The sequence below is a fragment of the Physcomitrium patens genome, chromosome 11, assembly GCF_059467195.1.
Source record: "Physcomitrium patens ecotype Gransden chromosome 11, ASM5946719v1, whole genome shotgun sequence".
In the NCBI taxonomy this organism is placed as follows: domain Eukaryota; kingdom Viridiplantae; phylum Streptophyta; class Bryopsida; order Funariales; family Funariaceae; genus Physcomitrium; species Physcomitrium patens.
The window spans coordinates 2975681-3036628 of NC_143420.1; the positions used below are offsets into that span (position 1 = coordinate 2975681).

General features: G+C 37.8%; 3 protein-coding genes and 1 long non-coding RNA gene across 21 annotated transcripts; 2 read left to right on the forward strand and 2 right to left on the reverse strand.

Moving 5' to 3' along the window:
• Positions 1-30558: 30558 nt before the first annotated feature.
• On the reverse strand, positions 30559-33870 carry LOC112288889 (uncharacterized). Of its 8 annotated transcripts, none has more exons than XM_024533595.3 (6): positions 33440-33581; positions 32948-33040; positions 32591-32729; positions 32436-32502; positions 31815-32239; positions 30559-31536 (listed from the first exon to the last, which is right to left on the reverse strand). In XM_024533595.3, exons 3-6 carry the CDS (start codon positions 32701-32703, stop codon positions 31029-31031), a joined length of 1113 nt encoding a protein of 370 aa, XP_024389363.1. In that variant the 5' UTR covers positions 32704-32729; positions 32948-33040; positions 33440-33581; the 3' UTR covers positions 30559-31028. The 8 variants fall into 8 exon arrangements, with proteins under 8 accessions (XP_024389363.1, XP_024389362.1, XP_024389364.1 ...); XM_024533594.3 differs by having other exon boundaries at positions 32948-33044; positions 33440-33578; XM_024533596.3 differs by lacking the exon at positions 32948-33040 and having other exon boundaries at positions 31815-32143; positions 33440-33870.
• A 1822-nt stretch (positions 33871-35692) lies between these two features.
• On the forward strand, positions 35693-37480 carry LOC149988105 (uncharacterized). The gene is made up of 2 exons (XR_016505385.1): positions 35693-35791; positions 36107-37480. It is a non-coding gene; the product is annotated as an uncharacterized LOC149988105 (long non-coding RNA).
• An 8229-nt stretch (positions 37481-45709) lies between these two features.
• On the reverse strand, positions 45710-49043 carry LOC112288154 (calcium-dependent protein kinase 7). Of its 2 annotated transcripts, XM_090254068.1 has the most exons (3): positions 48909-49043; positions 46037-48407; positions 45710-45884 (listed from the first exon to the last, which is right to left on the reverse strand). In XM_090254068.1, the coding sequence occupies exon 2, from the start codon at positions 48186-48188 to the stop codon at positions 46902-46904; it is 1287 nt and encodes a 428-aa protein (XP_090110194.1). In that variant the 5' UTR covers positions 48189-48407; positions 48909-49043; the 3' UTR covers positions 45710-45884; positions 46037-46901. The 2 variants fall into 2 exon arrangements, with proteins under 2 accessions (XP_090110194.1, XP_024387807.1); XM_024532039.3 differs by having other exon boundaries at positions 46037-49043.
• Positions 49044-53491: 4448 nt separating this feature from the next.
• On the forward strand, positions 53492-59458 carry LOC112288712 (SURP and G-patch domain-containing protein 1-like protein). 10 transcript variants are annotated; one of them, XM_090254072.1, is made up of 12 exons: positions 53492-53635; positions 53767-53978; positions 54355-55198; positions 55402-55528; positions 55713-55822; positions 55975-56127; positions 56414-56572; positions 56794-56826; positions 56978-57037; positions 57415-57588; positions 57774-57952; positions 58123-58733. In XM_090254072.1, the coding sequence occupies exons 3-12, from the start codon at positions 54841-54843 to the stop codon at positions 58147-58149; spliced, it is 1380 nt and encodes a 459-aa protein (XP_090110198.1). In that variant the 5' UTR covers positions 53492-53635; positions 53767-53978; positions 54355-54840; the 3' UTR covers positions 58150-58733. The 10 variants fall into 10 exon arrangements, with proteins under 10 accessions (XP_090110198.1, XP_090110204.1, XP_090110200.1 ...); XM_090254074.1 differs by having other exon boundaries at positions 53526-53635; positions 53872-53978; positions 54165-55198; positions 56981-57037; XM_090254078.1 differs by lacking the exon at positions 56978-57037 and having other exon boundaries at positions 53518-53635; positions 54165-55198.
• Positions 59459-60948: the final 1490 nt, after the last annotated feature.

Below are 60948 nucleotides of genomic sequence, written 5' to 3' on the forward strand. Positions count from 1 at the left end.
TACAGAGAACCCTGAACAACACGATCTACTAATCTCCGATACCGCTTTATACTCATGACCTTGTATCCACTGACTGTCTTGTTAGATTAACCCAATAAATTTCATTCACTTCGCATAATCAATCCTATAGACATCCTTTTAATTCTTCAATCACAGACATAACTTTGATTTCATAAAATAGTCAAGAGTAATCACACCCACTTCATTAAAATCTCGATTCACTACTACAGCACTGACTTCAGCAACGATTGCCTCAGTCTTTCTAAAACCCTCTGAAGAAAAAAAACCTCAATTCTCTATCTTTTTTTTCCTCCCGAAGCATGAAGCTCCCTCTCCCCCGATCCTTCCAAAATCCTTATTCTCTTTTAACCCTAATTCTCCCCTCTTTCAAACTCTAGCATTTGAGTTTCTTCAATCTTTCGTCTTAGATCTGGAATTGGCTCCCGCCGTCAGAGCTTTCTCCTCCGTTTTTACCTTTAAGAAATCCTTTTACCAAAAGGACGTTCCTGAAATGGCACAAAGGACGAAACGGCCTGAAAAAGAATCAAAACCCCTGTAATCGGGACCACATTGAGTCGCCCGACCAATTCAGGTCTCATATTGGCTAAGAGGCCCGTAGTAAGACCTGGATGTTCCCGTAATTAGACCGCATTGAGTTGCCCGACCAAGTCAGGTCTCATATTGGGTAAGAGGCCCATAATAAGAGCTGGATTGGATGTCTTGAAATTAGATCCAATTGGCTCTTCGAACCAGGCTCACTCGTCGTTGAATTGGCCCTTTTCCTTTCTGCTGAATCCTGTTATTGGAATCAAATGGAGCATTTCAGTATGCCCCGACTGACTGTAACGGGGTGACTGAACCTGGCCTCTCAATATTTACACTGGAATTGGTCGTTGCTCTCAATATTTGAAGTAATTGAACATTAATAAAAGTCCCCTTTCTTTATATTTTCACGGTATACTCGTGTTATAACACGACATCCACCCCCTCTGAACCTGTGCATCCTCCGGTATGCACCAATTTATCCAATTACTGTTTGATTTAGAATATATTCTCTACGTCTTTGTCCAGTTCATCTTCGTCACCTTCATTATCCAAATCACTTTCATCTTCTTGCTGCGGAATCTCTATACCTTCATTAAGGTCTTCCATATTCATCTCCACGTGTCTTCATTTAAATATTTTTACTCGCTTCCCTGCAATTGGTATTTTTAATTTTGTACCATCTAACTCCCGTAATGAGTAAGTCGCATTATCATGAACAGTTGTTACTACATATGGTCCAAACCAACGTTTTGAAAATTTCCACAAAGTACTATGTTGATTATCCAGACTATTGTCATAAACAAGTACTCAGTCACCTTCCTTGATTGCTTTAGGTCTCAATCGATGTTGCTTATCAAATCACGCCTTGTTTTGTAACCTTGCTCTTTTAAACCTTTCCAATGCTATCTGCATATCTTTCGATCTTTGCTCCAATTACCAAATCCTAATAGCGAGAAGTTCTTCTCTTGTCAATCCATCTTCCCATGGTAGCATACTCCAACTAAGTACTTTTTCTTCAATCGGCATAATTAGTTTTCGACCTGTCATAAGTTCTACTGGCATATATCCTGTCACCGAACTATGTGTTGTTCGATCAGTCCATAATGCAAATGACAAAAGCCGTGGCCACTCTTTAACTTTCCCATTGCAAGCTTTAATTAATGCTTTCACAATCGGTGGGTGACCACGTTCGCTTTTTGCATTCCCTTCTAGATTATAGGCAGTAGTTAGTGATAGTTTAACTCCACATCTTTCAAAGAACTTACGAGCTTCTTGTGCATTTAATTCTCCACGATCTGCAGTGATTTTTCCTACGCATCCGTAACAGCAAATGACATCTTTAAGCAAAAACCTACAAATCCCCTCTGTAGATTTTGTCCTCAATGTTCTTCCTTCTACTTGATTTGATAAATCTTCACGAGCTAAAACCAAATATCTCATCTGCCATAACCCAATTGGCATAGTAACCAAATCAACAACCCATTTAAAATGAATAGCTAGAGGATACGTAAGATGAAGACCATCTCGATGTCGGATATTAGAATATGGTTGACAGATTTTACATGACTCTACAAATGAGAGTACATCTCGATACATATTTTTTCACCAATATCGTTCCTTGAGTTTAGCAAAAGTAGCCCAGATTCCTCTATGCCCTGCCCATAAACTATCATGAAACTCCTTTAATAATTTTAGTTTTTCTTCGTTTTTGCCTATTATTCGTTGTCGCATCCCAATTCCTTTCTTCAGTCTCTTCCATAAGAATCCATCTCGGAGCAAAAATCCATATGCTTTTTTTCTTATTTGTTTGAATTTTTTTGTAGACCAATTCCCTTGCTTAGTCAAGGTATTCAAGTAATGACCAATATCCAATAATTCTCCTTCATAAGATTCTTCAAGAAATAGCTTGTCTTCTCTGTTGAGATTTGATATTGAATAGAATTTCAATCCGACGTCATCAATGTCTTCAACCATTTCGTCCTCCCTCTCGTATCTTGCTCGAGATAGCATGTTTGCTACTAAATTGTCCTTCCTAGTAACATGCTTAAATTCCAGATTTAGTGACTTAATATAAGCAATCCATCTCAACATTACAATATCTGGCGTTGAACAGTTAATAATCATTCCAAGCAATGGCAAGCAATCTGTTTCAATTACTACTACTGCCCCAATCAAATAGTCATTTTCAGCTTTCATAGCCGAAACAACTCCCCAAAGTTCCCTTTTGACTTGCGAATATGCACGCTGACGAATACTTAAAACTTTAGCTCCAAATTGAACTGCAAATCTATTTCCACTTGAATCATCTTGACCTACAGTCCATCTTATGGCAATTCGACTAGCCTCCACAATAAGAATCACTGGTCTATTACACTTATAATCAACCTTCTTCAATATTGGAGGTGACATCAATAATTTCTTCAATCTTTGTATTGCCTGAATATGCCTTTCTTCCCATTAGAATCGGTAGCTCTTGCATAACAGTTCATATAATGGATCCGCTATGTGAGCATAATGAGGGATCCAGATGTGATAAAATACACATGCATCTAAAAACCTACAAACCTCTGTTAAAGAATCACAATCTTCTTTCATCCTTTCAATTGCATCAACTTTAGTCGGATCTAGTTTTCTTCCGTAAGATCCACATAAATGGCTAACAATCACAACCTCTTGTATTCCAAATATGAACTTCATACCCGATAATGTAAGATGAACTTCTCCAAGCTGAGTTAAAATCTTTTCACAATCTTGTATATGATCAACAACATATTTGCGACACCCCCTCTTATCTAAAATTTCATCCTTGTCTCCTTCTCTGCACCTTTTTATAGGAATATCATCCAGAAAAGGCATAGTCTTTTCCGGAATAAAATCTCTCAATACCTTATTCATCCCATTCATCATATGCGCAACTGAGTTGGTCGTGCCTTGAGGAAGAGTGCACATTCTAACCAATTCAAGTGGTGTCCTCATTATTGTCATATCTCTACATCTTTCGACAAGTTAAAATTGATCATAACCTGAATACAAGTCACCCATTAAATAGATCGCCCTTACAGCAAACGCCTCAGCAAATTCATCCACAATAGGTCCAATTCTTACATTTCTAACAGTTATTACATTCACCGGTTGCATATCTTGAATAAACCATAGTGACCCATTCTTCTTAGGTACCGTAAACCATCGACTAGAATACGGCACAAATAAGGGTTCCAATATTTTCATCTTTATCTTTTCTTTTAATAGTTCCATCAATTTAGGTAAATGTGCCCTCGGTACTGCAATCGGTCTTAGATTCCAAGGTACATGCGGTACAGTGAAGATAACCATAGGTGTTACAATATTCGGATCTACACACCCAATTTCATAAAATTCGAAGGCAAACGATCTACCTTGTTTAGCCAACATCTTTTTGAAGCAAGTAATTTCCTCCGGCAATAAAGAACCATCAGAACCAATCTTCAATTCTTCAAAAGTCTCTTTAGTAAACTGATGTCCAATACTCATTCGATCTCTTAAACTTGCTTCTTTTAATGCTTCTCCCATTTATTCCTTAGAATCTTCTGGTAATGGTCCAACAACAGGCTTTACCTTCTTATCTGTTGTTTTATATCTCGTCTCTACAGTGACTTCTGGTGCCTGAAAAGATTTAAATATGGTATAAACCTCTCTTGAATGAATCTCAACAATCTTATCATTATCCCTTAACCCAATAGATGTAATCAATTCCAATGAATCTTCCAGTCCATTTTCTTCATAAACACCTAAAATCCTCTCATCATCTTGCAATATATCTAACTTGCGTAATTCTCCTTCAATATTATATAATCTTTTTCTTTTTTTTCTTTTAAAATCATCAACTTTCTTATACATAATATTTCCATTCTCCAAAATACCAATAAAACTCGCATCAAAGGCACCTTCATCTCGCGAGAGTACCTCTTCTTTTGTACCTCCATAATCTCACTTTACAGTGGTACCTCCCCAAAATCCTTAAATCTTTCAACAATCTTTGGTAATGGTTTCTCCCTCAACCTATCTCGATTCCGTTCATGGTTAGGAGGTACTGTTAGGAATTGTACAGCTTTTCTTCCATCTTCGCTATGTACCCTTGCATAAGCAGAACCATCGTCAAGTACTTTTGTTTCGATCCGTGTTGCCGTAATATAAGGTTGTCCTAAAATCAACGGATAAGACGTTGTATCTTGAACAAAGAAATGTTGCTCCGTCGCAACATCCCCAATCCAAATTTTGACATCTGGACAAGCTCCATATAATTCGCCCCATATATTATTAGCTGCTCAAATTGCTCATCCATGTTCCATATCAATTGGCCATTTTTGTTTCTTATAAAGATCTTTAAACATGAGATTTATTTCAGAACCATGGTCGACTAAAGCAACAATTGGTTCTTCTATATCTCCTACTTTCACCAATACCTCAGTAGTTGCCCTTGTCCAATGCTTTCAAGTATAATGGCTCAAAGTTTCCATTTCCTTATCACTATAATCTCCATTCTTTTCATTTGTTGGTTGCTTGTAACCAATATCAACCTCGTCTTCATCTTTATATATTCTTGCATCAATAGCATGACTCATTCCAATTTCGTCCATTAATTACCTCTTTTGCTTAATGCTGTCAATGATAACATCATGAAACTCCTTCTTTACAATTCCCAAAACTTCTTTCAATGTAAATTCCACCTTAGTGTTTAGTATACGTTCTTCCAACACCCCTTTCAAATTTGTTGCCACTTCAATGTCAGAAAGTAGCTTATAAGCAATTGATTTGCCCTTATCTTTTGTCTCCCTTGTTTTTTCTTCCAATGATGTTGAGGTATCGTTTACAAGCAATTCTTGTGAAGCTGCCTCCCGAGCCTTGTCTCCTCGAGTTTGCGTTTTAGAAGAATTCCCTTCTCTACTATCATCAAAATTTCCTCGTCTCTTTTCTTCCATCAAAGCTTCATGTTGGCTCTTAGCAATATATGCATGAACTGAAAGAGACTCAACAGGATCCTCCCAACCTCTTGCACCTCGTATTGTAGCTGCAATCTTGAATAATGCTTCTCGAGGTAATTTCCCTTCTTCCATTGTAGAAATGGCAGAAGCCCAAAACTCACTAGTTTTCGTACTTCCACCAAGGTCATCATCTACTCTAGCACCATAACTTGTACTTTCTCGTGCTGTTGTTTCATGCTCTTTTAAGTAATCTTGAACCAATGCTCTCATTTCTCCCTTGCCAAAATTGATTTGAAAAAAATCCTCCCTATCTTTTAATGCTATCTTCCCATCTTTCCAGCAAAAAATTCCCTGCCGTATCATATTATTAAATTCATTGCAATCTTTCCTAGTGTGTGAAGTGTCATCACACCAAATGCATCTTTGTACATATCCTTATTTTGAAACATTCTTCAAATTGTTTGTAGAAGTATTCTCTTCAAGTCTTGTCAATTTGATTTGAAGATCTCGCATTCCTCATATAATTTCTTCCATCCCCATATTTGCTTTCTTTGATAAAAATGTCGAAGGTTGAACTGTACACATTGTTGGTGGTGTTGTACGTACTAGAGCTTTGGGTGCTTATATTGTTTTCGGAATATTACTCCTATCCTTCCTCTTTTCTTTTTTTGTAAGGAACCCCACTGCATCTTCAACGTTCTTCCACTTTGTTGTCAATCCTTCATCTTCTTCTTTGTCTTCAAGAAGGAATTCTAATTTCCCTTGCAATTCTCCATCAGCAGCTTGAAGAAATAGATCAACTTTGTTCGGCTCCAATGTCAATTTTTCTACCTTCGACAATTGAGAGTACTGCCTCTCAAATTTCCTTAGTAGCTCTGTTGCTTGCAAATTCTTATTAGGACGTTCAATCCATTCCAAAAACAACTTCTTAGTAATGTGATCAGCATCTTTCAAGAAATATTCGTCTTTCAATGCATGTGAAAAAACCTCCCATGAATTCCCATAACGATTTGTAATCGATGTAATATGGTCTCTTATCTCCGGTATCATGGCAAGTCCAAATAATTCAACCATTTTCTTCTCAGAAATCCGATTTAATTCCATTTCACGAACATAACATCTTAAATACCTTGAAATATTCCTTCCATCAAATTGATCAATTTTATTGACCACTGCTTGCAATACTTTGGTTGCCAAAGCTTCCTTTCGATCATTGCTTTGCTGTTGTTGCATTGATAATGAAAAGGCTTGAAACATACTAGCAATAGACGGATCCATGTGCATACCTTGTCCTTTAGAAGAACCTCCACCTGAAACTCCTCCCAAAGATCCTTCAAAATTTTTATTTTCATTTTCCATAAAAATAAAAATAAAATCAAACGAAATCCAATACCTTCCACCCCAAGCTTTCACGTTGGGTTTACCACTTGTGTCGTATTACGTACTTTCCTACTTGAGAACGCGTCGGGCGTCTGGCTGTAGAAGGTAGTATGGAGATTCGCTAATATTCAAGCAGTCTATCGATTTTTGACTGTTGGAATATAAATAATTACAAGAATATACCATAAATCTATACGGATGCCCTTTGACTGCTCGCCCAAATCCTTCTTACCCTAGCCGGTAGGTCTCTAGACGTTACAGAGAATCCCAAACAACACGATCTGCTAATCTCCGATACCGCTTTATACTCACGATCTTGTATCCACTGACTGTCTTGTTAGATTAATCCAATAAATTTCATTCACTCCGCATAATCAATCCTATAGACACTCTTTTAATTCTTCAATCACAGACGTAACTTCGATTTCACAAAACAGTCAAGAGTAATCACACCCACTTCATTAAAATCTCGATTCACCAGTACAACACTGACTTCAGCAATGATTGCCTCAGTCTTCCCAAAATCCTATGAAGAATAAAAACCTCAATTCTCTGTCTTTTTTCTCCCCCCGAAGCATGAAGCTCCCTCTCTCCTGATCCTTCCAAAGCCCTTATTCTCCTTTAACCCTAATTCTCCTCTTTCAAATCCTAGCCTCTGAGTTTCTTCAATCTTCCGTCTTGGATCCGGAATTGGCTCCCGCCATCAGAGCTTTCTCCTCCATTTTAAGCTTTAAGAGATCTTTTTACCGAAAGGACATTCCCGGAATGGCACAAAGGACGGAACGGCCTGAAACGGAATCGAAACCCCCGTAATCGGGACCACATTGAGTCGCCCGACCAATTCAGGTCTCATATTGGCTAAGAGGCCCGTAGTAAGACCTGGATGTTCCTGTAATTAGACCGTATTGAGTTGCCCGACCAAATCAGGTCTCATATTGGGTAAGAGGCCTGTAGTAAGACCTGAATGTTCCCGTAATTGGATCACATTGGGTTAGCTGACCAAGTCAGGTCTCATATTGGGTAAGAGGCCCGTAGTAAGATCCGGATTAGATGTCTTGAAATTGGATCCAATTGGCTCTTCAAACCAGGCTCACCCATCGTTGAATTGGCCCTTTTCCTTTCTGCTGACTCCAGTTATTGGAATCGAACGGAGCATTTCAGTATGCCCCGGCTGACTGTAATGGGGTGACTGAACCTGGCCTTTCAATATTTGTACTGGAATTGGTCATTGCTCCTAATATTCGAGGTAACTGAACATTAATAAAAGCCCCTTTTTTTATATTTTCACGGTATACTCGTGTTACAACACGACAACATGGATTTTATTTATCCTGTTCCGCATAGTACATGGATGTCGCCAATCGTGATGGTACCGAAGAAGAATGGAAAAATCATGATATGTCAAGATTTTCGAAAATTAAATGCAGCTACTAAGAAGGACTATTTTCCGTTACCATTTACAGACAGTATTTTGGACGCAGTGGCCGGACATGAATGTTACTCATTTTTGGACGGATTTTTGGGGTATAATTAAATTAAAATTACCGAAGAAGACCAGTTGAAGACTACGTTTACCACAGATTGGGGTACATTCACCTATAAAGTAATGCCATTTGGGTTATGTAATGCCTTAGCTACTTTTCAATGGGTAATGATACAAGCGTTTCAAGATTACCTACGTTTATTAATGGAGATATTTTTGGACGATTTCTACACCTTTAGCACAACGACTAAACATCTAGCATGCCTGGATAATTGTTTGAATCAATACGACAAGTATGGGATATCTCTAAATTTGAAAAAGTGTCAATTTGGCATACCATTGGAAAAGCTATTGGGACACATTGTCTATGTTGAAGGTATCGCTATGGACCTCGATAAAATTACTCATATATTGGGTTTACCAAAGCTAGATATAATGTCGGCCATGCATGGTTTTATCGGCTATGTCAGCTATTATTGATATTTTATTGAATCCTTTGCAATTATCTATCAATCGTTAATTCTTTTGTTAAAGAAATCCCCGTCAGACAGATCTAGCCCAATATAAACTAAAGACAGTACTTTTGCATTCGATGAATTGAAATGAAAATTGGTATCTGTCCCAATTCTTATAACACCTTGTTGAACAAAACCGTTTCATGTCTATGTAGATGCGTCCAATATTGCTATTAGATCCGTTCTTAGTCAAAAGGATGAAAAAAAGATTAGATCATCCCATATATTATGCGAGTCGATTATTCGTTGCTGTAGAACAAAATTATAATACTTCCAAGCGAGAGGCCCTCAGAATGATCTACTCTGTATAAAAATACCGCCACTATCTACTTGGATACCCATTTGTATTCCACGTTGATCATGATACGCTTAAGTACATGATAAATAAACCTCAATTAAGCGGACAAATTGTTCGATGGGTGTTACTTCTTTAGGAATTCAACTTTACGATTAACGTTCGACCCGACAAGAAATATGCCAATGCGGATCACTTATCCCATTTATCTAATATACTGGGTAATGAGTCGATAAACGATGCTCTTCTGGATGCACAACTATTTGCTGTGGATGTCATTATACCCAAATATGGTGAATTGATCTAATATCTAATGTTTCAGACTTTTCCTATTTCTTATAATGAAAAATTAAAGAAGCGTCTGATTTTAAAAAGTGCACCGTATACCATGATTGGAGATGCCTTGTACAAATAAGGGCGGGATGGAATTTTATGCCGTTGCATCTTTCAAAGTGAAGTTTGTATAATTTTGAAAGGATGTCATTTGGACAGTTGTGGAGGACATTTTGTGGGTGATAGCACCGCACGTTGTCGTGTTGTAACACGAGTATACAGTGAAAATAAAAAGAAAGGGGAATTTTATTAATATTCAGTTACCTCGAATATTGGGAACATCGACCAACTCCAGTACAAATATTGAGTGGTCAGGTTCAGTGACTCCGTTACAGTCAGCCGGGGCATACTGAAATGCCCCGTTCGATTCCAATAACGGGAGTCAGCAGGAAGAGAAGGACCAATTCACACGACGGGTTTGAGGAGCCAATTGGATCCAATTTCGATAATCCAATCCGGGTCCTCTTACCCAATATGAGACCTGTATTGGTGGGGCAACCCAATGCAGTCTAGTTACGGGAAATCCAGGTCTTACTACGGGTCTTAGCCAATCTGACGCGAGGACCAATTTGACCCAATTACGGGAACATCCAGGTTACTACGGGCATCTTTACCAATATAGGACCTGAATTGGTCGGGTGACTCAATGTGGTCCCGATTACGGGGTTCGATTCTGTTTCAGGCTGTCCTGTTCTCTGTGCCGTCTCAGGGAACGTTGTTTTCGGTAAATGGATTTCTTAAAGGTAAAAACGGAGGAGAAAGCTTGGCGGCGAGAGCCAATTTCGAATCCAAGTTGAGGTGAGAGCCAATTTCGGATCCAAGCTTGACGTGGGAGCCAATTCCGGATCTAAGACGGAAGATTGAAGAAATTCAGAGGATAAGGTTAGGGGGGATATAGTTTTGGAGTGGTGTGGGTTTTTTTTTTTTGAGGGGAAATCGGGGGGGGGGGGGAAGCGAGTTTTTCAAGCTTCTGCAAGGTTACCAGTTCGGTTTTCATTGGAGGTTTTTTTTGAAGATCAAGGGAATTAGAGAGAGGAGCTTCATGCTTCGAGTCGGGGAAGGAAAGACAGAGAATTTGGATTTTTCTTCTTCGTGGAGTTTTGGGAAGACTGAGGCAATCGCTGCTGAAGTCAGTGTTGTAATGGTGAATCGGGATTTTTAAATGAAGTGGGTTTGAATACTCTTGACTGTTTTGTGAAATCGAGTTACGTCTGTGATTGAAGGATTAAAAAGGTGTCTATAGGATTGAGTATGCAGAGTGAATGAAATTTATTGGGTTAATCTAACAAGATAGTCAGTGGATACAAGATCGTAAGTACAAAGCAGTATTGAAGGTTAACAGTTTGGGTTGTACGGGGTTCTCTGTAACGTCTAGAGACCTACCGGCTGGGGCAAAAAAGACTTCGACAAGCAGTCGAAGAGCACCCGTATAGATTTACTGTACATTGTTGCAGTCGTTTATATTCCAGCAGTCAAAAACTGATAGACTGCGTGACTATCGGCGAATCTCCATACTACCTTCTACAGCCAGACGCCCAGCGCGTTCTCGAGCAGGAAAGCACGTAATACGACAACGTAAGGCTTTAATGGCTGGATATTGGTGGCCAACAATGTTTTTGGATACATACCAATATGTTCGTCATTGTGATCATTCTCAATGAATTGGTTACCTTATTGGAACTTTTACAATGCCATTGGTACCAATTTTGGCACAAACACCATTCGAAAGATGGGATATTGACTTTGTCGGACCGATTGCACCTATCTCTCGAAATGGACATAAATGTTATATTCTAGTAGCTACGGATTATGTCACCAAATGGGCGGAGGCCATGGCAACAAAAACTGATAAGGTCAATACTGTAGCAATATTTTTATATGAGAACATTATCACTCGTTTTGGCTTTTCGAAAGAATTGGTTAGTGATCGCAACACACATTTTATTAATGCAACAATTGAAACATTAACAACAAAGTATGAGATCAAGCACCGCAAAACTATACCTTATCATCCACGAGCCAATGAGCAAACCGAAAAGACCAATGGTATCCTATGTAAGATCTTAACAAAGACTATTTCAAGAACAGGAATCGATTAGAACACTAAATTATTTACAGCTTTATGGACGTACTGTACTGCATATAAAGTAATTACCAATTCTACCCCATTTCAATTGATATACGATCAGAAGGTAATTCTACCAATTGAATTGGAAGTCCAAAGTTTACGAATTGCCTTGAATGAACGTCTGGGAGACAGAAAATCTCTTCAATATAGGTTAGTCCAATTGGAGAAATTGGATGAAGCTAAGGCTATGGCTCTCTTGATCATAGAAGCTACACAGCACCGTAGAAAGAGTTATTATGATAGTAAGTTATGGCTGAAATATTTTATGCCTAATGATCTCGTGCTACTTTATGATAGCCACTTTAACAACTTTTCCGATAAATTTTAAGTACGATGGCATGTACCATATCGAGTAGTAGAAGGTTTCCCTAATGGTTCTGTTCAATTGGAAGATTTTCTGGGAATCCACTTCACAACACGTGTTAATGGGAACCGATTATATCTATATTATACGTAAATCCGAGACTGGTTTAGTCAGTGGAAGGAGGGAGTCTCTGTAATAATGATTACCGACAGGATTGGAAAGGTTGTGATAGTTAGGAAATGATTGATGGTTAGTTTTGGGTACTAAAACTAACTAGTTAGGAAATTAGACATTCTTGATTAGACATGAGATTAAGGTGCACTGGATTAGATGTTCTTAATTCGGACCCCGAGTAAGCAGTTAGGAGCGGGGAACTCATAGAAGGTTTCATTGTTGTAAATTTTAGACATTCTGCTTTGAACTATAAGCTTTACGACAGTAATTAGCAATAGTGTTAGGGCAAGGAAGTATTGAGAGTTTGATTTTCACAATATCGATGGAAAGAACGAAGAGAGCACCAAAACAATCAAAAAGACACCGCAATATGAGGTCTAAGTATGATCTGGGATTGCCGTCTCTTGTAATAATCACCAACATGGAACCGATGAAATTAGATATATGTTGGTCATTGAAAAGGCAAAAAGATTTTAGAAATGCATAGTTATTTACGTTTTTACGAGGATCGGATAAACTACCACCAATTGATGTAGAACGAGTGGCAAAATATATAGAAAATTATGACCTAGAGGATGGTTCGAGTGTGATAAGAGGAGTCCTGATTGAGATAGATGAGAATATCTTATACAAGATCTTACATTTATCAACCAAAGAGCTTGAGGTGGAAGGAGACGCTGTCGTATTACGTGTTGTCTTGTTCGGGAATACACTGGGTATCTGGCTGTGGAAAGTATAGTTGTTTTTGCAAATAACAAAGAAACCCTAATAGATTTTATCCATGTATGAAGAATATAATTGAAATATCAATTTCCAAGTATTTAAAAACACTCCTCATAGTCATTTTAACCATACAATATTCCAATTGCTTTATTTCTTTTATAATTAAGTTATTTTTGTTTTTTTTAACAAGCCCTAACCCTAGCTAGTGAGCTTTGACAAGCTGTAACTTTTGATCCAATTGTCCACTTAGTGTGAAATTTTGCATCTAAATACCAGTATAAGCCTTCTATATGCTCAGAAAATTTTAGCCCAACCCAACTTACAGATTGCAAGAAAACGTCCAAAAACCGCACTGATGACACTCGGCCGCAACCTTGAAATTTGATTTAGAAATTCCAGAAGTGATTTCTCCTTTGTCAACCGTTAACTCCAGCTCAAAATTGAATAGCCGCTTGATCTCTAAATCTTCTATTACCAAGCCAAAAATTACGTCGATCCAACTAGTAGATCTTCAAATATCACAGAAACCCTATCCAACCCTAGACTGCCAACTTCCGACAATCCTTTGTACTAAAACCCAGATATCTCTTGATTGCATCTTTAGATTAACACAAATTTTTGTATACACTTAGCACACTCAACTATCTAGATAATACCAAATTTTGACTTGTAGATGCTACACGACTTGCACAAAACCGATTGAGAATGCAAACCATCAATGTTTTATATAAAATCTGAAACACCAAAATAAACACTGACTTTGAGTAGCGATTGCTCTCCCCTCACAAATCCTAATGAAACCAAACTAGTGACCTTGAAAAGAACTTGAAGCTAGCTCTTCGATCCAAAAACCTGATCTGAAAAAAACCCCTCCATTTCTTAACCTTCCTCCCTTTTAACCCTAATTCTCCCCTCTTTCAAACCCTAGCCTCTGAATTTCTTCAATCTTCTGTCTTAGATCCGGAATTGGCTCCTTCCGTCTTGAATCCAGAATTGGCTCCTTCCGTCTTAGATCCGGAATTGGCTCTCGCCATCAGAGCTTTCTCCTTCATTTTTACCTTTAAGAGATCTTTTTACCAAAAACAATGTTCCTTGAAACGGCACAGAGAACAGGACAGCCTGAAACAGAATCGAAACCCCTTAATCAGGACCACATTGGATCGCCTGACCAATTCAGGTCTCATATCAGCTAAGAATTCAGTAGTAAGACCCAGATGTTCCCGTAATTGGATCAAATTGGTCCTTCGTGTTAGATTGGCTGAGGCCCGTAGTAAGACCTGGATTTTCTCGTAATTAGATTGCATTGGATTGCCCGACCAATTCAGGTCTCATATTGGGTAAGAGGACCCGGATTGGATTCTTGAAATTGGATCCAATTGGCTCTTCAAACCAGGCTCACCCGTCGTGTGAATTGGTCCTTTTCCTTTCTGCTGACTCCCGTTATTGGAATCGAACGGAGCATTTCAGTATGCCCCGGCTGACTGTAACGGGGTGACTGAACCTAGCCTCTCAGTATTTGCATTAGAATTGGTCGTTGTTCTCAATATTCGAGATAATTGAATATTAATAAAAATCTTCTTCCTTTATATTTTCACAGTATACTCGTGTTACAACACGACAACGCGTCAAATGATTTCAGGCCAAGAAGCTACTTCAAAGGAAGAATGTTGTCTCTCAAGCAAAATCAAGGATGGAAGATATAAGAGGCACTTATGCCCAAACTTATGGAATGGATGCGGTTTGTTCAGAAGCAGTTAGCGTTGAATCGACATACTACCTACATGGCAAAGCAATTATCGTTTTCTGCGATAGGAATACTGGAAGGCATGGTATTCAATTGGGCAGCTTATATGGCCACAAGAATATATGCAAAAATGGGAGCTAAGCAAAAGACGGGGAAGTTTGCTTCACTATTAAGTTCCAATTATATAAACTCAGTGATTGAGTATACATTGAAATAGGAATCTCAACTAGTAGTTCCAAGTTTACAAACTGGAACAATTAGTTCAGGAGTAATAGTGTATGAAGTAGGAGAATCCAGCGGAGTGGTAGAACAGGAAGCAAGACCAATATCTATACTAGAGCAAGTTCCAATTCGGCCAACAATAGAGATGACAACACCAATACCAGTTCCAAGGAAAAACAACCAATTAAGATTTCAACGGGGTGTAACGGAAGGGTGGAATCTTAAGGAAGTTATATTGGGTCAAATTTCCTAGCTGCAACTTACGGTGAGTAAGCTCGAAGATGAGGATAGCTTAAAAAGGCAAGTGGAAGCAAGCAAGAAAACAATATTGGAGCAAAATTGTAAAATCAGAGAATAGAAACAAGTCAACAAGGTAGAATCGGAATCCAAGATATGAGTGAAGCATGAATTGGATGAGAAAGTGAAAAATTGATCAAAGGAGAAACAAAGGATTCAGCATATCTTGGAAAATCAAAGACAAGAATTACTACAAACTCACAAATCATATAGATTGAAAGAGGAGAAGATGAATACTCAGTTGAAGATGGAATGAGAGAAGAAAGAGGCATTGGAGCTTAAAAAGAAACAATTGTGTGACCAATGTCGAAACAAAACGGATGAGCTACATGCAGAAATTGTTGTTTTGAAGGAAACATTAATGAAATTGGAGAGTGATTTGGTCAACATTAGTCAGTCACAGACATTTGTCTCAACGGGAGTAAGAATTAGAAAATTGGAGGAGAAATTGCAACAACAGCAGTAACAACTCGAAGCTAAAGATGCCAAAATCTTCCAATTAGAAGCTCAAGTTTGAGAATTGGGAGCGTATAATGAAGATTTAATAGCTCAATTAAGGACAAAGATTCAGGACGAGTCAGAGGAAGAAGATATAGTGTTGGAACAAGACCAAATGGAGCCAACGCCAGAAATCGAAGAGATTGACTAATCTAGTTAAAAAAAAAAAAAAAAAAAAAAAAAAAAAAAAAAAAAAAAAAATGATTGATTTTTGTTCATCAATATTGTGTTTGCGAGGACGCTACACAGTTGGGAGTGGGGCTATGTAGAATAAGTAGTTATTTTTAGAATATAGATACCTAGTGTATAATGTAAACATGGATAGATAACTACTGAAAAATGTGATTCAGCAAGTAGAATGGATGAATAGTCAGAAAAAGTAGTTATCATCTGTAGTATAGGAGTTGGTATCTCGAGGTAGTATAAGGAAGATAGAAGAGGGGAAGAAAGGACCAGACTACAATAGTACTGAGTCAGGGATAAGCTTGGTGCTATTTCTTCTTCTTAGTTTTCTTGTTTGTTTTATGTTAGTATTGATTCTAGTGAAGAGAATCGATTTAATGAATCAATGTTTGATTTACAAAGTTATTTATGGATCACTATTTATCAATTGTTGTGAAAGATTGATGATGTATGGAAGTTTCCAGTCATTGTTTATCGCAAGGTAGTAAGTTCAGTGGAGAAGAATTGTAATCGAAGGAATTATCTCAATCAGATTCTATGGATTGGAAGTTGTTCATTCTAGGATTTGGGTTGTGCTTGTGTGTTCATGAATTACACAGGGTACTGAAATTGATGTCGTGGTTGTTATCGTATTGATATGAGAGAGTGGACAGTAGGAGAAAAAGTTAAGTGTTCTTTGGTATTGTAAGCATTCAGCAGTAGCGGTTAATTGTCTGACCCTAACAATTGGAGCTCATATACATGATTTTTCCCTATATTCGAATTTCCCTATATGAGTTTATTCTGGGAGATTTCTTCCGAAATAAGTAAAATGACAACCACAATAATCATAACTTGTTACCTATGTTGAATTATGGCTGCTCTTTAGAATAGGCATCTACATTGGTCTTTTATCATTTTTGAGCTACCTTTAATTTTTTCTTCATTGTTGCTTGTAGCTCTGACAAATGATTTGTTAAATCTTCTATTACAGGATTATCAACTTTTGAAAAGTTAAAAGTATCAAGTCATGGATGATAACCATAATTGGCAAAGAAAGATGTTTATTGAGTAGAAAAATGTACCAAATTATTGTATGCAAATTTTGCCAATAGCAAAAGAGATGTTCAATCATCTTAATGACTGTTGATAGTAGAGTTCAAATACTGCTCCAAAATTTGATTCACCCATTTTCTTTAGTTATCAATTTAAAAATGAAAAGCCAAAGAGAGCTTTATATCCATCTTTAAAATCTTAAATAGAATTTTCTAAAATCTTCATACAAATTGAATCCTCCTATCTAATATAATATCTTTTGGTAATCTATGATAGTGATAGATATTGTCAATGAAAAGTTTAACTATTTCTTTAATTGAAATAGATTCTTTATATCGTACAAAATATGCCATTTTTGTAAAGGGATCTACAGTTACAAATATAGAGTCATATGAAGCTAAGATTGAAAGATCTATGATAAAATCTATAGAAACAAAAGACCATAGTTGTTTTGGAATTGGTAACAATTGAAGAAGTCCATAAGATTGATGACAAGGAATTTTCTATTTTGAAAAAAAATCACATAATTTGACAAAGTCTTTTATCACCTTCCACATTTGAAACCACCAAAAATATTTAGATATAAGGTCTAAAATCTTATTGTATCTAAAATATCATGCTACAAGAAAGTCATGATTTCTTCTCTCTTGATTATTCTCTTTTCCAAGAAGTTGAGTTTCTGTCAAATTTCCAAGAGGTTCTTCTTGAATCCCTTCATCTCCTACCTCTAAAGATAAAAAGACCTCTTGCACTTCTTACAAATTTGCCTCAAGGTCCTCTTCATCTTCCAATCATTAGATAGAAGGCTTTGTAGTTTTCCTCACTATATTGATAAAGCTTCACTTTGTGTAGAATAGATATTAATTCATTTTTGAAAGATATTGATAAAATATATTAATAGTCCATATAATAAGAAATTTAGGAGGATGGTGTCGGGGTAGAGAGGTTTTGCCTCAAGAAAGCGCTGGGCTTCTGGCTGTCACTAATTGCTCAATCAAGCTTAAAATAAAGAAATCCTAATTTTATATATATAAGTTCTTTTTTTGGGACAATTACACCAAATACTTAAGTCTTAAATAACCAACAACACCCAAAATATGGTAGAAGTACTCTAAAACCTTATATATCCTTGTGTGGAAATTCTCCCAAACCTCAACACCTCATAACTCTTGATCCAACCATCCAAACAAGATCAAAATTTACATGAAGTACTGATATGTTATTAATTTGTACAACAAATTTCAACCGCAAATTTGCCGCGGATCTTGAGATATCTTCAAAACCCTAACAGTCGCTTCAAACCATAATCTTTATATACCCACATGCAATTTTCTTCATATCTCACAAACTATAAGTTCAAATGCGACGAAACTTGTATAGATAGCTTTTTAACACAAATTTTTACATTCTTCCAAAGTTTGAGCCAAAATTTCGTTCGAAAACTCAAGTTATGGCTCCTAACACTACTTTGAACAAAACCGCTCACTTACTGCCTTTGATTTGAATGCGCTGTCTTTAACTCCCTATAACTCCTTCATATAAACTCCAAATGCAAAATTTCCTTCGCAAAAGATGTATGTCTTGAAGTTGCCCTTCCAGCCGCACCTTCCGATCTCCAAAAGCTTCCGTAAGACTCCTCTTAAACTCAAAAGAGTAACAGTAGGTCTCAAATTGACACCTTAACTTCAAACGGCTATAACTTATTCACCCTAACTCCAAACCCTATAAAATTTGTACAAAAATTGTAGCCAAAATCCTAAACTTTACAACCCTTGACTCTGATTTCCTAATGGCTTCTTTGAAGTCGCCGAAACCCTTATCAAGGTCGTGGGCAGCCTCCTAAAAGTCCATTGGGGATGGATTTCGACCAATGGGGATGAAGATCCTTATTTCTACCTTCATCCAATCATGCCTTGGTTTCATCCCTCCCAATTAACCTCCTATTAGTTTAAATCTTCATCTTTAGGCCCCTATCTCCTCTCAAGGCTTCATACTTAACATTAAGGTTCTATAACTTTTATATACTATAATCAAACTAAGTAAGAAAAATAAAATAAAGTTTTTTTTTTTACTAACTCTTTTTAATTTAATCTATTAATCACTTTAACACACATTTAGATTTATTAACATATAATATATTTTAACTAATTTTTACATACTGTAAGCATTTACAGTACGACAAAGGATGAGTAATTTAGTTATTAAAAGTGGTTAATTACAGAATTACAAATAGAATCTAGAGAATCAGGGGAAAGTATATAGGAGTTGTAGAAGTTAATTAAGGTGCCAGAATGTGATAGTCATGAGCCAAGGGCCATCGCTGTGATAGTTGTGAGCCGGGATAAGATTGGTGCTACCTCTTTTCTTTTGTTTGTTATTTTCTTTGAATAAGAGGATTGAGAGTTTCTGAATATTGTGAAGTGAATTATGGAATGGAAATATGATTGGTATTATTTGAGAAGAAGAAAGATTGAATGCTGAAATCTGATTGTAGTTCAGCAGAGAGAATGAGTCTGTGTTTGTGTGAAATACCGTAATGTGAATGGCAATTCTGTGTGAAGAATTCCAGTGATTGGAATGAGGGTAATTGTGTACTGAAAGCTGTGAGGGCATAGTATTATAGTTGGAGATTATGAGGGTGAATATATTGGTGGAAATAGCAGTTATTGGTATGACTGAATTGTTGTAAGGAAGAGACCAATAAGGTGAAGGAGGAGATTATAATTTCTTTGTGTGTTCAAATATTGGAAATAGAGATGATACATTCAGGAGGTAATTAATTGTGTGACCCTATCGTGAATGCTTAAGCAACTAGTCATTCCCCATGTTCGAATCCCCACATACGAGTTTATTCCCATCAGATTAATTTGGAATAAGTAAAACGAGCAATCACACTTTGCCTTAGCCAAATTGGCCAAGAAATTTTTCTTCAAAATCTTCACTCCAATTCCAACATAGTAAGCTCTGATACCACCTGTAATACTCCTCTTTCTTCTAGCTCTCACTTAGAACCTGAAATATCTACAAAGAGGATGTTATTCAAAGAAAAAATACAAAACAGCACCAATCATTCGAAACAGCCCTAGTATACATTGTTTGTGGTGCCTAGGAACTCCCTTGCCTCGATGCAAGCTCTCCTCGGACCTCCGATCAACAACTAAAGACAGTGCAATGACCGATAGTCAACGCATGATCCTAGAAGTCATGCCGCGACTCTTAGAAGTCTCGTCGTGGCCCTCGTAAGCCACGCCATGACTCTATTTTAGAGCAAGGCGACCTTAGGATGAGATCGTTACTCTTACTTTGACTCTTTATTCAACTCCTCCCTCCCTCCCTTTCCTCTTCCCTCCCCCCTCCCTCCCCCCCCCAGGAAAGGTTGCCTTAAGAGCTTACTTTGCTCCCGAGCCAACTTCTCCCTAAAACTAATCTAAACCGAAGTCTAGATTTTCCAAGGTATGGGAGTTATGGACCTCTCTCAAAAGCACTTGGCACTCACACCAATAACTAGTCTCTTCCACATCCCACATTGGGCCTCCGCACAAGGTTTACCTTGGGTGAGGAAGGCGGCCCTCTCAACCTAATGCTTCCTCGCCACAGAATCCCCTTGGAGATCAATGATGCCTTGGCTTAAACACTTGCTTCTTTTGCAAGTAAAGAGTCGGTACTTTTTTCACCCTTACAACTACTCGAAAGTCCAAATAAGTATGGGTCCCTAAGTCAGAGACCGGGTAGGAGTTCTCGCCACAGATATTTCTAAGCCCCTCTTCCTCTTCTTCCTCTTTCTCATTCTCATCTTCTATCCTCCATTCAACTTGTCGTGTCAGGATACCATCACCAATATTTCTCACCTTGGTCCGCAAGTAATTTACATCAGATCCACAAGCCGGTTTTTCCCAGCCCTTTGTAAGAAATTTTACCTACAAATGCCATTCGACACTTTCTATCCTCGGAATCTGAAGTGGGCCTTGATTTTATTGAGATCATTAAATTTAGCCAGTGCTCTCCATAATATTTACTATAGACTACAATAATTACTATAGCTATAGTATTTAGAGTCTAGTGGAAAAGTATTGTTTATCCTCTCTTCTTTTCTCTTTTTGTATATGACACACAATCAGATCAATAGATTTCTGTGTGTGAAGCTCTTTTTCCTGAGAAACCCTCTTGTGTATATGACTTACTACTACTCTTGTGTGTGTATGACTTACTACTACTCTTGTGTGTGTGTATGACTTTTTATTACTCTTGTATCTTTCTAAACATTCTCAACACGTTATCAGCACGATTCTCTTCTACATACTATCACAACCTTTTACTTTAGTCTTTGACTCTTCAAACCTATTGCTATCTTTGCTCAATGTCTGGGTCATGATCTTGTTCTTCTTGCTGGCCCCTGACATATTAGCTGCTTCTTTAGAGTACTTCTTCTACTCTCTCCCTTGCTTGCTCTGAATACTTGATCCAACCCAATTCCACCTTCTGCTTTCTCCATGCTCCCTGCTTTGCTCCGAACTACCACTGAATAGACGCCAAACTACTGTCAAACTGCCGTCGCTGCCACCCTGTCGCCGTTGACACAGTCGCCCACCGCCGTCACCGCTGTAACGCTGCTACCGCCGTTGTCGCTGTCGCCCGCCATTGCCCGCCATTGCCCGCCTTTGCAGTCCACTGTTGTCGTACTGTAAATACTTACAGTATGTAAAAATTAGTTAAAATATATTATATGTTAATAAATCTAAATGTGTGTTAAAGTGATTAATAGATTAAATTAAAAAGAGTTAGTAAAAAAAAAAACTTTATTTTATTTTCCTTAATTAGTTTGATTATAGTATATAAAAGTTATAGAACCTTAATATTAAGTATGAAGCCTTGAGAGGAGATAGGGGCCTAAAGATGAAGATTTAAACTAATAGGAGGTTAATTGGGAGGGATGAAACCAAGGCATGGTTGGATGAAGGTAGAAATAAGGATCTTCATCCCCATTGGTCGAAATCCATCCCCAATGGACTTTTAGGAGGCTGCCCACGACCTTGATAAGGGTTTCGGCGACTTCAAAGAAGCCATTAGGAAATCAGAGTCAAGGGTTGTAAAGTTTAGGATTTTGGCTACAATTTTTGTACAAATTTTATAGGGTTTGGAGTTAGGGTGAATAAGTTATAGCCGTTTGAAGTTAAGGTGTCAATTTGAGACCTACTGTTACTCTTTTGAGTTTAAGAGGAGTCTTACGGAAGCTTTTGGAGATCGGAAGGTGCGGCTGGAAGGGCAACTTCAAGACATACATCTTTTGCGAAGGAAATTTTGCATTTGGAGTTTATATGAAGGAGTTATAGGGAGTTAAAGACAGCGCATTCAAATCAAAGGCAGCAAGTAAGCAGTTTTGTTCAAAGTAGTGTTAGGAGCCATAACTTGAGTTTTCGAACGAAATTTTGGCTCAAACTTTGGAAGAATGTAAACATTTGTGTTAAAAAGCTATCTATACAAGTTTCGTCACATTTGGACTTATGGTTTGTGAGATATAAAGAAAATTGCATGCGGGTATATAAAGATTATGGTTTGAAGCGACTGTTAGGATTTTGAAGATATCTCAAGATCCGCGGCGAATTTGCGATTGAAATTTGTTGTACAAATTAATAACATATCAGTACTTCATGTAAATTTTGATCTTGTTTGGATGGTTGGATCAAGAGTTATGAGGTGTTGAGGTTCGGGAGAATTTCCACACAAGGATATATAAGGTTTTAGAATACTTCTACCATATTTTGGGTGTTGTTGGTTATTTAAGACTTAAGTATTTGGTGTAATTGTCCCAAAAAGAGAACTTATATATATAAAATTAGGATTTCCTTATTTTAAGCTTGATTGAGCAATTAGTGACAGCCAAAAGCCCAGCGCTTTCTTGAGGCAAAACCTCTCTACCCCCACACTGTTGCCCGCCGCTGCCCACCGCTGCTATCCACCGCTGCCCGCGATTGCCTGCTATCGCCATCTTATTGCTGTTCTGCTGCCTTAATCTACAACTCTCTCTCTTTAAAAAAAATATGTATATATATATATATATATATATATTTTTTTTTTTTTCAAGTTTAAGTTTATCATTTTATTTGACTTTATATTTTAAGGTATGTTTTACTCTACTTTTCTACTTGATCTTGTATTTTCTTTACAAATTTATTTATAATGAGTGCTTCAACATCTTCAACTGCTTCTACTATGGTTTCAACTATTACCACTGCATCCCAACATTTTCAAGCTCTTTTATTTCCACCATTGACTGTGGATAGAAACAATTATCTATTATGGATAAAAATATCAAAAGCAAATTTATTTATAGAACAACTCTTGGATGCCATTATGTTTGAAGAATCTCCTACAAGAAGTATTTCTATACCTCCTGCTATTCATTGGAAAGCACTTCTTCTCCTTCATCGTCATCTTGTACCTGCATTACAACATCAATATTTGAAAATGGAAGACCTTGCAAAACTTTGGAAGAATCTTAAATCTAGGTTTGATCATCAAAAGACCATTTTTCTTCCACGTGCATGTCATAATTGGACACATTCACATGTCTTCGATTTTCTAAATTTAAATGCTTTCAATAGTAAAATGTATAGTATTGTCTCACAATTACAATTATGTGGACAAAGCATTCCTGAAGAAGAAATGATTGAGAAAATTCTCTCTACATTTCCTCCTGCATCTGCTGTCCTTGCACAACAATACAAGAACATGAAATTTCAGAGTCATTCTGATGTCATGTCCTATCTACTTCTTGCGGAGAAGCAAAATGAACTACTATTACGCAATGCAGAAGCTCGTCCTATTGGAACTACACTTTCAGAATCTCATGCACTTAATATTTCAAAGTCTAAGAAGAAATTATATAAATATGGAAAATGTGCTCATAAGTATCAGAGTAGTCATAGTCAAGACCATTTCTATCCATATGGAAAGAATAAATGTTCTACTATTAATTATAGTAGAAAAAAAAAATCAAAGATGCGTTCTTATCATAAGTGTGGAATGATTGGATATTTAGCACATACATGTCGTACTTCAGAATATTTTATTAAAATATTTCAAAAAAATAAGAAATTACGAGCTGAGACTCGTGAAGTTCATACCATAGATGCGTCTATGGATTCAATTGGTGTTGATGATTTAGAGGCTTATATGAATGATAGAACCTCTAATGATGAATCAAATGATGCGCTCATTGATTATGCAATAATACATACTATCTTGCGAGATAGATGATTATTTATTGAAAAATCTTCAACTTAAAAAACTAAAAATATGATGACCATGGTTGGAACAAATGCGTTTTGTTTCCAAGAGGGCATAGCAATGGTAAAATTACTTGTGGGTTCCATCATAAAATGTAAACATGCGATGTTTGGACCCTCAGCACCTCGAAGTCTGATCAGCTACCGAGATGTATGTATTAATGGTTATCACCTCTCGACCGCCACTTTAAATAGAAAAGAAGTTTTGGTTCTTGCTAAGAATCATAAATTTGTTGAAAAAGCTTTTGCTACAAAAAATGGTTTATACCAAATTGTGATTCGGCCTCCCATTATATTTAATTTTGCATCATCTATCTCAGAGAGTCGTGTTTCTCTCTGGCATGGACGATTGGGACATCTAGGATCCATATTATTTGAAAAGATCATTCTATGTATAACTGGACACAATTTAAAGCCTGTAGATGTAGACTCTATGGAATTATGTCGTGCATGTGTGCAAGGTAAAATAATTACTCGGCCTTCAATTTGAAAACTTCCACAAGAATTACTACCAATGCTTGAAAGATTGCATAGTAATATTTGTGGTCCTATTAATCTAATATCACGACCATTTCATTATTTTTTGGTCTTTCTTGATGCATCAAATAAACAATCATATGTTTCATTATTATCAACTCGAAACATAGTATTTAACAATCTTATATCTATGCATATTTGCTTTCGGGCACATTTTCTTGATTATCCTATAAAAACATTGCGTATGGATAATGCAAAAGAATTTGCATCAAAGTCTTTTGAAGACTATTGTACTGCAACAGGAATCGAGTTGACATATTGTGTTCCATATGAATATGCTCAAACTAGACTTGCAGAGTCATTTATAAAGCGTATACAATTCATTACGTGGCCACTCTTCCTTCACGTAAATCTACCTGTATCTATATAGGGTCATACAGTTTTACATGCTGCAGCATTAATATGCCTCCGCCCTTCTTTTCTTAAAATTGTTTCACCACATGAGCTCATTTTGGATCGTATTTCAAATGTATCTGACTTACGAGTATTTGGTTGCCGTGCTTGGATTCCAATACCAAAACCTCAATGACGTACCATTGGAGCTCATCGACAAGAAGGCATATATGTTGGTTTAATTCACCAAGCATTATTCATATTGTTGATCCATCAACTAGCACATTATTACGTGTACGTTTGCAAAATTGTTGTTTTGAAGAAACTGTATTCCCATCTCTTGAAGGAGGAATATCCAATCAACAAAGAAATAAAGTATTCATATTTGAAGCACCAAAAATATTTACAATGAATCCCAATCGTAGAACATCTTTGGCAGAAATTGAAGTTACTAAGATTTTACATTTAAAACAGATCACGGATGAAACACCTGATGGCTTTAATGATGCACCTAGAATTACAAGAGTTCCTATTAATGAGGCTCAGAATGTACCTGCTTAGATTGCAATGCCATTGATTACAATACCTCAAGTTATAACAACAACAACTAAAAGAACTTGTGGACCAGATAAGCAACCACGTAAGAAGAAAGCTATAAAATTAACTAATCCTCGTATTAATTCTCAAGAAATTTCCACTCATCTTGCAGGACTACCAATTCATGATGATATATCCATGCATAATGTACCTTCAATTCCTATGAAAAACAATCTTGGAATTGGAAGGAATAAGAACAAGTTGAGTAAAGAATTATCTATTCTGTATTGTGCTATAGATGATATTTGGGACAAACCATCTATTACGGTAGATGAATCATTTGCATATATGATTATAGAAGCCCTTTCTTGCAAGGAAGACGATCTTGAACCTCAAACCATCAAAGAGGCGATGTGTCGCTCAGATTGGTCAAAATGAAAAACTGCTATTGAGGAGGAGTATGCTTCTTTGCATAAGAGAAAAGTCTTTGGTCCCATTGTAGATATTCTTACATCTCGCCCTGTGGGATATAAAATGGTATTAATATGCAAGCAAGATGCTCAAGGCCAAATAATCTACTATAAAGCTCGTCTTATTGCTCAAAGATTTATTCAACGATTTGGCATTGATTATGAATCTACATATTCTCCAGTCACGGATTCAATTACGTTTTGATATATTATTGGAATGACAGTTCATGCCACCCTTGAGATGCATCTGATGGATGTAGTTATTGCATATCTATATGATTCTTTTTATGCAAATATTTATATGAAAGTTCCACTTGGCTTAAAAATAGGAATTCCAAATCAACCCGCTCCAGGAAAATATCGTGGTATTAAATTATGTAAGGCCTTGTATGATTTAAAACAATCCGGACGAATGTGGTATCAACATCTCCGAGATTATTTAATTACAAATAATTTTATAAGTGATCCACTAATCCCTTGTTTGTTTATCAAACGAGATAAAACTGGTTTTGTGATCATTGCTATATATATTGATGATCTTAACCTAATGGGCACTACATATGCATGTATTACAGCTACAAACCTACTTATATGTGAATTTGAGATGAAAATGCTAGAAAAAATAACTTTCTACATTGATCTTCAAATTATGCATCTTACAGATGGTAGCATTTTTCTCTACTAACTAACGTATATTAGACAAATTTTGAAAAGATTTAATATGATTGATGCTTATCCATTGTCCACACCAATGGTTGGATGTGGTCATGATGGTCATGATCCATACCGTCTATGCGAGGAGGAGGAGGAAATATTGGGAGACCAATATCCATACCTCGCAATGGTTGGAGCACTTTTGTATTTAGCTATATCTACAAGACCAGATATTGCATTTGTAATTAGTGTTCTTACAAGACATAATGCACATCCAACACTACGACATTAGAATGGCATCAAACATTTATTACGTTATTTAAAAGGTACTGAAGACTTGGGATTATATTACACAAAATCTGCAGATCCAAAATTGGTTGGATATTGTGATGCAAGATATAAATCTAATATTGCAACAGCGAAATCTCAAACAGGATATGTATTTTTAAGACATGGAGTTGCAATATCATAGAAATCAATGAAACAAACAATAACTGTAACTTCATCCAACCATACAGAAATTATTGCCTTACATGAAGCATCTCGAGAATGTATTTGGTTGCGATCAATTGATAAATTCATTCAAACAACCTGTGGATTTTTATATGATGATTCTCCAACTATCTTGCATGAAGATAATAGTGCTTGCATTACATAGATGCAAGTTGGTTTCATTAAAAGCGATAGGACAAAGCATATTGATCCAAAGTATTTTAGTTATACTCATGACTTGATTACTAATCAAGCACTTACAATTAAGAAAATTGAATCTACAAATAACCTTGTTGATCTCTTCACCAAAGCTCTCCCATTAAGCAACCATCATCGACTTACTTAGGGCATTGGTATGCAGCGACTTGCTTTTCTTGAATAAGAAAGTTAATGAGCTCTTTAAATAATTAAAAAAAATGATGTTGTATTCTTTTTCCTTCATCTATGGTTTTGTCCTTAAATAAAATAAGGTTTTCCTAGATAAGGTTTTAATGAGGCAACAATTCTTGATCTTGCAAGATCATAGAAAAGTATAGATCATAATTCTATACATATTTTATATTATGTAAATATTATGATGAGCGAGGAAGAGTGTTGAGATCATTAAATGTAGTCGGCACTCTCCATAATATTTATTGTAGCTACAATATTTAGAGTCTAGTAGAGAAGTACTATTTATCCTCTCCTCTTTTCTCTTCTTGTATATGAGACACAATCAAATCAATAGATTTGTGTATGTGAAACTCTTTCTCCTGAGAAACCCTCTTGTGTGTATGACTTACTACTACTCTTGTGTGTGTGTATGACTTACTATTACTCTTGTGTCTTTCTAAACATTCTCAACAGATTTCATGGCGCATTCTATTGAAGTGGATGGCTCTATTCACATTTGTGGGTCTTGAGACTAGGTTTGGTTTGAGGTCCTTAGTTTATCAACCTGGTTTCTTTGTTTTGACGGTTGAGTTTGAACTGGAGCAGTTACTGGAGTATGCCCCTGATCAAGGCTTTTGTGGTGAAGGTGTCGCGATTAGAACCTGACACCGTCTTCGATGCACAATGAAAAGCACCTTGGTGAGGAAGAGCTTCTGCAGCAGCCACTTTCGTGTCCATCAGTCTAATATTCACCACTTCAATAAGACACGTGGTGCCTCATCAGCTGGCAAGGTATATGTTGGCAGGCTACAGCTCAGGTGAATAGGCGTAGCTGTGGACATCGCAAGAGTAAACCATGTTCACTCGGTTCTGCAGCACCACCCCGGACAGCGCCTTTCCAACTCCTGTCTAGCTTCTCGTTTCTAATCCGACAGCTGGACATGAACATGCTTCCGCACCGTAGCAATGACCCTGATTTCGCAAGAAATTGAGGTAGGGGTCATCTTCTTGCAGAGGGATCCCTCCTGCGTCTAATCTCTCAATTGCTGCCCCAGGCACTCGTAGTATCGTACTGGAGTGGATGAGGGCAGAGCATTGCCTCAGTAGCGTGGTTGACTACGATTACTGCAGAATGGGGAAGCTGTGAACAAGTGAAAGTCTTTCTGACTTAGTTCATGTGCCTTCTTAATATTGATCCTGGTATTGTTGCAGGTGTCGTGTTTCCCCTACCGATCGCCATGTGCCTTCAAGTGCTCCCATGCAGGAATACTGTTAAATCTTGTTATTCCGAAGAGGGATGTGTAGAGGGTGCACTAAAGCTTATTTCCGGCCACATTATATCTGCTTCTCCTCTTTCTTCCCCATTATTTCAGTATTTTGGGACTCCCTGTTCCCACCTTCTCTTCTACTTGGACTGAGACTGCAGCCATTTTTGTTTCCTCTCGTGAAAATTAAACCACTGAAATTTCATTGTTGCGCACGACTTTCCCTTCTTTCCTCATACAACACGATATCCTTAATCTCCTTCATTTTAACTTAAACAGAATTCTTGATCTAAAGACCTTTCTTTACTTGGCTAGCATATACCCCACAGCTCTAAGAGCAGAGGATATACATTTGTTCTAGGTAGCCACGGCATCAGAATGAAAAACTAAACGTGAAATATTTATGACAATGCGTCAGACTTCTGAGAAAAAGAGTGCTTCTGATTTTTGGAGAATATGGTGCGAAGAATCGATACTGAAATATCTGGTCACAGAAGCTCGTTGCTTAAGTGGTCAAAATCTACCCCGTCATACAAATCATGAAGATAAATAGCGTATTTCTAATACAGCACATGGCTGGGGGTTAATGAACACCATCCATACCTGGCAGAATCAGTGATGTGTACCAAAGATCGCTCCCATGTGACCCAAACGGAAGGGCTGGAAGGGACTGGTTCTGTGATCTGTGGGATCACTCCATCTATTGGTGGAGGTCGCAGGCGGAATTCCACTGGCATTTGCAGTACCATTTCAACTGGGGCCATGGGAGAACTCCTCAGACTGATCGAGCACCTAGAATACGGCAGGTGACAACATGAGAGCACTAGCGCAAATCAACAACGCATCAACATGCAAGACTGCGATCCTAGCTTGATCCATTCAATTCCCAGCTCTTTCGGAAGATAAGCAATCGCCGGAACTTCTGATGGATAATACCTCTGAAGTACTCTCATTCGACCCACCTAGAAATTCTTCTGGGGAAGCATTGTTCTGATCGATACAGTTATCGATCAGAACCGTTTTAAAACTTTCACCATTTCAGACGTGATTCGCTTGGAAATCCTCCCCAACGGCTCCAGGCATTATTCTAACTCGTCCGAGTCAATGTCCAGTTGAAGTGTTGCGGTAATCCCATATTTACTAATCGTTTTTATGAGCAATATTGCACGTAGATCTGGATTAAGTAAACAAAGCCGAAAGATTCATCTGATAGTGCCTATCGACGAGGCAGAACGATATTGTATCACACACTACATTTGGAAACGATCTAGAATAATGTCTGAATCTAAATTTAAACAAAGTGGTGAAAAAATAAACCACTCTTTCAGAGGAAATAGGTTCTGATACAAATACGTCAGCTGAGGCTAGATGACATCTAGTGTGCCAATTAGGGAGACAACTCGCGAATCAGTACAAAATATTAATTTAAAGAACTGAAATAGCCTGTTGCTTATGCGGAATAAATATTTCACAGATATTTCTTCAGTCTCTAAAACTTCATGTTGTGATCCCATTTAAACGTGCGAATCTTCACACAAAAAAGTTGAGTGCTCAAGTATCTTCTATCTGGTATAAACCCACGTCTGTTATACCAAAACGAATTACCTTGGACCCAAAACTTGAAAACATCTCAGAACCACCGAGAGACTTTCGGACAAAGTGGAGCACGTATGTTTGCAACACAAGGAACCACTTGCAATAGGTACTCACAAGCTACGAGACCACTGAAGCAAGCCGCTCAAATTGTCGGACTCAAAAATGGACTGAAACCTTTACAAAAAAAAAGGGGGGGGGGGATAAAAGATGGCATGATCCTTCTGTTATGAACATCTCATGTCTAATACAGTAAAATCCTCACAGGCCCAAGTGAAATACACCGGCCGCTTCGAAGGAAATTACAGCCTACCCTTGCTAAACTCTCCGCTTGCTTGCGCACTATTAAAATGCCGGAGACTGCCCACATTCTTTTCCAGCGGTTTGGAAATACCCAAGAAGGCAGCTCCTTCACTATCCTTCGCCAAACCAAAGTGTGGAAAGCTCTTTTCAAATCATCTGTTCGAGTTAAGAACCCTAAGAACCATAGTACAATAGTTAGGCACCAGGCCTCTTTTCGTGATGTGGTTACCACTGCTGCTCCAATTAGAGGGTGGTGGTGCTTCAAATTCAAACCATGCTCATCATCATATGGACTTAACCCACTGCTTTTCCAATATAATACATCCTCGTGCTCACAAATAATGTAAATAGGTTAAACAACTACTTTAAGGGTTGAGGCTGGCACTTGGCAGAATATCACAAGTTTCAGTGGACGAGGTGGCCGCAAGAGTATTTCTCAAGGCCGAGTAGAAACGAATCCAGGTGAACTGCTGCACGTAGGAGAATACACCAATTTGATGATAATATGTCGGTGTCGGAGCACCCTGCGTCGCAGCGGCCCGCACAAGATCCATAACTGAGCGAGGGGCATACTTTGGAGGCGAGTTCATTATGACATTATCAACTTTATGTGCGTAGATCTTCCCATCCTTGTCCAACTTGTATTCAGAGGTCCCCTCAAACCGCCCTTGAGCCTCCCAAGGGATTCGTGGAACGCCCCGCACTATCCACCGAATCATTATAACCTTGTCAGAGGGTTGCCATACTCGAATCACTTCAACCCACAAAGCTTTGAAAAAGATTCGGCCATGGAAACGAAGTGCCCAGAATAGAGTTTTGTAATTCTCTATTCCCGAGAATGTGTTCATTGGATCACTGAATGTGATGTCCTCTCTGTACAAACATTGAGACAAAGTTTTTGGTGAGGAAAAAAACGTCTAACATAAATCCAGCGTGTACACAACTACAAAGACAGAACTAACACAGCTAAATCCAACAACAACAAAAACAAAAATAAGACCAACAGGTGGTCCAGTAGTTGATTTTAGAAAAGGCTCTACTTAGCATCTATAAGAAAACATGCGCGCAGTAAACATCAATTGACTACAGCCATGATTTAACTATTCCACGCGACCAGAGCATGCAGGTTAAGGATCAGCGAAGAAATGTACCTGTAGATGTCGTAGTTAAGGTCTGTGTAAAATAAGGCGGGAATCTCCTCTCTAAGATTCCGGATTGCAGATCCACAGTTCACATAGAAATTATCTTTTTCAGCGCTCTCCTGCTTCTGCCTGGAAGGAGGCGTTACGCTTTCCTCTAATTTAGTCTGGACTGACAACAACAACTCCAACCTTTTCTCAATCTCCCCCATCCGTGGGCGCACAGCAACATCGTGCCTTCTCAACGAAGACGAAGGACTGCCTCCCGTTTGTTTGACAGAAGATGGCAAAAGGCGAGTCGAATGACACTGGGCCAAGTTGAGTGCACCAACTGAAGCTTTCTGCTTCCACATCGCACAAATAGCAAACATACAAGGGCAAATTACATCCGCACATACTTTCAGAGCTTGTCTTCGCAGGGTAATAATGCTCAGGATCTGCCGTGTTAATGATAATGATGTCAACAACCAGCATCCAATGTGGTTTTGCCTGAACGTCCCTCAAGCTCAAAATGTCGTACAGAGACCGATAATAAATCCAAATTCAAAGAGTTATGTAACCCCTCATCCCACACAGATTATTCACTCTCTCTATGATGTGGTTCAAGAAAACGCAAAACGCAAACTCACTCACCTGATTCTCTCTCCATTTCCCAGGATCCAAATTTCCACCGGTGCACTTCATCGTATCTGCAACGGCCCTAATATCCGCCAAGTCACAATAAGTATATAAATTTGAAGCATCCATCCTCAGATCTGAACAATTAGTGCTCCGTTCAGTAGACTGACCTGGCATTGGACAATCGCACACGACAATTTTCGAACTCTGCAAGACAAACAGAATTCGAGCTGGAGATCGACGTGACCGCTATGGCAACGCCAACCGCTGCATGTGCCACCATGATGATCCTTTGTTAGAAACAATCACCTGCACATGCACCACCTACAAATTTATTCAGCTGAGAAACAGCACGCCGGTGACATACCATGGGCGATTCTGTACAATCGGTGAGATGCTAAAAAGAAGTTCGCGGCTCATGTAATGAAATGCATTAGCAGCCGCCACAGCCACTCGAAATTTCATCACAGATTTACATCAGGTGAATTCTGGAACTGATGAAGCGGAACACAAATGCTGCAAATTACAATGGCTCATGGCGTATTCCATTCCGGAGGTGTTCGTGGATGTCGCCCATCCAAGAGTAAGCCCGACTCATTGAAGACCTCACACATCGGAGACTACCTTCGTGGACCAAGAACGTGAAGCAGGATTAAAAGTTAAACCACGGAACACACACTTTCACTTGTAGCTACATCAACTAGGAACTTCCAAAGACCAAAACCATCCGGACTCAACGAAATTCAAACTTCACTGAGTCTTTCGAGGTAGACTTTCCATTGAATTTTCTCACACACTAAATCCCAATCGAGGAAAAGAAGAAAAAAAAAAAAAAAAAAAAAAAAAAAAAAACTTCAACCGTAATGCTCCGACTCAATCGAAAATCCTTCACTACGCGCTTACACTGCCTCGAATTACAATCTCCATCCAGCAGCACAACAGGGGGAAAACAGAGGGAGAAAAATACCAACAATATTGTATAATTCACCGCACCCAAATCCAAAATACATCCGAATTACCTGAAACTGTTGTGTCCAAAAAAAACCACGGCCACAACCGCCGATTGCACACGCAGTGATTCCACACCTCTCGAACGAACGAAGACCCCACTTCGCGCTCCTCGTATCGTATCGTATCGTACTGTCTCGTTTCTCCTCCACCCCCTGTTCTTCTCTGCTAATTACGCAACCCTCAAAAATCTTGAATTCAATGACAACACCAACAGAGATCTCCGCAGGACTACTCTCAGCAGCCGGTGAAGGAAACCCAACGGGATTTGTGAGCGAATTCAGTCGCGCTGAGCTGCATCCCTGGGCGCAAACCCGTCGGTGTGGAATAACCCACGAAGGATACGTTTCAAATTGGAGGCGAGGAAGGGCAAGTGGGTATCGCTTTACGATTTGGTCCCTGAAATTTGAGGTGGGTGTCTGCATGGCCGGCGTTGAAGATTGGCAGGTGAACCAGAGCCAGGACAGCAATGCTGGCTGCTCATTCGGCCTTCGCATTGAGCCGCCACTGTGCGGCGTGCCGTTCCGGGTGGAATCAGGTACCTCCCCGGTTACCCGCTATTGCCGTTACCGCACGGGTTCCGATTCCAAACTGTCCCCTGACGCGACAGAGTGCCGATTCTAAATTGGAACAAGTGCCTGGTATAAGCGACTGTTCTGGGTGGAATCTGGTTCGCGAGGATTTGTAAATGTGTCGCTGCTTTTTGTCCCTTTGGTGGATTATGGTCCAGAACTTGCCACCTCACTTGACTCCCTTCGCGTGCCTCAGCATGTGCCAGACATATCCCTTGCAATATTAATTATAATTAATAAAAAAATATTATTTATATATTAGAAAACCATTTTTTTCATTAGTTTTTGATCCATGTGGATATGGTGGTGGAGAATTTTTTGATGATGGTTACAATAGGAGGGTCAATTTAGTAAATGTTTGGGTCAATTTAACAATTTCCTATAAATATACATATGTATATTTATATCTATGTTGTGTTTGTTATGTATAAAATTTCTATTTTTTAATCTTTTTAATCTTTTTAATCTTTTAGATTATTTTCTGCACTTTCAAGCCTTTTATATTATTAAAACTCGGGATTTGTTAAAATGACTGAAATAAAATGAAACAGGTACCTTTTCTATTTTCATTGCCAAGAACAATCATTCAGAAAGTGATCGTTGAATGTGTAAACTCTTGCTTCTGTTTCTATTTCATGTACAAGATTTCAAGTTCTTTTTAGTGTTGAAAATGAGCTTATTTACTCCTTGAAAACAACTGTTTATTATAATAATAAAAAAAAAAAAAAAAAAAAAAACACACGTTTTGTGCAAGTTTCATCAAGAGGGTTTTATTTTTTTATTTTCTTCATTGCAGATGTTGAAATCGTGAAATTTTATCTAAAATTCATTAAAAATTTACTTTTGCAATATTTTTTCGTAGAAAAATTGTAATTTTTTTTTGTATAGGAACCTTAGATTCAAATATACATGTAAAGATTCGTTTAGCTTAGATAAAAACATTTGATTAACATATTGTATCAAGATTATGAAGAATTTTTATGTTGTTTGTAAAGGATGAAATATTATTATTGTTCAGATATGAGATTCACAAAACAAGAGAGAAGAAAGCTTACAAATTGCATTATATGGTCATAATTGGTGGTTTTGCTTGTATTTAGAAAGAAAACTCTTCAATTAATCAAAATATCGTGACATGCTCCTTATGCATTTAAATTGTTATTGAAAATTCCATCAAAATAACATTGATTTTATTTACTCTTATTCTTGTACAAACATCAATATATTCTCTTCTAAGAAAATTATGTTGGTTTGTTCAAACTTTGTTTTCTTTAAATCTAGAATATTTGATTGTGAATATAATTTAGAATGGTTAATCTTAAGAATTTCAACCAAATCTCTTGCAAATATAATTGAACGGTTGAACTTCAAATTCAATATTTTCTTCTACAACTTCACAAATTTAAAACCCAAAGAAATTATTTTGTTTCAACTTCACATATTTTTTGAAGTTGTTTGCCACCTTGGGTTTCACATGGCATTATACAATAGGTTTTTGAATTTTGAATATATCATTCAGTCATTCTATTAATCTATCCTATTGTAGTAGTAGGCCAGCAGTTTTATAGAAGATAAGTGCAAATATGCTTTTTTGAATGGAAATGAATAATGAAATTAATTATATATTAGTTTATTATGCAACTTAAACAGAAATATATAATTAAATTTTATTTTAATACTTTCAATAAAATTGTATCTTGGCTTGAATGCACAATTCTACAAATCTAAAATGAACCTCTTTGAAAAATATCAAAGAAGTGGGAAAAATATTAACCATATCAAAATTAGCAGGTAAGAGGATTTTTAAGAAAAAAATTAAAAAGACCATGCTAATAAACACAAAATTTCAAATAAGTAAAAAATAATAATAATTTTCCTTTTGCTGCTTTTATGCTGTTTGTACAGTTAGAAGCGTTTTTTAAGATTTCAATTAATATCTCATGAAATTCTTATTTAATTTTTTAGTATATATATGAGGTTTTCCTCTCAAGTTTTTTAAAATCGAAATTTTTGTACAAGGGCTTATTTACTAAGTTTTAATTTTCCAATGTTTCTAACAATATTTCTTCATGTTGTTTTTAAATTCAATAATTGAAATTATATTAGGTGTTTCGAAAGATCATAGAACTTTTCTTAAATTTTATTCAGATCCAGAAAGTATTAAAAACAAATTTTTATAATACTTGACCATGATCACTCCTACACGTTGTTAATTCTTTGACTCTCATACTTATGAGAAACACAATCTAGGTTGTTTTTGAATCTATCAATATCTTAAATGTTAATTCTATATAAATTTTGTATTAACCTTGGTCAACAAACCTTGGTCAACAAACCTTGGTATAAAAGTTTAGTGACTAATGTTTTTCTTTGATTTGAATTACTCATTGCTTGTTCATATACTTATCAAATACTTCATAATATCCTTCACATTATTATTAATTTTGGATGAATTTAATTTTACTATTCATATAAATTAAATAAAGATCTAAAAAATGCTGTTTCCGATCCTGAAGTTATATTTTTAAAAGTTTAAATTTTTAATCAATTTGAATTTTTTTGCTACAGTCCTTTGTTAACATACTTACATTTATGTTCAAATCATTCTAATGTGTGGTTTTTTTATAGTTTTAAATTTTGATTGCATTAATTAGAATAAGTTTGAAATTTTTGCACCATCAAACGAATGAAACTTGGTCTTTCACAGATATCTTACTACTATTCAATTTTTTAATATTTTTTTTTTTCAGTGTGACAACTTTTGGGTACATATATGTTGTATAGATATGACACTGTGCAGTCTAGAGTTGGTTAATAAAGTCTAGTGTTGGAAATGCCACAATAATCAGCAAGTCATCTCACAAGTTTTTCATGTACTTGCTTATTTGCCTTTAAACAGATGTATATCCATGATTTCATACATACATATGGCAATGTTAAAAAATATTTTATGTAGCCACGTTTTATTGGTCTCACAAATGTAGATTGACATCTATCACAAACACAACCAAGTAGGGCTTTTTCAGCATAAACCATATTCTTGCATTTGCACTGCAAAAACCAATTCATTGTATTTGCAAATTGTCCACAAACCCATAAATCTTCTGACTGTGATGCATTTGTTGCCTGAATATGTGTAAATCTTTCTTGTAATTCCACTACCAAACATAATCCAAGCCACTACCTTAGTTTACATCTTTCCTTCATTTAAATTTATTTGTTGTTTAATATTTCTGTGCATTTTGATGTATTTATTTTTAAAACTTAATGATTTAAAATGTACTCATTTAGACCTTTTAAAAGTCTTAAGATAATTTTATAAAATTCCAAAATAACTTTATTCTAAATTTGATAAACATAGATTTCTTAGATTAGTTGTAGAAAGTATTTGTATTTTTCTAAAACTACCTTCAACAAAATTTCATTTACTTCAACATCCACTTACATTCTTTTTTACATGATGTCTTCTTACTTAAAATCTTGATGCATATGATCTGTTGACACAAGTTGAAAGAATGATGCAAATATAGTTAAAATTTTGTAACTATAATATAAGAAAATAACAACAATTAAATCTTAAAAACTTTATTCCAATTCAAGACATCACTCATTTCAATAAGTCATGATTTCACTTGAATGTGTGAGTTTACCCTTAAAACTTACATATATGTATTAGAATCTATTAAAATAATTTATTCAAGATCTTAGTTTAATTTACTAATAAAAATAATAATAATAATAATAATAAACCATAAATTTTTCAACAGACACTAAATGCTTAATGTACAAAAGATAATGTTTTTTATTTCTTTTAATTTTTAAATCTCTCTCAATAAGCAAATTCATGAACTTTTGAATAAAATTTAACATGAATTGGTTCTTGCTTAAGAATCTCAAATTATTCTCATTTTGTCTAAACTAATTTAAATTTAAAAATTATCACAAATTACTAAACGTGTATACATACACATTAATCTATATTGATCCAAAATTATACAAAAAATTCATATATTAACCACAAATGACCTACATTTTCTAATACATCATATGCTATATATTGTAACATTAATACAAAGCATTTTTGTTTAGGCATTGATCTTATATTAACTTCTAATTTATTCACAATTGGAAGAAAGAAAGAAAAAAAAACAAAACAAAACAAAAGCACATTCAATTCATAATTTTATGTTTCATTTATGAAGTATATCCAATCACAAGTTTTATTAAGAAACAAGTTTTTCATTTATATAGAGAATTGATATCTCTACCTAAAATTTTATTATTTCTACCCAACATTGTATTGTACCTACCACACTGTTCTAGTTGTTTTGTGACTTGTTGCATTTCAGCAGTAACTTTACTTGGGTGTTTTGAAGAAAAAAAATCTATGCTCTCTAGAGACCTCTGCCTAGTGAGTTGTAATTGGACCTTACTTTCAAAACAAATCCCACCTTGTTCGATCCCATTGCCTAAAAATGACAAAAGGTTGCTCCATTGGCATTGGAACATTAATCAAAGTAAAATTATCTTCAAATATGTCATAAAATCACAACAAAGATGTGGTGGGTGCAATATAATGCTGAGTGAAAATAATAAAATTCTATGAAAATATCAATTCTATATATATATATATATATATATATTCACATTCACATATACTTACAAACCAAACCAAGAAGTAAGATGTGAAACTCATGCATTGAGCACTGATTCAAGAGGTGTACAACTCATTTGTCTTCATGCACATCAACATCAGCACTCTCAGTCACCATAATTGGAGTGGAACTTGATGGTGCATTATCATAGACTTGAAGAAGGGAGATCAATGCACAAGAATATCAACATCAAGATGGAATCGTCAACTGGAGGGGCTTTGCTTGCACAATATATTGCACCATTATCAAAGACTTGATTCATTTTGTGGCTCAAGATCATGTGAAAAATAATGCAGCAATAACATCTGAGTGTTGTATCTGCCATGATTACTAAGAACCAAATTTCTTGTCTATTTTGGAGGCATCACAATCTATTTCTAGATATCAAAAGTTGGAGGAAGAAGTAAGGTTAGGGACATGCTATTGGAACTTAAAGCATACTTAGGATTAGGATATAAGTTCTATTTTTTAAGTAATTAATTAATCTTAAATTATTGTCTGTTTTATATTTTGCTTTGTATTGTCAAAGAGAATTCAACCACAAGGATTGCACCTCCTCAATAAGGTGTAACACTTGGATAATTTATATACAATTACTTGTAATTGTTGTTTTTTAAAATGCCCTATTACTTGGTATGTGGTGTATGATGTAAGTCAAGTTCTCTTCCAAGAATACTAATCAATGGCATATAAAAGATAAGCTTTGAATCAATGAAGAATTTTATAAGGAAGTTGGCTTGCATCACTAAGATGAAGCAATATTGAAACCTTATTTTTTATTGAGTGGCTAATTCACAAATAAAATTATAACATACTATAATGTATTTGATTTAAGAGAGAAATTTAGTTGTGTCAACCAAGGCAAGAGCCAATTCATTGTCGTAGTAAGTGATAATAGCGACTTAAAGATTAGCAGCTTGCTTAAGGTTGTAGAATAGATGTCACAACTATACAACTTCAAAGGCTACCATAGCCATTGCCATGTATTTTGCCTCGCTATTGGAGATGGTAAGAGAGCATTAGTATATTGAATCTAAGTTCACAACACCATTTGATAACAAGAAGATGAAGCCCAAAGTAGAGCATAGCTTGTCTATTTTGTTAGCCTAATCAAAATTGATATAGCCAAATAGTAGACAAAGCATAGTGGTATGACGGCAATTATCATGGATATATATATTTATATATTCTAATATTTATATATTCTAATATTTACTTAAATAATTAAGTAGAAATAAATAAAAGTAGATTTATTTCATAATATATTTTTAAAAAACTTCTTAAAAGCTTCATAGACGTTGTTTTGACTTTACATATATTTATAGTTGATTGGTAGGTTAGAAACTTGATCAACAAGTTAACCACATGTTAATAGTTTATGAAACAAGCTAACTATGTAGTGTACATATTGAAAACTTATCTTATTAGTTAAGATATATTTCGTGCAAAGTCAACACATTTTGGATGTCTATAAAACATGGCCACATAGCTCCTAATTAAGAGTATATATGGAGGCAAGAGTGAAGCCTTTCTCACTCTTATCAATGCCTTTCTAGTCTTTAGTCTTATTTCAAGACTTTTTAGTCTTCTTTTCTTTGACATTAGCCATTCTAATTTAATACTATATCATCTTTGAGTGATTTTTTAGTCTTTTCAAGTGACCTAAGAGTGTATAAATATTTTAATTCTTTGTGAGTCATATCTTTGATAATTTGAAAAGAATGCTAATTCATTATTTATATCTTTATTTAAAAATGAATAGATTATTCTATTTCTATTGTTATCTTTTAAAGGTTGCAGATTTTCTACCTTTAAATAAACTATTTCGTTATCTAATATTAATATCATTTTTAAAGAAAGCGGAGTATCCTTCTTTTTGAAAATTTTTATTTTAGATAATAGATTACCTTCCTCTAATTTGACTTGTAGATTTATTAAGTTGTTCAAAATAGAAGAAAAAATCATGGATATTATATTTAGCAAAAGTGAAAATAGATTTACAACTATTATTGATCTTTAAGAATTTTTCAATATTCTTAGGATAGAAATTTTATACATCTTAAGTACCAACTATAGAAATATTAATCCTATGCCTATGGAAGAAGTTCAGATTCTACGTTGTCTTGTTGTAATTTATTCATAGTGTAAAAATAATGGTTATTATATTGATGTTATCTAATAATGACCTTAGAAAATAATGAGTTATTTTCTATAGAATTTCATGGTTTATAGAAATCTTAAATAACTTGTGTAAGTTTTATAAGTAAAAATAGAAGTATTAGGGTTATTTAATATGAAAGATGTAGAAAGATATGGATATTGATATTACAGTATTGTGGCCTTAGGCCATCTACGTGGATAGATAAGGCAAGGATAAGAGGATCTTCACTCTCATTGGCTATAGGTCATGACCAATGAACTTCAAGGGGCTGTCCAAGAGAAAACCGAAGGGGAGACCACTTCTTCAGGGAAATTCGAGGATTTAGAGGGAAGATTCAGAAAGCTTGTGTTTTGGGCTATAATTTTGATGTATAAAGTTTGTTATTTGAGTTTTGTATGAAGAAGTTAAGGTTGTTTGAAGTTAGGGTGTGAATTGTTTACCGACTGTCATTCTTTTAAGTATATAGAAAGTTGTAGAAGGATTCCTAGAAAATAAAAGGTGTCGTTGAAAAGCCAGTTTGAAGAAATACAAATTTCATGCAAGGGTTGTTAACTTTGAGTTTGAAATGAGAGAGTTATGGTTGTTTAAAGTCTAGATGTGAAATTTGTACCTATTATCACTCTTTCAAGCATACAAAGAGTTGTAGAAAGGCATTTAACAATCGGAAGGTGGAGTTGAAAAGCTGACTTGAAGGACTTCAACTATTATATAAGATTTGATAAAATCAGATCTGAAGTGAGGAAGAAATAGTTGGTTGAAGTCAAAGCTTGCAAATTAAAGTAGCAAGTGAACTGAATTGTTGATGGTTATGTTTTGAGCCATTTTTTTTGAGCATTTTTGAATGAATTTTGACTCAAACTTGCCAAAGATGTAGTTATATTATTGAGAAGCTATACAAAAAATATTCATAACATTTGAGTGATGGGCTTGTAAGAAATTGCAAAATTAGTACATATGTGTTTGTAAGTCAACATGTAAAGGTCATACTACTGAAATTGTGTTGTCTAGAGTTTTGTAAAGAATCGATGGTTGAAAATTGGATATAAAAGAATTAAGGGTTTTGCCTTACTTTTCAAATAATTTGAGCTCAATCTAATGGTTGAATTGAGAATTATCAAATTTTAAAGTTCAGTGCATCAAAGGAATTCGATATTGAAGGAATTTTGGTATTATAAGGATTTTACTACTACAAAAAGGGTTTTGGAAATTACGAAAGATTTAGAAATTATTGACTGATTTTATTATTATTAGAGATCCAATAATTATTATTTATTGCCACAACTTTTACTATTAATGAAGGTTTAGTAATTATTATTTACTACTATAACTTTTATTATTACTGGAAGTTCGATAATTATTATTTATTGCTACAACTTTTATTATTATTGAAGGTCTAGTAATTATTATTTATTACTATAACTTTTACTATTACTGGAGGTCTAATAATTATTATTTATTGCTCTAACTTTTATTATTATTAGAGGCTTGGAATTTGATGTTTATTGTTACTATGTTTAATATTATGGAAAGGAATAAAAATAAAATTATAAATAATCTTGGAGTAACTTTCATCTTATGATTGATTGAGAATTTAGAGTCAGCCAAAAGTCTAGCACTTTCTCAAGGCAAGCTCTCTTTTCCTTGATAATGTTAAGAAGTTATGTAGTTGAAAGAAGCAAGTAAATTGACCTCACAACTTAATCTAGAAAAAATTACTTCTACAAATATGACAAGGACAAGGATTAGTATGCTTAAGAAGTCTGATGGAATAAGATCAAAATCTCAAAGATTTTTGTAACAAGTTAAGTTCTATCTAAAGTTGCATCTCTTCTTATATGCTAATGGATTTATCCAAGTTAGGTGCATATGTGCATTTTTATCTAAAAGCACTCTCTTTTGATTTGTACCTTTAATAGAAAAAAATTTCAATGTTGTTAAGAAGGTTTGTACTTATATTGTAGAGAAGCTAAGTATGTTTTTCAACATTGTCCAAAAAAACAACACTATTAGAAAATAACAAGCACCATTGCTAAAAACAAAATATGTGAAATAATGAGGTTTTCTAGCTATAATAAAGAATGTTGTCATATTGTAACTTGGGGGTTCTTTTGCAGATTGGAGAATGGAATTTGATAGCAGACTAGATAGGGTTTCTATGAGCATTGGTTTTGTGCAATTTGGAGTTGTTATGACTTTGAAAAAGCTTTACAAAGTCAAGGTTGTTTTCAAATGACTTGGAGTTTGTGAAATAAAATAGGGTTGATGTTTCTAGTGATTTCAAGAGTTTTATAACAGATCTATGGATGAAATTTTGTGGATTAATGGTCATAGTTGTGCTTAAACCTAGTCTTTAGAGATGTTGTATAACTAATTTTCTTGCTTTCATCTTTTGTATGATGAATTTTTATTGTAAGTGAGCTTGAGCAACTATATCACTTGTTGAGTACATATTTTCAAGAGACATCCAAGCCTCATTTGTTGTTTTGTAAGCTCTTACATGTGAAAAAATCAAATTATCTATACAATCCCATTTGATTTTTCTTCTTCCATGTAAGTATTCTACTTTGATTTATTGGTGATGTTGAATTTGATTTTAGAATAGGAGTTGGTTTATTTCAATCATTGAAACTAGATTCCAAACATCTTCCATGTCACATTTCATCTGAATTTTTTGTTTTCAAATTGAGGACAGTAAGCCATTAAACTTGGGAAATTCTTTTAGTGGAGAGGTTGTTTGCAACCATGCTCATAAGAAGGGAGGTTTCTTTGAAGCATGTCTTCAACAAGCCTCCTTCTTGTGTAATTTCTAGTTTCTAATTACGTCTTCTCTGAAACTTGCTTTGCTAAGTTCTCGGAGAGAAGCTCTCATACCAAATTGGAATTTAAAGCACACTTAAGGTTAGGGTATAAGTTCTGCTTTTCAAGTACTTAATTGATCTTTTATTATTGTTTGTTTTACATATTACTGTCAAGAAGAGTTCAACTGCAAGGGTTGTGCCTCCTTGACCAGGTGTGACGCTAGGACACCTCACACACAATTAGTTGTAACTGTTGTTTTCTTAGACAAGCGATATATGCCTTGAACAGCTTCTAGTTTCAAGTGTCTCGGATCGACGACGACTTCTGTGATACATAGCCCGTGTAGTTTCTTTTTTTCTTTTTTCTTTCGTCACGGACGAAGGAACGTGCCTGGTCTTGCTATGGGGTGATATTCTCGTTGCCACAGGAGCAGAGTGTTTTGGAATTTCAGCTGCTGTGGTTCAGCTCGCTCTGATCGCATTTCTAGTCAGATTTGGAGAGACTCTGAAGATTCAAACCAGGTTGCAGTGACAAGAGTTGAGATTCGACAATAATTCGAGCCCCGAGGGAAGTACCACACGTTACAGAAGAATGCAAACAAAAGTCGTTGGATCATGCGGATAAAAAGTTGACGCGACTCAGAGAAGACTTACAGTTCAGCAGATTAAGTACCCAAAGTACTAAGCTGGAGCATCAGCTTGCAGATACATGGAACCATAGCCTTGGTAGTGTGGCGTTGAGAGGTACACAATCACATAGTACAAATGCGCCGAGAAAGTGGCGAAGACCGGTGCCTGAGGTCTCAGACACTAAGGAATATAATGGGACTGATTGCTATATTCAAGATTCAATGTTGAAGATCCATCTCACAGCGCTGAACAGCGGTTCTCTTTTTCTCACTTTCTATTGACTAAATTATAATGGTTTTCTTTTTTGAGAAAAATCTCAACACGTGTGTCGATCTTGGCCCCTATTCCAAGCCAGCAAGTTCAAGTGCTGTGACATCAACACCTGTTGACTATGTGCATGACGGGCGTACTGAAGATTAGTACCTGTTATTCAACACGTCTGTCAAACAAACTAGGGGCATTATCGATAATTGAAATAGCAGAGATGATGAGACCTTGTTCTAGATTGATTAGTTGAAAATGGTTTTAATCCCAAACTACTGTTAGAATGATTGGAGACTACATTGTGCAATGAATAGTGACCTCTTGTACTAGAAACCCAAAATTTCCAGGAAAACGACTCGTCTTGGTGCTTACGAGATAATCCACGGCTATGCCATTTTGGATAGAGTAGTAGAGCTAATGAATGATGAAAAGCTACATTATCATTGCTTCAGAATTACTAACTGTGACAAGAGGATAATTGTATTTACCCAAGCGAACAAACCGGTGAAAAAGACTCCAAGGGAGAAGTGGGGATGCAACAACTATCTGCTATTTGAGGCTTTCATGAAATTGAGGTAGCTGAGGCCTGAGACAACAGTACGTTAGCCAATATGCTATGGTCTCCCTGAGTTCCTGCCCTAATCCTAGGGTTACTTGGATTTCCGCCTGTATTTGTATAATGCAGAAACTCCCCCCATTGTCCAATATAATTTCCCAGCATAGCTTCAAAAAAACTAACCAGTCGGTGATTCCCTGATAAATAATCCAATCCCGGAACGGTTACATTATCAGAAGCTGAAAAATGGGTTCCTGCCGTATCCGAAACTGCAGACCTGGCATCCCCATGTCCTTGCATAGACTTTGGCATCTGAGTGCGGTGACCTTAATGTAAACAGATCTCGAAAGCTCAGTGTGAAGCTTCAAACATTTAAACCCTTCACACGCATACCCATTAGTCGAGGGGACTGTTCTCAATGTAGCTGCAACTTCATGATTATTGCAACAGCTTGTACCGCATTCTATAGTGGTAGAAGTGAGACACCAGTCTGCGATATATGGTCTGTTGCAAAGATGAATGGTGAATTCTTCCTCGATTTTGGGCAAAGTAGTATCGCGTCTTCAACCAATATATTCTTCACATGTTATAGGGGGAACATTGCACTAAGAGTGCTTAGTAATATCACATAATTTAACATTCGTCTCATATTAATGCTGAACAAATCATTTAAGGAATAATTATACAGGACAACGGGGACCAGTGTAGTAACTTGAAACAGGGGCTACTCAATCAGAAGAATATTGACAACGTAAATGGCCCTCAGGCAAGGCCCCTAACAGCTTGTGAACCAATAATCCTCCTTCGCCTAGAAGTACGCCTGCAACAGAAACAGAAACACTGAATGTCAGGACGAGGTATGAACCAACCATTACCATTTAGTCGAAAACCAAAACAAGCTCAAAAGGTCCGTTGTAGTCACGATATTCAGGCACTCAAGAACATAGGAGGTTGAGAGCTAGGTTAACGCACCAGGAAAGCCATTCAGTATGTACTTTTTCTTGGCATTACTACCCCTTTCCAACATCGTGAAAGCTAATCCAAGGCGCTACATCCATTTCGGTGGCAGCATATAGATCGTAGCATCGATCTCATGTACTCATAGGTCATGAAGTCAGGAAGCCATCGAGAGATGCTGTGAGTAATGTATTACAGCATCGAAGCTTCAACTCCCAGTCAACTTATCGGAAAAGCTCACAATAAATCCTCATTAACATCTTGTCCTCCAATCCTTGCCCATCATTTCTTCAGGGCCGCATCTTGATTCCCGAAACTGTCGAGTAGCCAAGCGTTTACTACAAACTCGATTGCTATCAAAGGTTGACTTTATAACCTGCTTTCCCGATATTGGATGCATACGAAGCTCCCGTGTGTGATCCAGAGCTACCACCCAAAACTCTCCTCCAAGTTATCACATGGTGCTGAGAATTCTATATTGGCAGCGACAAGATAACCTACTTTATTTAAATTCCTCATGTGATCCTCCCGCACCAAGTTATAGTGTCAGTCAGGCAGGTTGAGCCTGCTCCACACTGCCGAATGACTGAAAATCTCCCTGGAGTAACGCTAATTGCATTTTCGTTAATGCCCGAACCACGAAGGAACTTCGGTAGTAGGCATTGTGATAGCCATGTCCGCCTTCGGAATCACGTCACCAATTACAATTAACTAATGACAATGATCCTTCAATAAACACCTAAAGAAAAGTCCAAAGAAACCTGCACAAAATCTGAAATTGAATCGCTTCAGGATTTCTCGAGTGGCTCATCTTCCCAAATCTTAGACGGTCATTGCTGGTGTTGCGGAAGGGGGGAATTTGTGATGTATTTCATCCCAACTACCTCACTGCCACGATTTTATCAGGATTCAATGAGCCGTCTCTAAGCAGCCTCATGCTCAGGCTGTTAAAGCGATCCCGTGAATACTGACGTGAGGCTTTCCTCCAATCGGTACCCCTTCGCATCATCGTCGCAAATTCCTCGTAACTGATTCGCCCGTCCTTGTCGATGTCAACTTCCAACAGAATGGCCTGTACCACATCCGTCTCACTTGGAGATCCATTCAACGGCTCTCCTACAGCTTCCCTCAGCTCCTCCGTCTCGATGTATCCGCTTCTATCGACGTCAAAGAAGTCAAACGCCCTTCGCAAGTGCTCGTCATCGTCCAAACGTTGCAGATGCACTGTGGCTGCCACGAATTCCCCGTAGTCCAGCGTGCCGTTCCCATCCACGTCCGCGGCTTCCATAAGCATCCTCACTTCGTGCTCCGTCAGCTGTGACCCGATTTCGATCAGCCCCATTTTCAGTTTCTCGAATGTGATGGTTCCCGTCTTGTCGCTATCCAGCTTCTCAAAAATTTCCTTCAACCCGTCTATCTCCTCCCCGCCCAGGTGCTCAGCAATCACCTGCAGCGCCCTCTTCTTCAGCTTGTTCATGGCCGAAAATTGCTTTAAGCGCGACCGCACGGCGTCCAGGGGCACGTTGGGATTTTTCTTCGCGTTCTGCAACCAGGGGTGATCCAGCACCTGCTGCGCACTGTACCGGGCTTTCGGGTCCGGCTCCAGCATGTGCCGTACCAGAGACTTTGCCGAATCAGACACTTTCGGCCATGGATCCCTCTTAAAGTCCAATATCCCCCGCAGAATCGCCTGCGCCACACCTTGCTCCGTTTCTGCCCAGAATGGGGGCACCCCGCACAGCAATATGTAAAGAATCACCCCAGCGCTCCACACGTCGACCTCCGGTCCATAATTCCTCTTTAGCACTTCGGGTGCCATGTAGTACGGACTTCCGACAATCTCAGAGAACCTCTCTCCCGGCTTGAAGAACACGGAGAGCCCAAAGTCGATGGCCTTCAGCGGCGAGTTCTCGTTCTTGTTCGCAAACAGAAAATTCTCCGGCTTCAGGTCTCGGTGCATCACTCCCTGCCTATGACAAGCCTGCACCACCTCCACAATGGTCCGTGTCACTTGCGCTGCACCCCGCTCGGTGTAATGTCCCCGCGCAATGATGCGGTCGAAAAGCTCCCCTCCTTCACACAGCTCCATGACCAGGTGCACAGCATTGTCATCCTCGTAAGCACCCTTAAGAGTGACTATATTAGGATGCTCCAGCAAGTGTTTCATAATTGCGACTTCTCGTCGCACATCCTCTACATCCACAGCAGTCCTCAACTTCTTCTTCGAGATAGATTTGCATGCGAAAACTTCCCCTGTCTCCTTATCCGTGCACAAATACGTAATGCCAAACTCTCCGCGCCCAAGCTCTCGGCCCAGATTATACTTGTCCAGTATTCTGGACTTCGGCTGGTTCTTCAAAATTTGTAAGTTGGTCTGATAACCATCCTGGGCAAACGGGTTGGGTCTCTGTTTAGGCTTCTTCGTCGTCGAACCGACACAACAGTTACCCATCTCTACTCTCCTCGCTCATAAAACTTAACTCTATCCCAAAATAAACAAAAAGAACAAAAAGAGACACTTCCTCCTCCACCTCCAGCCAAACTCCACCAGTGCGTCGCTAGTCCGGAACCCCAGTTGCGCCACCAACCACTGGTTCCAAGACCACCACCACCGACTGGCGCCGAAACCCTCAAGCCTCGCCGTTGCGACCCTCGCAACCCTCAATGCAACTCCTTCCTCATCAAACCCAACTCCGCAATCAAACCCTCACAAAGCCACACACACTCTCCTCTCCACTCCCACAATCCAAAACAGGCTTCTCCTACTCACGCACCCCCCTCGACACTACAAAAACTCTGCGTTCACTCTCGGCAAACTACCCCACTCCCAACACCGTCCGCTCAATAGAGACACAACCCAAATTGGTAAACGAGATTACGAGCCAACCTGCAAGCTTAGCTCACTCAACACGTCGTGATTACGCCGTGGCAACAACGATCGCCCTGTGTGGACACCGCACCACGACCTCCGTGTGAGTCTGGCAATGCCCCTCCCTCCGTCTACCAAGGCCCAACGCTTTGTTCGGACTTTGTGAGGGAAGCGCCACAATCTGTGGTGGCGTTAATACTACCGCGCAACGTCTTCACCAGAGCGAGCACCTCCCCTTTCTCCGCACCACCCTCCCCGTCCCATTTCAGGCGCACTGGAGCTCGCGTCTCCATGTACTGTATCACGATGATGTATTGAATATTCGTATGTATGGGGTATGTGCATCAGCCCGCCGAAGCAGGGGTCGGTGGGGTCAGTGGGGCCAGGCACCTTGGGGAGGAAGGAATGTTGACGGTAACAAGAAGGTGGCTAGGAAGGAGACCCTGCTCCTGGTCAAACGGAGCCGCCAACGAAGACACGTCGTAGTTCGTTCATTCGATCGTTCTTCTAGATTGTTCTAGAAACTCACAACACAATACTTGGATTCCGCTCTCTCTCTCTCTCCCCCTTTCCCTTCCCACTTTGAATTGTTTTTGGATTCTAGGGCTAAAGTGCTACTTGGCTCAAATGCTTGAATGGGCCCCCTTGGATCCTTTCCCACTCTCCGTTTGTTATGTGGATGTTTCCTAATTGTAACTTGTGGGAAAAGGCTCATCCACAAGTGCTGACCATTGGTTGCAAATAAAATAGTATTTATTTTTGTTATTATTATCGGGGTTTCTTCATTTGAATACGTGGATTGTGAACATGTGATAACGTTAGATCCTTGGTTGTGGGAACGTTACTATTTGTATATCGTTTTTTTTGAGTTTTTTGAATGGAGAGTATGATTAAATTGGTTTGATGAGTAATTGATGAAATTTTAACACAGTTTCTAAATGAGTGTTTTTAATTCATTGCTCATTATGAAGTGATTCATTGTTTTATTTATTTTTAAACCATGTGTAAATGTATGTATGTATGTGTGTAAAAAAGTATATATATATATATATATATATATATACATAAACATATGATTAAATTTGGTGTTTGAATGGTTATATCAAAGTACATGAATCACAATTTAAATATGGTTTAAGAAAATAATGGATGAGATTGGAGGTGGCCTTTTTCTTCTCTCTTTTCATGTTACTTATTTGAATGTTATAAATTATGAACATATACTTCCAATGACTTTTTTTTCTAAAATACTGGCAACTTGCATGTTCACGTACACAAAGAACTGTTTTTCTTGAAAATGATTGCTCCCAAACTTCAAAAAATTAAATTCGAATTAGAGCTCATTGCAATGATTTGTTGACCAGTCGTTCTTTAAAGTATTTAATATGTTTCTAAAGACTGTAGAAAGTGAAAAAAATCAAAACTTTATTATTGAAACATTTTTTTTTCTACCAGTGGTTTATATTCATTATAATGATCGACAATATAATTAAATTTAGTGTGGTGTGCATTCTCTCAAAATCAAATTCACTGTTAAGCAATTAAACATGACAATCTCTTATAGAATACGTATTTTCATACAATAAGCAATGGTTTTTTTTGAATTTTTTCGAAATAGAACTCTATGATCATTGACACACATGTGTGTGTGTGCGCACGTGAAGGTATATGTACATACATCACAAAAGAGCATCATATAAAATCTATTAATTCATAAAATATAGATAAAAAAATTTATTATTCATATTTGAATAGTTTATTTATAATCAATACTACTATATTCTTATTAAAAATAGTCGATGTATTGTTCACAATGAAAACAAAAGTGTTAGAAAAGTTATACTCACAACGTAGTTTAATATGCAAATAATTTAAAAGCATTGAATTGAATTGAGGATTCACTTAGTTCACATTTTGTGAAGCAATAACCATTTCAAATACTATTCGAAATGAATAAATTTTTCTTTGGTTAAAACTTACATCATTCAGAAGACGAGTTAGCTTGATTTAAAATAGATCTTCATAAATGCTCATGAAAATTATAATTGTGCTGATGTACCATATATTCCTATTTCAGTTGAAATATACTTCATTTAGTTTTTTCTCTGTCAGTAAAAAGCATTCTAACTTACTAGATTAGAATTTACACTGTTTATTTGCTTGTTTGTTTTTGTAACTTTTTCTTAATAAAGTGTAAGTATGAAACGTAAATACTTTTTTTTGAAGCATATGGTTCATGATGGTATATGTTTTACAATAGTCATTGAGATTTTTGGGGACCAAGAGTCCCAAAATATAAATCACAATGTTTGACAGAACCAAAATGAATTCCCTGATTTAAAAATAAATTGACTTTCAAAAAAAACGATGTGGGTTACTACTGTGAACACCTACAATTGTAATAATGATAATAATAATGAGTTATGTTCATATTAAAAATATTGAAATTTATATATATATATATATATATGCATACATACATACATACACTTATTATCACAGAAGTATTAAACTTATTTGATGAAAGCAACAATATTTCCATATGGCAACATCAAGACACAATAAGAATGGTAAACCACAAGATAAATAATCTTAAAGATTGAATCAACAAAATTATAGATGTGTTTATCTTTGTTTATACTTATTTTACGAACAATATATATATATATATATATATATATACACAACATACACAAATTATGAAATCTTTTTTGAAGATTTGTTTAATATAGGTTCCACTAAATACTTTTATGGTATTTTTGGAAATTTTTGTAAGAATATAAAAGTTGTGACTAATTCTTTTATAAAAAGATAATTAAGCCACAACTTTTATATTTTTGCAACAATTTAGCCAAACATAGCTGTCCCAATTGTATTTAGCATACACGTTACAAACTCTTGGATGTGATCAAATATAGTTATTTGAATAAAAACATTATTTCGTATATTCATCATTCCTAATACCAAATACTCAAGTTAATTCTTGGTAGCCTCATTTGTGACTCTCTCCATGCTTAGTATTAAGATTTTGGAATGAATAATGTTTGAAAGAGTGCTGACTTTAGTTATTCTATATAAACCCCCACTATCAAAGCGTACCTTTGCTAATATAAAAATACATCATCTAAAAATAAATTGGGCGTAATAAAACAAATTAAGGATAGTGTCTTTGATGATGTGTTGCTCTTTTACAAACAATGTTGGGTTTTAATTACACCACATTCACATGCATGGTGATGTCATTCAGGCTGTTTTCAATGATTGTTTAAAATTAATCACATGTTATAAACAACAAAGAATAACTGAGTCATATTTTATTCATTTGAAAGGCATATTAAAATATTTTTTTTAAAAAAGAGACCAAAACCACGTCTGGTAAGATTCTACCGTATTGTCTGAAGTTGTGGATACAATTTTGTAAGGAGGATTTCACACAGTGCATTGGGGATTGCGACATTTCTATCGTCCTTTTTTTAGAACACATTGAAAATTTTGTTTTACTCCTTCAAAAAGACTCATGGTTGAGATCCATCACAAAAGACGGGGAGTTAACTTCCAGGTATCTTCCCAGCAGCTTTCTCAGAAGGGACTATAACGGGTGGTGTGCATTTCTGTTCCAGAAGGCTTCAATTTCAAGGCACGGGTGAGACCCGACCCGGCTTGAGATTTCCCCATGCCAAGCGCTTTGAGTGGGATCCCGCCCCCACCACGTCACCAACCCACGTATTGACTGAACCCACTTCGACTAAGGGTTTGCTTATCTCTGCCCATCACGTGATGCCACGTGTCCTATACCCCGGGGCTGCTCCGATGCCTTGGATGTTCAGGTTTTGGCGCGAGGCCTTGATGCCGTGGAAGCTTCTATGGAAATGTGATGAGGTGGACACAGATGAGCCACGCAACCCTGTCTGTTCTGTTCTGATGTTTTTTGATTGCGTTGTTTATTCTTACTCGGGACCAAATATCTCAGATTCATTTGCTTCTCATTGGTTCATCGTTGCGAACCCTGCTTCAAGGAAGAATCTAAAACCATATCATTTTTCTGTTGGGTATTATGGAAATGGTAAGGAAATTGCTTTTGTATCGTGTCTGGAACCAATAAACGACTTCTGAGCAAAAATACTTGTATGCATGGGTATTTACATGAAAAGGTGAATGTGGACATGAAATTAATTTCCTATCACTCACAAAGCGTTATTACGAAAATTAGAAAGTAAAGGGAATGACCCACATTATAAATAGTTCGTAAATCAAAGAACAAAGATACAATAAAAATCGTTTTTACTTCATTTTTTAATTGTTGACACAAACTTTTAGCTTTTACGAATAAAGAATAAGAGAATACAATCGCAGGAGAAAGTGGATAAACATCTGTTCAATTAAAAAGAAAAAGTAAAAACGATAACATTTGTAGTTCAACGAATAATGCTGTGAGAATGTGGAGTGGTTGGCCACAAGGAACATCCTTTGGGGTCTTCAAAATCGGTTGATGGATGAAAACGAAAGCCATAAGACAAGTTCATCGAAAAATTCGTTCATCGTGTTCACACTGGTCCATCTTATTCCAAACTTGGCAAGCGTGATGAGGACGAATGTTCACGCTCGTCACTGAAAGAATGAACAAGGATCTAACATCATTATTCCAAAAACTGATGTTCTCTCCCCCGTCCACCTCATGCCGCTTCCATGTCAAGGTTTTCTAGCAATTAGGGCTCCGCTGCTCCAAATTCAGCTCGGCTCCTCAGGTTTTGCGCACGCACGCCCGGATTTTGTTGTTTATTTCACTTGTACTCTCAACAATCACTTTGTATTATGAAAATCTCGTTACAGCAGTAGTATCACTGTGAATTTAGGGTGAACAGTTGCGTGCTGGCAGGTAGGTTAGGCCCTGTGGCTTGCAAGAATTTCGTGTCCTGAGCATGGATAGACTGGCCGTCTTTGTGTCATCTGTGGAGTTCAGTATTTTCTGAATCATGATTAGGTTGAACTCGTGAATAATGTGTGATGAGTCGCGAGTCAGACGAGCAAGACACGTCCAGAAGTTCTTCCAGGGATTGGCAGGGGTTGGTGGCAGAAGTCAGACTTGAGGTATGAGTTGCCAGAATTTGTTACTCCTTTTGCTTCATCTGCCGGTCATGACAATGATTTTCGATGAGGTTGAACCTTCTGAGATGGCTAGAAACGGGTGGGGGTAGACGATCAGTTTCTACGTGTGATGTGCAAGACAATTGCACCGAAATTGGAGAAATTACAGATCAATGCATTTTGTGCTAGGGTTTGGGCGGAGTCCTTGCAGTGGAGTTGTAGTGATTTTTGTTGGCTGTGAACCACGATCATGCGCTGGGAACTGGGAGTTGGAAACGGGGAGACTGTCCGAGGGAGTTGGGTAGATGACGTTGATATGAGATAGGTGCGTGTGGGGGCAACTGCAGAATGTAGACTTGCTGACCTGGAGTATGAGCAGGGGGTGGAATTGGCGGCAGCCAGTGCACAATGTTCAGATCATGATGTTGCTCTGCATCGACGATTCGGTACCAGATACAGCGTTCTTTGTGAGCCTTTGATAAAGATTAACGCCACAATTTGCTTTTGTCCCTAGTTCGTAATTCATAATACTGGCTTTATCCTCGCGAGACAGGTCTATTAGCCTGGGCTGGTTCCAGTGAAGTGACAGGTCGAGCGTATTGGGAGTGAATTGGGGGATGATGATTAGGAGATGATCGCAAGGGTGCTCGGGAGTTGGTCTGGTACATTTTCCGAGGAGTGAATAGATTGGAGGGCGTGTTTTATGTAAGAGCGTGCAAGGGTAGGTTTCCGTGAGATCGTTGATGCACTGGAGTGCGACTTGATCTGGAGGCAATTTGGAAGTTGTGGAGCGGACAGGAAGGGGGTGTGAAAGTGAATCAGTAAGAGTGCGGGAGCAGCAGGAAGATAGGAGGCAGCGGAGAGGATGGCGAGCCCTTTTCCCAACGATGGATCGTTTTTGGAGAGGTTCAAGCAGCTGCAGCAGGACGGTCCCTCGAAGGCCGACACAAGCGGTCCCGTGGTGTTGAAGAATGTGAAGTCGTCAAAAGCGAGCTCGAACAGCAAGGGTGGAGGTGGATCAGCGTTCGGAGGGCCCAGGAAGGGATCTTTACCGAACGGGAAGCTAGCATTCAGTCTAAAGCAGAAGTCGAGGTTGGCGGTGAACGCAATCAAACTTGGAGAAGACGAGGACGAGGAGGAAGACGGGGATGCCCAGAGACAAGCCAAGAAGGTGAAGACGGAGAGCGCGTCGAAGGGCAAATCACCGGAGCCGAAGGAGTCGGGTGAGATAGCATGGGGGATGGTGTTGGGTGCGGTTATTTGTGATGACTTTGGGTGAGGTGGAGGTGGAGGTGGAGGTGAAGGTGAAGGGCAGTGTGAGGAGGGTGATCGTGGAGGGTAGGGAGGATTGTAGGGGAAGGACGTAGTGACGGGATATTTGAATATGACTGAGGCCATAGCATGTTGTTGTGTGGAAATGGTGCAGTTCCTGCTCCTCCAGCAGACGGAGAGGTGAAGAAGGTGGCGGATAAGCTAGCGCTGTTTGTAGCAAAGAACGGGCGGCAATTCGAGGAGGTGACCCGTGAGAAAAACCTTGGCAAGGGTCCGTTCAGGTGTGTAGTCGTGCGTCAAGTTAGAAGTTGCGGTTGCAAGTTTTGGATGGTGGGTAGTGGTACATGTGGAGATGGTGGTGTTGGTGATTTGGGGATTTTGGTGCATGGCGTGGATGGCGTGTGGATGGTTGGAGGGCATGTGTGGGGCGGGTGATGATTTTGGAGGAGTGGCGAGTGTGAGCAGTTTTTTGTACGATACGGAGTGTGCGGAGTATAAGTACTACGAGTATCGGGTTGCTCAAGAGGAGGCAGTGCTGGCAGGCGAAGCGGGTGGATCGCAGGCATCGCAGACAGGTAGGGAGTGGGTGCTGGAGTGGAGATGATATTTGAAGTGGGGGAGTTGGTGGGGATGTATGTGTGGGTGTTGGAGCGGTAGAAGCGGTTTGGGGTTTGTTGGAGAGGTTGGCAGGTGGTGGTTTGAGGGGACGACATGTAATTGGATGCAGGAAGCAGTGGCGCGAATCAGGGTAGCTCTCACAGGCAGTCGAGTGGAGGACAGCAGCAGAGGTATCAGACACCAGCTTCGGCATTGTACAGCGGCGGCAGTGAGCAGCATAAGGCAGGTTATTCACCGGGGCCTTCACAGGAGTCGGTGCAAGGTACGGATGCGGGGACAGGAGGTTGAGTTGGTTTGTGGCGTTGTCGGATAGTAAAGGTTGGAAGAAGCAATACGGAGGGGTGATGTGAGGTGGAGCATACAATATTGAGAGCATGGGAGTGGAAAGCTGGGCGTGGATGTGTGGCGTCGTGAATAGTAATGTGGTGGGAGGATTTGGTGGTTGATGTGGGCGGTTGTGTTTGGTGGGCGCGTGGTGGTAATGTATGGATGAGGTGGTGCAATGGGGAAAGGCGGTGATGTGGTAATGCGGTTGGAGTGGGTTGTAGGGTTGGCAGATCGATACAGCCAGCAGGGTTATGCAAATGATTCAGTGGCAATGATGGAGTTTTACATGAAGAAGGCAGCGCAGGAGGCGATACGAAGACCTCCGAAGCAGTCGAAGGATGAGATGCCTCCTCCTCCGGGGCTGCATCCGCCAGGATCAGGTAGGGGAGAATGGTTAGAGTGGTAGCATGCAAGGGTGGGAAGGTGGTGGTGTTGTGAATGATGGGACATGATCATGGCTCGGGGGGTCCTGGCAGGATGTGCAGTGGAAGGTTTTAGTGGCATGGATATGTGTGTGTGTATGGTGTGGCATGCGCACATGGTGGAGGGTGCGTGGAACGGAGCTCGAGTCTGATGTTTCGAGGTGGTTTGTTGATGACAGATAGTTGGAAACACGAAGAAGCGGGTGTGGCAGGTAAAGTGGAAGATGTAGGGGTTTGCGTTGCATTGGCGTGGTTTTGTAAAGACGTGGAATGTTGATGATGCAAAGCATTGGTGTGGTGGTGGAGAAGGTTGATGAGAATTGGTAGAGGTAGCGGCTTAATGCAGTGATGTGTGGGATTCAGAAGATGCACGTCCCAGCTATGTAACCCCTAGCGTAGGGGTGGTCGAGGATGGTGGCGCAGGTTTATATCCTGACAAAACTATCTGAATACATGCATGGATGTGGGGTAGAGTATGTAGGTTTTCTTGCGCATGCATGGGGGAGGCGGAGGACGTTGGGAGTGGAGGGCATGCAAGGGACGCGGGGTTGTAGAATTGTTAGAAGTTGCAGTGTCACGTGGGAGTGGATGAAGACTTGGGAGGTTGTGGATGTTGGACGATGGCATGAATGGAGGATGTGAAAGATTGAATGAGTGGATTGAGTGGGAGATTAGATTATGGTAGGAGGGAGTGTTGTAGGTGTGTGGCAGTGTTTGCGGAATAGTGGAGAATGTGCAGGATTGGAGTGAATGGAGGGTGAGGATGGAGGGATTGAGATGTAGGAGGTGTATGCGTGCAGGGAAGAAAGGGCATCACATGGGAGACTACATTCCTCCGGAGGAATTGGAGAAGTTTCTGGCAAAGTGCAACGATGCGAAGGCCGCAAAAGCAGCAAAAGCGACGGCCGATCGGGCGAAGATTCAAGCGGACAATGTGGGACATCGGTTGCTGTCAAAGATGGGGTGGAAAGAAGGTGGGATGGGAGGGGGGAGGGGGGAGGAGGGGGTTGCACAGGGGTGGCGTGGAAGAGAATGATGATGGAGAGGAGGATTAGGTTTGGAGAGTGTGGTGGTGTGGGTTTGTTGGAGAGGGGCGTGGAGGGTGATGGTGGGTGGGATGAAGAGGCTGACAGATGTTGCGGGTGGCGATGGTTTGCAGGAGAGGGTCTGGGGAGTGGGAGGAGCGGGATCGCAGATCCAGTGCAAGCTGGAAGCGTGAAAGTGAACAATCTGGGAGTCGGGGCGGAGCAACCTGGGGAGGTGACAGCGGAAGATGATATATATGAGCAGTACAAGAAACGGATGATGCTTGGGTACCGGTTTCGACCGAACCCTCTGGTAAGGGTGGATGAGTTAGTGAGTATGGGGATGGAGTATGTGGGTGTGGATGGTTTGTGGTTGGATAGTTGAGGATGTTGCAGTTACGATTAGGGGTGCATGTGTGGATGGATGTGGAATGCAGAGTGAGAGCGTAACATGTTTGTGGTGGGTGGGGAAATTGAGTGCAGAACAACCCTCGCAAAGCATATTATTAAAGGATGGATGGCGCATCTGGTATTGAAGTGAACGTCTTGTATGCTTGATTAGTTGATTACGCGACTCTGAGTTGGGGTTGAGTTGTCGTTCTCAGTGATTTATCGGGATTCCTCGTAGTTTTGAAAAGAATAAGGTGTCGCTGTCGTCCGCATCGATGTTCGTTGGTTGAAGATCGAAGACATTTTTTGGAGCATCTGTGTCGATTGGACCACTCATATGGTTTTTCTCATTGAGGACTGAAACTCCACGGTTTCGTTTTATGCGGATGCGGCATTTAGGTGGTGCATTGCGAGGGTATTTGTACCTTTGTCTGAGTTACGGATTTTTACTAGCCAGTTTATTAGTCTTAATCTGCGACTGACCTGGTATGGGGCAGTCTTTTTAGTTTCAGTCCTGGTGAATGTGTTTCATTCTTTTTGTGAAAGATTTAAGCTTCTTTGGTTAGATGACGATCGTTTACTGTCCACTTGCGTTGGTTGTATTGTAGATGAGTGATGATTCATCCAGCAAATTAGTAGCGTAATGATATTTTAGGTAATCTGGCCTCTTTGTAAAATTTAAGTTACGCGCACATTTTGGGCTATTTCGGCTGTGATGCTTGGTTATTTTTTTTTTTGTTGCAATTCACCTTTTTGAACTTTTTTTATTGCTCGCCTTAACGATGCCCTGTGTACCGAGTAATACATCTGTTGGAGAAATCACCAGGTTGCTGGACCCTGCGTACGAAATCGGGTCAAAGCTGAATGCCACCAACCGTTCACCGGGTGCCTCATAAAGTTGACAATGTGATTAGCATTCGTTGTGCATTTTATTGACTTATCTCTATGTTTTTGAGCTTTTAGGAATGCCTTGCTCTACTGGCCAGCTGGTTGTGTTGATTATGTGTTTAAACAGTTAAATACTCTTTGAGAAGAATGACGTTTGATCACCTTTTGAGGATGTTAGGGTCGCCTACTGTTAGTAGAGTAGTGAATTTGCTTTTTTGTTGTTTACCATGTGAGACTGTTTGCCTTGGCACATCAAACTTTACAGGTCAGGATTGGATCAGGAGCTGCTCTTGAGGACCTTTGAAAGTTGCAATGTGGATATTGCTGCGACTCTTTTGCGTTAACGAGCTTTTGTTACTATGTCACCCCACATCATTGGTTCTTTTTACTGCAGACCAAAATAAATTTGCATGTAGTTTTGATAGCAGTGGTCACCATAGAAGACCATGATACATTACCCTTGTGGGGTCATAAAAGATTCTATGTCAGTTTTCTGTTCATTGAATTCCGAGATATTTTCTGCGTTTTGTATTGACAAAAAGTGTTGGGAATGGGACAAGTCATAGCAAATCAATCGTAAAATGGACTAATTACTATGGAGCAATCTCAACTTTGAAAGTTTGAAACATACCTTTGAGATTCCAACACACACGACATCCATCACGTAATCCTTGTCCTTGACAAAATCTTCATGATAACTATGTAACATAATTCAGCAAAGATGCCATGAACACGAATTTGGGGAAGTGTCCAAAGGCAGACTTCATGCATTTGAAACCAAAGCTCTGGATCCGATTACTTGCTGACAAACAATCCCATTCCCACCCTAATACTTGGAAGTGCCAGAAGAACCTGGAAACCCGAAGAACTCAACAACAAAATTATATGACAAAAAACTGAATAAGGTCTTCAAAAACCGTGGATGAATCTCAATCTCAATATACTATACCTCTATTGCTACAGGAATCAGAGTTCTATGGGTCAGTGTCTATCTATAGGCAAATAAAGTGGGTTTTCTCCAGGGAAACATCTAGATTAGAATCAATAATCCACAATGAAAATTCCCGTTGCAAGAAAATTGTAGTACAAAGAGATGTCTGGGAAAACTGTAATGCCTTGTGAGACTTCACAAGAAGCTTGTTTGTAATGCAAAATAAGGTTTTGCAACTTTTTCCTTCTCTTCGTCAAATGATAATAGTTTCTTTGATATCTTGCAATCCCTAGCTATTAAACTCATCTTTTTGAATATGCATGTACATGTTTGTATGTGAACATATACATACATATACACATATTCTTAATAAAAAAAACAAACTTAAACTTTTAAAAAACAGAGTTCTATGGGTCAGTGTCTATCTATAGACACATTATATTCATATACATATAAATTTATATACATATATTTTTTGTTCTTTTTTATTAAAAAATATCATTCCATTACATCCAACTGATTTTGCATATAATTTGTTATAATTATTTGGTTGGTTTATTTAAATCATCTTTTTATAAAATCTTTTGTATGATTTTAAGTCATTATAGCATATTATCATTATTATTAATATTATTCATTATTATAGATTATGAATTTTTAAATTTATTTCATGAAGTTTTTACAATTAAAAAAAAAAAAAAAAAAAAACTATATTGTTGTTGATACTAAAGAAATATCAATTGAGTAATAATGATTAAATTTTAAACTGAAATAAATACAAAAAGAATAATGTAGAAAATATTTAATGTATAGTTTACACTTGAGTTCTTTTTAGTCTAATTATAAGAATATTTTAAAGAAGACTAGTAGCAATCCATGATATATAAGAAAAAAGTGACAAAGCTAAAGTGAGGATATTACAAGATGCAAGACTACTACTATCTTTTTATAGTTCTAAAAACTCAAGTAAAATATTTAAAAAGAAAATAGCTACAAAATTAATTATAATAGAATAAAATATTAGTAGATAAACCTATGCCATTTTCTAATACTTTTTTTTGATACACATATATACATACTTTAAATAAATAAAATATCAT

Bases quoted from the DNA above. Each gene is read 5' to 3' on its own strand.
- LOC112288889 (XM_024533592.3), bottom strand. From the start codon at position 32,703: ATGGTGGCACATGCAGCGGTTGGCGTTGCCATAGCGGTCACGTCGATC. The intron at 32,503-32,590 runs GTCAGTCTACTG...GGCGGATATTAG, and splicing joins GTGCGATTGTCCAATGCCAG to GGCCGTTGCAGATACGATGA. The intron at 32,240-32,435 runs GTGAGTGAGTTT...TTAACACGGCAG, and splicing joins GGAAATGGAGAGAGAATCAG to ATCCTGAGCATTATTACCCT.
- LOC112288154 (XM_024532039.3), bottom strand. From the start codon at position 48,473: ATGGGTAACTGTTGTGTCGGTTCGACGACGAAGAAGCCTAAACAGAGA.
- LOC112288712 (XM_090254069.1), top strand. From the start codon at position 54,841: ATGGCGAGCCCTTTTCCCAACGATGGATCGTTTTTGGAGAGGTTCAAG. The intron at 56,128-56,413 runs GTACGGATGCGG...AGTGGGTTGTAG, and splicing joins TTCACAGGAGTCGGTGCAAG to GGTTGGCAGATCGATACAGC. The intron at 57,589-57,773 runs GTGGGATGGGAG...GATGGTTTGCAG, and splicing joins AAAGATGGGGTGGAAAGAAG to GAGAGGGTCTGGGGAGTGGG.